The sequence below is a fragment of the Hordeum vulgare genome, chromosome 2H, assembly GCF_904849725.1.
Source record: "Hordeum vulgare subsp. vulgare chromosome 2H, MorexV3_pseudomolecules_assembly, whole genome shotgun sequence".
Classification (NCBI taxonomy): Eukaryota; Viridiplantae; Streptophyta; class Magnoliopsida; order Poales; family Poaceae; genus Hordeum; species Hordeum vulgare.
Genome location: NC_058519.1, coordinates 383,650,079 through 383,722,167, shown reverse-complemented (window position 1 = coordinate 383,722,167; position 72,089 = coordinate 383,650,079). Strand labels below are relative to the sequence as shown.

At 44.5% G+C, this 72,089-nt stretch overlaps 1 protein-coding gene across 1 annotated transcript in view; it reads left to right on the top strand.

Annotated features, from left to right (window-relative positions):
• LOC123426370 overlaps positions 1-223 on the top strand; it is a 4,817-nt gene extending 4,594 nt beyond the window's left edge. The window contains exon 5 of the mRNA XM_045110181.1: positions 1-223. This exon is cut by the window's left edge and continues 615 nt beyond it. The gene's annotated coding sequence lies outside the window, so the exon portion shown is untranslated.
• Positions 224-72,089: the final 71,866 nt, after the last annotated feature.

Genomic DNA, 72,089 nt, shown 5'->3' with positions numbered 1-72,089 from the left:
TCCTGTTAAGTTTGTAAAATAATTAAGCTCAAACAGTATGGTGAAGAGCACGCTTCTTATACTGCTAAAGAAACAATATGTTCTTTTTTTTTGGTCTAGTATACTGCATGGCAGTGTTTTTGAATAAAAAAACACAGGAATGTTGTAAGCTACATTTTTGTAGCATAAAACACAAATACCTCTGTGAATTGAATTGGTACCGTCAGTCGGATGTTTTTGTCTAGCATGTTTTGGGTTGGCAATTGGTACCGTCAGTCGGATGTTTTTGTCTAGCATGTTTTGGGTTGGCTGTTACTGCAAGCTGAAACCTGAAAGTAGTTTTAAGTTCCCTTTTCCTACCCAGAATCAGGTTGGGAAATCATTGGCAAAATACTTCAGATCCAACTATTTATTTTTCGCTTTGGGTTGACTGCCTCCTCTGCCTGCCGCATGTCCCTGTGGGGCCACCCACATTGCTTCCATCTCCTTCCAAACCTTATCCTATTGTTCTCGTCTCCTCTCTAAAGGAAATACATTTTGGTTCCTAGTTATATATGCATTATATATGAAAGTTTTTTTAATAATTAATTTAAAAGTCAAAATAGTTTTAAAGTATTTTTAGATTAAACTTGACTTTGTTTTGCATTAGTATATAAATTTTCAAGAAAAAAGTCAACATTGTTTTCTAGGCAAAAAAGATAAAATTTATTTGCTACTATAGATCACTATTCACACCATTTTGATTGAAAATTTGTCTTTTTGAAAAGAAGTCAAGGTGTAATTTTCTTTTTGTGAAATTGTTTTTACAAGTATAATGAAGCGCCAAGTTTATTTCAAAAATATTTTTAGATTTTTTTAACTTTTTATTGAATTGCTATTGTTATTTTACATATAGGATGTATGTACACCCAGGTTTCAAAAGTTCCCCTCCCTCCTCCAAGCCTTATTTTGTTCATGTTTTTCAGCGGATGAACTATTCTCTGGTGTGGAGAAGGATTTCACATCAGATGAGTTAAGGCTCGTTTTGATATTAGGGATCTTAAGGCTATGGAGCCTGTGCTGGGTGACGAATTTTATTTAACCAAGAACCATAGAATAATTGTGTTCTGCGCAATTATGTACTACTGTATATATATTAAAAGTGCCAAGAGTTTATGAAATAAAATTTTCCTCCGCTTTATATTATAAAATCTCGATCAAAGCATACATGACACCACCACAAGGTTCAACGTACACACGCACACACACGCCAGCTGGCACACGGCCATGGCCAAAGTACAAACGGAAATAGGAAGTCTTCTCGGGGGAGCAACACAATAATCCTCAAGAAAGAGACTAATGACAGCTAAGCTAATATGGCTATGGAGGCGGAGGAGGCAGCGGTGTTGGAGCAGATGACATGCGGGCGGCGATGACTCTCAATGTTGCGACAGCTGCGTCAATAGAGTCTCGGTCATTGCGCCGACTAAGCGGTCGCCATAGCTGGAGAAAGCCACACAATTTAAAAATTGCATCAGTCGCACGTAGAGGAATTACATGCTCAATCACAAGCTTATTACGAATATTCCATAGAGTCCACAGGAGGCACCGATGGTAACCCAGAGGGTCGGTCTCACAGCGGCGCTGTGTGAACCAAGCACCTCGGCAAACATCTCGGGAAAGTTGTCGTGGCACCAACTGCCCCAACCGCCTCTCGTAAAGAGCTCCACATGAACCTAGCGGTCGGGCAAGTTTACATCGTTACAAGGCTTAGAAGAGCCTCACACCACTCACGCTAGACAGCAATAAAAGCAACTACTCACCACTAGCCCACCTATATAATCCACTAAAAAGGAACTCTAGGTCATTCTTGAGCAGTCCCTCCGACTTCCACGCGCGACCTTCTCGATCAATGTTGCGCAGTGCTGTTTGAAGTGATGATGTTTTGCCGTAAAAAACAATTGCATTGTGATGCTTCCACAGTTTCCATAAACATAAAGTGATGATCGCCTTGAGGTCTTTCGGTGTGCAATGGGTTCCCACCCGCGTGGAGCACCACTCCACCAAGTCGTCTTCCGTCGCTGGCCCCTGTCCGGGAGCCCCCATGGCAGTACAAACCGAGAGGCATAGTGTACGTGCAAAAATGCACGTTAGCAGTATGTGGTTTATGGTCTCCGCGTGCTGGTTGTAGATGGGGCATGCGGCCTGGTGAGGTAGTCCTCGACGTGCCAAGCGGTCCGAGGTCCAGCAGCGGTTTCACATTGCTAACCACGTGAAGAAGCGGCATTGTAGGGGTGCCTTTTGTTTCCATATAAAATATGCATATGTTGCCACTTCTCGCCCCATGAACTATGCCACGTACTCCGATCGGATCGAGTAGTTACCATTTGCCTCCTAGGCCCAACGGATGACGTCTTCTCTCTCTTCATGCAACTCCACCTCAGCCACTCTGTCCCATAGCATCAGGTATTCTTCAATATTTTGTAGCTTGAGGTTAGGTCCAACATCCCTCGCCTAATTGTTGTCCCGAAGGGCTTGTCGCACTGTTTGTGAGGCCCTCTTTCTTGGGGCAATCACCTTATATATGTTGGGTGCCACGTCTTGAACCCGGTTTCCATGAATCCATTTATCCTCCTAGAATAGTATTGTGTCAGCCTTTCCGATAGTTGTCGTTGTTGCCGCCTGAAAAATTGCTCGTGCTTCACTCGTGAACTTTATGTCAAACTCTGCCCATGGCCTGTTGTCGGGACCCCGATCCTAAGCCATAGGAATCCAGCGTGTAACACATCGCATCCCTTTGCGGTCTCACGCACGGTTAACCCCACGGCTGCCACCTTACCTTAGCCGGGACCGTTTGCGCCTTTTGACTCATGTATGCAATTGTGTCGTTAGCATTCCAATGTCAAAGAACCCGGGTCGACATGACTAGTCATAAACTTAAGTGGCTCAACTGTACAGAGGCAGGCATACATAACCCAACAAAGCATGTGTCGGTCATCAACGAGTGTAGACGAGTCGTAGCAAGCTACAAGGACTCCATTACACCGTGTGACATTTCCCCGTAGGGACAGACACAACAACTAAGAAGGATACATGTCGGTCAACCAATGTGTCCGGAGCAGTAGCGAACTACCAAGGTCGGTGGAAGCACAAAGGGGCATTTCTCTATATAGAGAGCTACTAAGGGCATACGACTAGGTGTCGAACCCCATACATATCACAACACATCACACGTACACATGACATACTCGATATGCATAGATACAACAATGGCATCACAACATAACCATACAACATCACAACATTTATTTAGAGACTCAGAAGAGCCTTGCATAACAAGTTCATACAGGTAGGGGTCACATGGCCCGACACTCAAGCCAAATAAACAAAGTCATACAAGCCATGCAGAAGCATTAAAGCTGTCTGAGTAGAGATAGATGAAAGGAAAAGGCATAACGCCTGACTATCTACAGACCCCTTCTGAAAGGGGCAGGTCGTAGCTGGGACATCATCTACTCGTCATCATCGACGTCTAGGTAGAACCCACTTGATGGCTCGTGGGTGTCTTCTGCAACATTTATTAAGAAAACATGAGTACAAAATACTCAGCAAGACTTTTAGATCAGATCTATCTACTCATGCACATGTATCAATAAAGGGGGTTGTGGGGTTTCATGCAGCAAGCCAACTTGGACTCTTGGCTAGCCTATACTACAACTTTAAATAGTTTAAAACAACTTTGATAAGTCGTACACGAGTCCACTACCACCACAACAGTACACTATCATGGATTCCTTCCCGTTTCCCTACGGGAATGCCATACATGATACTCACACTTATCTTGATACTTTTATGAGTAGCCATTAAAGTTATCTATGAACAACATATGTCTCCAAGTAGTCCATATCCGTGGACGCGGCTATTCGAATAGATCATAACCCTGCAGGGGTGTACTTCTTCACACACGCTCTCTCCACTTATCGCCATGTGCACTTTACGCACCTCGGCAACCTTCAAGCGGAAGCCCGACGAGGGAGTCGGCCACAGCCGTTAACCATGCTACTACCTAGTCCAGGTTTATCACCTATTTGAGAGTGAACCCACACGGAAGTCTGGCCGAAGTTTCCGCTACGGCCCCAAACGATGTGCGCAGGGTCCCAAGCCCACCATCCGGGTGCCACTTGGTACACCGTGCCACTGCCTACCGCATCATAGCCCACCTCTAAGGTCAGCACTATGCACGGCCTCCAGCATGACTACAAACACCAGAAACTACTTGCAACTCCTGGACCGAGTACTAGGCGATTAATAAGTCGAGAGGGTCCATTGGTTTCGGGCCCAATGTATGGTAGTAGCTAGTCTTGGATTACATACACGGAACTTAGTTCCTAAGGATGGTTCCAATGAAACAACCCGCCATGTACTCGTACATAGCCTTTCATCGGTACCTTTACCAAATCAGGTTCTACACTTATTCTTTTGTCACTAGAACACATTCGTCCATTCCTGTTCATCACCTAGATGAAACAGACCTGACACAACTCGAAGCATAGCAAGCATAGCAGGATAAGACACATCATGGCTCAAGCAACTACCAGGTATGCTAGGTTGCAAGGTTTAGCTATTTACTGTGACAATGGCAGGTCATGCAAAGGAATGGGTTCAACTACCAAAGTAAAAACATTTGAAGCATTTTGTCCTAATGCAATAAGTGAGAGCAGGAGCGGGAACATGGGATTTTATCGGGATGATTAAAAATGGTGCTTGCCTTGAAGATCAGTGAAAGGATACGCTCCTTCAGACGGATGCTCCTGGGTATCCTGTGGAGCGGAGCCTACCGTAACAAACAGTAAAAATCAATACACAGCAAGTGCGGCAATATGATGCATGATCATGGCATGAAAAGAGTAAGATGGATGAGCTAATGCATCTGCAAATGATTTAGTTTGAAGCTGGTTTGAAACATGGTTCCAAATGTCACTTCAAATAATCATTTCCATAAACTTCTTTTAATTGATTTGACCTGATGCTTAGTATAACTTGTTCTATCATGCATGAGAACAACACCATTGGATTCTTTGTATTTTTCCGATCATTTTTCATATATAAATTGTTTTAATCTGAGTTACAGATTATTTGCTATGATTTTTCGAAGTTTTGAACTTATTCTGGAATTTTTTTAAATCAAAATTAGAATTACTGCATCAGCATGACATCAGCAGGTCAATCTGGCCGTTGAAAGTCAAACCTTACCAGTGGGACCCACTAGTGAGTGACTCTGGTTAGAGTTTAGTTAAGTTTTAAGTTAACTAGCTAATTACAAGTGGATGGCCACATGTCAGTGTGTGATTAACAATTATTAAATTAATTATTTCTGTTTAGGTTAATCTTAATTAACCAGTGGCTGGCCCCACCTGTCATAGGCTCAGGGGGGTTGAACCCACCGGCGGTGGGGTCGAACTCACCGGCGGCGAGCCTCCGGTGACACTAGAAACGGCGGAGGGCATCGGAAATGCACCTCCAGCGACTAATCGACCGGCGGAGGGCACTTGGAGAACGACCACTCAATGGGGCGCACGATGGAGCAAGCCCGAGGGGCTGGGGTGGCCGGAATCGACTCCGGCGACGAGCTTGGCGGCGGCCGAAGCTCGGGCCTCGTCGAGGTCATTGCTACGGGGCTCAAGACGCGCGGGGTTTGGCTCCTATGGCACCTACTCGACGAGCTCGAGCCGATGGTGGCCTCGAAAGGACCAACCGTTCACAGGAGCGTCATCGGCGACGAGCTCCCACGGCGGGTCTCGTCGGGCTCCGGTGGAATCGAAGGCTAGGGCATGGGATCGAGGGGGGGATGAGGGGGAAGGATCCCTGAGCTCACAAGGGGTGCAGAGGCATCGAGAGTGGGCTCGGGGATGGCCTGGAGAAGGAGAACGACGACGGCAATCGTCGGCGGCCCCAGGAAGAAGACGACGATGATCTGGCGACTCAGGGGCTCTCGGCGTCGTGCGGCTTGCTGGGAAGCTTCAGTAGGTCACGACGGTTCTTCTGCGCGGCTCTGAGGAGAGAAAGGGTGGCTAGAGCGGCTTGTCGACGGCGAGCTTAAGCTCCGGCCATGGCGGGCAGAGAGGGAGAAGGGGAGAGAGACCGAATGAGGAGGAGGAGACGATGGGAGTGGATTGTGGGGGAGCATATCCAGCTCTCCAGCACATCGGGGTGGCCAGGCAAGCACCGAGGTGCGTGCCGTCGTTGGAGAGAGCGGCGGCTAGCTCCTGTTGCTCGCTGGCAAAGAGGAAGACGACAGGAGGGAGTTGGGCAGGGCCTGGGCGACACGTAAGCTCTATCTCCAATTTTATTTTTATTTCTTTTCTGTTTTACAATTCTGACATTTTATTTATTTATTTTTTGCTCCAAACTATTCCCAAAATTGCTGAATATATTTGTGGGGTGATATTTGGAATGATTCCAAGCTCCACAAAATATTTCAACATTTTATAACATCCTGAAATATTTATAACTAATTGTTTGGGTATTCTCCAATGGATTTTGGGGATTAATTAAAATGCCAAAGGTGTTTTAAAATAATATCCACCCCTGTAATATTGTTTCCAATATTTAACAGAAAAGATGAACATTTTTTAAGGCATTTTGGGTTCATTGAATTTTCACAATATTTGAATTGGGTTGAATAAGTGAGATGCTAGGGTTTCTTCAATCCCCATTTCAGTATTAATGCAAAGATAAAACATGAGGCACAATCTTGCTAAACAACAAAAAATTCTAGGGATGTGACACCTGTCTACATCCGTATGTCGCAGCCAAAGACAATGTGCGTGGAGCGCGGCGTTCAACCAATGCAGGTTTGGAATGCTAAGACCACCGGCCTAGAGTGGTGTTCAAACCTGCTCCCAAGCCACTGAGCATTTACCACCATGGGCCTCTCGCTTTGCGCTCCATAGGAAGCCACGACAAATTTTCTGCAAGGCCAATAATGTCTTCGGTGGTATCTCAAGGGCCATAAGAGCATGTATTGGGATGGCACAAAGAACCGATTGGACCAATGGTAGTCTGCCACTTTTTGGTAGTGAGGTCCCTCTCCATGTTGGTAACTTATTTGCTAGTTGATCCACAAGATATTGGAATTGAGCTGTGGTCAAGTTCTTGATGCTCAGTGGAAGCCCAAGATATTTGCATGAGAAGGAGCCGGTCCCGCAGCCAAGGACCGCCTTTTTCATTTCTCTCTGATGTGATGAACAATGTATTGGCATCGTCACACTCTTCCGAAAATTTACCCGCAATCCGGAGGCCATTCAGAAACTCTCCAGGATCTCGGCACAGTTGCGAAGTTCCACCTCTCTCGCTTCAAGAATATCATCACATCATCCACATATATCAAGAGTCGTTGGTGCAAACCTCTTGGTGCCAGGGTCCAAATCCTATTGTTGATGGCCAACGAAGCAAACAAATTGCATTTGGGAGGAGTCCAATTCTTCCACCCGAAAAGAGGCATATCCGAGTCGACAAGGCCAAGAAATTGTCCACTATACATCGTCGCCACTGAATATTGGCCATCACTGGTGAGCTTACAGGAAATTGAATCGACCACATCGGGGTTGAGTTGAACGTGTGATAGCTTAGTCCAAAGGTTGACGAACTCAGCTATGTGGTTTACATTGAGGTTCCCATCAATGTCCACTTTGGAATCCCATGAGTTAGTATGTAAGGCCTTCTGGACAGTGTAGTTTTTCCTTGTAGAGATCTAAAAAATATGTGGCGCGATGGCTTTGGGTCTCATACCATTCTGCTAAGAAGATTCCCAAAAGGAGGCCCTTATCCCATCTCCAATTAGAACCTTGGTGGCAACAACAAATATGTCTTTATCTTTGTCATCACAAGGGTTCCCCAACTTTACCCAAGGCTTGCTCGGATTCGTCGAAGCTCCCCACAACCACCGAATGCAAAGGGAAGCATCAATTTTTCCAAGTTGAGAATACCTAGGCCACTAGCACGTTAGATTTGCACACTTGCTCCTAGTTGAACTTGCATTTTCCACCACAAACCTTGTCACACCCAGCCCAGTGATATGCACGCTGCAGAGAATCGGTCTTTTTGAGGACCTCAACAGGGAGGTTTAGCAACATGAAGTAATATATAGCATTCGTCATTACAACCGACTAGACAAGCACAACCCTTCCATGCGATGCAATGTTGAGACGCGATCTTATCTTCGAGTGGTTGAAAGTGGGTTCTATTTAATCTCTTGATTGACAACGGCAGTCACAAATATTTTGTATGGAAATATGTGCGGTTGGCTGGGAAGGAGATGTTGGAAATATGCCCTAGAGGCAATGATAAAATAGTTATTATTATATTTCCTGTTTCAAGATAATCGTTTATTATCCATGCTATAATTATATTGAATGAAAGTATATATACATGTGTGGATATATAGACAAAACAATGTCCCTAGTAAGCCTCTAGTTGACTAGTCAGTTGATCAAGGATGGTTAAGGTTTTCTGACCATATGCAATTGTTGTCACTTAAATTATTGGATCACATCATTAGGAGAACGATGTGATGGACAAGACCCAAACTATGAACGTAGCATGTGATCATGTCATTTTGTTGCTATCGTTTTCTGCGTGTCAAGTATTCATTCCTATGACCATGAGATCATGTAACTCACTGACACTGGAGGAATACCTTGTGTGTATCAAACGTCACAACGTTACTGGGTGACTATAAAGGTGCTCTACAAGTATCTCCAGAGGTGTCCGTTGAGTTAGCATGGATCAAGACTGGGATTTGTCACTCCGTGTGACAAAGAGGTATGTCACGCCCAAGATGCGACCCTATCCTCAATTTGCATGAGGGCCTCGTCAGGGATAGAAGCGCATCTCGTCGTGTCGCAAGAATAGATATCGTTAGAAGTACATGTAATGAAAAGAATATATATATATATATATATACAGAATTGGCTTACACTCGCCACAAGCTACATCAGAGTCAGTGCAATACAATACATCAACATCATGAATAAGAGCAGGGTCCGACTACGGACGAAAAGAAACGAGAAAAGAAGAACGACGTCCATCCTTGCTATCCCAGGCTGCCGGCCTGGAACCCATCCTAGATCGATGATGAAGAAGAAGAAGAAGCAACTCCAAATGAACAACCAACGCGCTCGCGTCAAGTAACCTTTCACTGTACCTGCAACTGGTGTTGTAGTAATCTGTGAGCCACAGAGGACTCAACAATCTCATTTCCAAAGGTATCAAGACTATCAAAGCTTAATGGGTGAGGCATGGTTAAGTGGTGAGGTTGCAGCAGCGGCTAAGCATATATATATGGTGGCTAACTTACGAGTACAAGAAATAAGAGAGGGAGGATCTACGCGTAACGGACGTGAACTACTGATGATCAAATGAATGATCCTGAACACCTACCTACATTAGACATAACCCCACCGTGTCCTCGATCGGAGAAGGAACTCACGAAAGAGACAGTCACGGTTACACACACAGTTGGCAAGTTTTAATTAAGTTAACTTCAAGTTATCTAGAACCAGTGTTAAACAAAGTTTCCACGTTGCCACATAACCGAGGGCACGACTTTCTGAAAAGATTTAACCCTGCAGGGGTGCTCCAACTAGTCCATCAAAAATTACCACAAGCCGCATAGAAATCCTCGATCACGAAGCTCACGATCTCGTCGGAATCCTTAGTGGAAAACCTCAACTCTGAGATTACCCAAAGCATCACCGGAATCCGGATGCACAAGATATCTCGTCAAAGGTAAAACTAATCCAGCAAGGCCACCCGGTGTGTCGACGAACCCGAAAGGAGCCGCGTATCTCGTTCTCAGGACACACTGTCTATGCATAGTGGACAGTAACCAAACGCTCGAGTTTCCCCGAGGTGGCACCGCCGACTGCTAGGAGGGTGGACCAACACTCATGAGGAGCACTAGCCCGGGGGTTGATTAAATTTCCTCGGGTTAATTACTCCCTATGCAGTTCATTAGTTATTAGGAAAATGTAGTACCAAAGTTGGGCCTTGCCAGACCAGCTTTAATCTAAAACGAATTATCAAGGGGGTCCCCATAACAACCCCAATCGTGTTAGGAGCGCTCATTTATGGAACATAACACCGGTAGCCGAAACTAAGGTGACAAAGGTGGAACCAAACACCAGGCTAGAAAGGCCGAGCCTTCCACCTTTTACCAAGTATATAGGTCCATTAAATTAAATAGCATTAATATGGTGATATAACAAGGAACCCATGTTTTCACATGGAAGCAACTACACCTGCAACTAGCAACGCTAACAACACAGTTAAGCAAGCAGTAACATAGCCAATCAGTGGTTTGCTAGGTCGAACAGGTTGAAGGTTATCATGGCATTGTAGAGAGGCTGATATTTAACATGCGGTAGGCAACGAGACATAAACGATAGAAGCGGTAAAACTAGCACGACAATGATAGTAATGGTATCTGGGGAAATGGTCATCTTGCCTGAGATTCCGCTTGGAAGAAGAACAACTCCGTGAAGTCGGCGAACCAACGTAGTCGAACGGGTCCTCACATTCCGACACGCTTGCGGAACTCTATCGAGACGGAGCAAACCGGAACAAGCATCAACATAGGTAATCACCACGGCAAATGCACGACATGAAGCACAACCTAATATGATGCATGATCAGTTCAATAATGCAAGGGATGCCATGGCAATTCACCTCATGCAAACACTACACATTAAGTGAAGCTCGATATGCAACGAGTTGCATATCGAAGAAACTCCACGTTTAATTATTTAGTTCACTCCCGTTTATTTACACGCAATATTAAATGTTGTTAACATGACAAGGGGTGAAGCGGTGAAGGAGAACAAAGATCGTCGTGGTCGTCGTGGAAGTAGTTGTACACGGTCTCGTCGACGGTAGTCGTACTCTTGGTGTCGGTAGACGAACATGGGTCTTCAGCGACGGTACACGAACACGGGTCCGTAGATGTTCGGGGTCGTCGAGGATGTCGTGGTACCCGACAATCTTGTCGGATCCACGTTGACGGGGATGGTGCACGCGGTCTTTGGCGACGTTCCAACAGCAACATCGGCGGCAGCAAGCTAGCAGGCCGCTAGCAACAGGCACAACAACGGGTATGGCTAGCAACAACAGCGGCTACAGGCAGACAAGCAACATCAACAACTAGCATCAACGGCGGAATAGCAACAGCAGCAAGCTACGACAGTGGCACCAACTAGCAGACCACAACGACGACGGCATCAAGCATCAGCACGCAGCAGCTAAGCAGGCAAGCAACATGGACTAAAGTAGCAGGTAAGCAGGCAGCAACAGCAGCATCATCAGCACGCAGCAGCTAAGCAGCAACTAGCAATAGCAACAAGCTACCTAGCAGCAACTAGTAGGACAACGACATGGCAACTAGCGGCAGCAGAAAGGCAACACAAGTAACAACATCCAGCATCGGCTAGTAGCAACAGCTAGCAGCAGCATCACAGGCAGGCAAGCACAGCAAGCAGCAACAGGCAGAAGCAGCATGCGACAACAACAGCTAGCAGCTTCGCGGCAGGCAAGCACAACAAGCATCCGGCAGCGGGCAACAACAACAGCAAGCGGCTTCAGGCAAGCGGCAGCATCCAACACATCGGCGGCAGGGCGGGGCGGGAACTGGTCCCAGGGGCGGCGCCGACGTGCTCGGCAAGCGAGCGACGGCGAGGAGACGAGCTCCGGCTGCCGGCGAGGGGAGGCCACAGCGCGGCGGCTGCTTGCAGCAGCAACAACAACAGGCGGTGGGTGAGCCGCAAGGAAGGAGGAGGCCATGGCTGCCGGCGGCAAGCACGGGACGAGGGCGGCGGGTCCTTGCGGCAAGGCGACGGGGCGAGCACCGGCGGGGTTGGCGTTGCAGGCGGGGAAGAGGGAGGCCGCGACACGGGCTGTGGCGGTGCTGAGGATCTCCGGCGGCAGGGAAGTGGGGCTAGGGGAGCGCTGGGAGGCCGAGGAAGGAGAGGATCAAGACTAGGGGGAGGAGAGGGATCGGGAGGAGGCTGGGGAGGACGACGGTGCACGGGCTCGAGGAGGGAGATGGGAGGAGGCTGCGACACAGGGGAGGACGAGACGGATCGAGGAGGGGCCTCCCCTGTCGCTAGGGTTGGAGGCCGGTTGGCCTTGGGCCGGCTGGGCCTTGGGCAAGCTCCTCCTCTCTCCCTTCTTTTGCTTTTTTTAACACAAAAAACTCACACAAAGATAAGAATAAAAAAAAATACTTTTGGGCTCCTAAAACATGCTCCAATAAATAAAATAGTTTGGGACTTTTTTTGAAGAATAAAATAAAACCCCTTTTGTAAATAAAATGAGACTCTATTTTTGCAAATAAACAAAGGAAGATAAAGGAAAACCCAAGGGGTTGCCCCCACATTTAATAAAAGTATTTTTAAAAGAAGACGAACTTTTTAATAGGGGTTAAAACTGAAACTTTAACGCAGCCACAAAATAGAATAAAAGAGGAGAGAAGGGTTTTATGTCCACGGTGCAACAGGGTTTTGAAGTGGCTCTGATGCACCCACTCTTACCACACCAACAAAACAACGCCACACTCACAAAGCACTAACACTCCAACAACAAGGAGCAACAAGCAACACAGACAAAGAACACAGTTGACATGATGCCATGATGCAAACTAAATGAAGATGAAACAAACAAAAATAATCACACGACGGAAACGGAAATAAAGGGGAATCTTCTGGGGCGTCGGCATCGGGCTGTCACAACTCTCCTACACTACAAGAGGATCTCGCCCCGAGATCCAAGAATGAAAGGGGGAGAGGACGAGAAAGCAAGAGGTAAAACTTAGTCGCTTCTTTGACAAACGAGTGAAAACAACGATCCTTGAAGGTTGCAAAGCGATGAGGACTGATATGAGAAACAAGCAAGAATTCACGGAAAATTTCGGCAGCACTTCGGTAGGAAAATGGGACAAAAAATTTGATAAGAAGGAAGAATTAGACAATATTCATAACAAACAACTAAATAGAACAAGGGAACACCACAATCCTGATAGAACAAGATGATAGACCCAAAAGAGCAACATCGAAATGCCTCCGTAACAAGGGAATAGGAACTAGCTCATCGGAAGAAGAGAATGAACTAGTTCATACGGAAGAAGAGAATGAACACTCCAACAACAAGGAGCAACAAGCAACACACACAAAGAACACAGTTGACATGATGCCATGATGCAAACTAAATGATGATGCAACAAACAAAAATAATCACACGACGGAAACGGAAATAAAGGGGAATCTTCTGGGGCGTCGGCATCGGGCTGTCACAAGGTATCTCGGGGCCCACTCGGTAATACAATATCACATATACGCCTTGCGAGCAATGTGACTCAAGTGTTAGTCACGTGATCTTGTATTATGGAACGAATAAAGAGACTTGCCCATAATGAGATTGAAATAGGTATAGGGATACCGGCTATCAAATCTCGGGCAAGTAACGTACGAAGGACAAAGGGAATGGTATACGGGATTATATGAATCCTTGGCACAGAGGTTCAACCGATAAGATCTTCGTAGAATATGTAGGATCCAATATGGACATCCAGGTCCCGCTGTTGGATATTGACCGGGGAGTGTCTCAGGTCATGTCTGCATAGTTCTCAAACCCACATGGTCTGCACACTTAAGGTTCAGTGATGTTTCAGTATAGTTGAGTTATAGGTGTTGGTGACCGAAGATTGTTCGGAGTCCCGTATGAGATCGCGGACGTCACGAGGGTTTCCGGAATGGTCCGGAAACGAAGAATGATATTAGGATTGTTTCATTTGGTCTCCGGAAAGATATCGGGCATTACCGGCAGTGTACTAGGAGTGATGAATGGGTTCCGGGTTTTCACCGGGTGGGGCCCACCCACCCGGGAGTGAGCCTAAGAGCCCAAGGGTGGCGCACCAACCCTTAGTGGGCTGGTGAGGACAGCCCAAGTGGGCTATTGTGACGCCCTCGATTTAACCGTACGCTAATCATACACGCAAATGCGTACGATGAAATTCAAGGACTCACGGGAAGATATCACAACACAACTCTAGACACAAATAAAACATACAAGCTTCATATTAGAAGCCAGGGGCCTCGAGGGCTAGAATAAAAGACCTCGATAAACACACGAGTCAGCGGAAGGAACAATATCTGAGTACGGACATTAAACATGGGGTGATTTGGATAAGGCTAGCACAAAAGATACAACGATCGAATGAGGCGAGGCCTCCTGTCTGGGAACCTCCTAACTACTCCTCGTCTTCAGCGGCCTCCACGTAGAAGTCACCAACGGGGTGGCAGGCGTTGGCAGGAAACTCCATCTCCTGGGCTCCAACATCTGGTCGCAACAACGGATCAAGGGGGATAAGGGGGAGCCAAGCAACAGTGAGTACTCATCCAAAGTACTCGCAAGACTTACATCAAAAGTATGCTAAGTATGCATCAGTATCAAAGAAGGGGTTTATATGTGGACTAACTGCAACAATGCAAGAATAGAGAGAGAAGGCCTAGTCCTATCAAAGACTAGCATCTTCAGGGGTCTTGCAGCAATAGACGAGAGTAGAGCAAGGTAACACAATTAATAGTCATATTGTTGCAGCAATATTAATGTGAGGTCACGCCCAGAGATCCTCCCTCGACTCCCTGTGAGGAAGCAATCCCAGGGCAACAACTAATAGTCATATTGTTGTATAAGATCAGGGCACAACTCCAAGTCGTCCTGTAACCGTGGACACGGCTATCCAAATAGTTAATTTTCATCCCTGCAGGGGTGCACCAAGTTTCCCGTCACGCTCGATAACACTCTGGTCGGACACACTTTTCTGGGTCATGCCCGGCCTCGGAATATCGACACGTCGCAGCCCCACCTAAGCTCAACAGAGAACCCAGCCCGCCGGTCTAAATCCTAAGCACAAAGGGATCGTGGGCCCACTTGCCCTCTGCGCTCATGCACGATGCAAGGGCGGCCGATGTCAGTCCTAGCACCCCTTAATCACAAGCGCGATGCATCTCGGGACCACTCGGGCGCGCGATGCTCCATTGCTGACGTCTGAAGAGCTTCGGCTGATACCGCGACGTCGAGTACCCATAATTCTTCCCGCGTAGTCGGTTAGTGCGAAAAGGTCTCCGACCAACCCATATCAAATACCCAAATCCATTATCATTTTAATTATGTCATCGACACAAACAGGCGGGAATCCACCCGCCTAACATCTATTCATCAAAGATCCCAGTAACATGGTCAAGTAACTGTGTGGTAGAAACATCACGGGGAATCCGAGGTATCACCCTTGTTGGATTCCGAACGATGTATCCATCAAGGTGGACCTAGAGGAAATTACCCTCGAGGGTCCCACACTTGAGGGGTTGCACGACAGAGGCATCGTCGGGAATGGTGAAAGAGGAATCACCCTCGATAACCACGACCGACTAATTACACTACAGAGGTATCATCATGAGTACTTCGCGAGGTGTCACCCTCGGTACCGGATAGTAGCTCAGTAGCGTCATACAACTAAGGGGGTGTAAGTGCTGTGTCAGAACTTGGCTAGTCGATCAGAGATCGAGACTTGACGACAAAGCGGGGCAACTGGACTAAGTGGTCAGAGGGGATGACTGCTCCACCTATACTAAACAGTTTAAAAGATACACTACTAAAAGTACAAGTTCATCAAAAATTAGCTATGCATCAGATATAGGAGCTAACTACAACAGTAGCAAAATTCTAATGCAAGCAGGAGGAAGAAAGACATATGTGATATAGGGATGATCAAGGGGGTTTGCTTGCCTTGTTGCTCTGCGGCAAAGGGCTGGTCGTCAGGGACGTAGATGTACCCGACAACAGCGTCAGTCTCGGGGTCTACCGATAAGAAGAGGGGGGGGGGAGAAACAATAAATAAGAACAACAGGTGCAACACTAAGCATGACATGACAATATGGAGGCTAGGCATGAGCTAACGCAGCCACACATGTCGTAGGTGGGTCGGAAGAATATCTCACGATATTTTCTGGGTCTCTGGTTACTACCGGTGAGACTGAAAACGATGAAAAAGTTTCATGTTTTCTATGCTAACGTGTGAGAGACGAACGGATGGCGTATCCCGGTTCGTCTCGTTCTGCTGATCAACTTTCATGTTGAAAATATTTTGATCTCACTTACGGTTTATTTAATATTAATTTTTAAAGTTTTATTCAATAATTAGGAATTAAAAACATATTTAATTAATTATTAAATACTATTATGATATCAGCATGATGTCATGCTAACATCAACAGTTGACTGGTTAATATGACTAGTGGGTCCCATGTGTCATAGACACAATTTTTAATTAGGGTTAATTATTAATTAATTAGATTAATTTAGTGAGGGACCCACTTGTCATACTCTAATATGATAACTATTTATCTACATTAACATATTACTAATTTATCTATTTAATTAATTAAATAATATATCTCATTATTTATTTACTCGTAATCATTATCACTAATACTTATTTACCTAATTAATTAATTTACAATAATTAATTAATTAACTTAACTATTTATTTATTTATTTTATAATTTATTATTAAAACATATATATATATATATAATTATTATTTATTTATACTCATTTTTTTATAGGGGGTCGTGGGCCCCCTTGTTAGTGGGAGTGGGGGGGTTGGCCCCACATGGAAGCGACCCAACGGCCTAACGCACACACATACACATTCATACATATACCTTATGTATATTTTTCTGTATACATGCATACATCATACGTACATAATACATACATAATAGATACATACACACATGCATCATCTTATCTTATTTTCTTTTCTTCTTTTCCATACATATATTTGCATATACATAGGGGCTAATCCCCCGTGTCAACAGGGAGGAACCAAGGTGCACAACCGGCGGCTCGCCGGAGTAGGGAGAGGAAGGAGAATGTGGGAGGAGCCCGAATGGGCTCACCGCGCGTTGTCGGGAAGAGGGGTGGCGAGGCTCGATGGAGCCGATGTGGATGATGACGAGGAGGCCGGTGCAGTCCGGTGAGGACGAGCTCCCGGTGATGCCGATGGGGAGATGCCCCGGGGCGAGGCACCGCGGCGCCGCCGACGCGACCCCTGTGCGGATCCGGCGCTGTCGGCGCGGGCCGGCGCGGTTCCGGTGCTGGGCAACGTCGAGGTGGAGCACGAGGGAGAGCAGGGAATGGAGTGGGGAGGGCCGGCCGAGGAGGGCTCGGCGGTGGGGCGCAGCGCCGGGGTGCGGTGGCGCCGGGGTGGCACGGGGCGGCGATAGGGAGAAGGCAGGGCGGCTGGGAGCGGGAGCGCCGTGAGATGGGGAAGCACTCGAGGGGAGGGAGCGGGGCGACGGGAGGGTGGCGCAGGGGGGCTCTGGCGCGGTGGTTGTGCGCTGGGAGAGGGAGGGCCGGCTCGAGGGGACGATTGGATCTGGGGAACGGGCCAGGGAGGGAGCGACGGGAGAAGAGGCGATCGCTGGGGTTACGGGGTATACGAGGGAGGAGGGGTGTCGCGCGAGGGAGAGGTGGGGCTCCTGGCGGCGGGGTAGGAAAGAGGAGTGATGGGGTGCTAGGGTTTTCCTCGCGATGGGTGGGGCTGTTGGGTGGCCGGCTGGGCCATTTGGCCCAGTTGGGCTCGGGGCTTTTGTTTTTTTTTCCTTTTTTTGTTGTTATTATTTTTTTATAGTTTCTGCTTTAAATATATATGGGTTTTAAAAAAATCAAAAATGTCTGTTTCAACTTTATAAATTATTAGGGAACTTCTGTAACTCATCCAACATTTTTATTTTAACATTCGAAAACTTTTCTCATCTGACTTTTTTTTAAATTTTGAATTTGACTCGGTTTCGACTAACACGAGATCAACGATAGAAATCACGGTGACGTGCCATCATTAGCGTGGGATCAGTGTAGCTTAATTACATATACTACTATAGCGAAAACTGAGGATGTCACAACTCTCCCCTACTAATAAGAATTCTCGTCCCGAGAATTAAGAGGTAGAAGGAAAGAGCTCGGGTATTCATCACAAAGATGATCCTCGCGTTCCCAAGTGGCTTAATCTTCAGAATGATTTGACCACTGCACTTTAAGGAACTTGGTGACTTTGCAACGAGTCTGACGTTCAGCCTGGTCGAGAATGTGAACCGGATGCTCTTTATAAGAAAGGTCTTGTTGCATCTCAAGCATATCATGATCCGCTGCTCGAATATAATCCTTGAAGCAGCGACGAAGCTTAGACACATGGAAGACATCGTGAACCTGAGAAAGGTTCGCCGGAAGTTCCAATTAATAAGCTACTTTTCCACGCCTTTCGAGAACAGTGGAAGGACCAGTATAGAAAGGAGCTAACTTGCCCTTGGTCCCAAAAAGGTGTTCACCTCTCATTGGTGTGACACAAAGATAAACCTTCTCGCCAGGTTGATAGACCATATCTTGAGGATGACGGTCATACTGACTCTTTCTGACGAGACTGAGGAGCCTTCAGATTGTCATGGATAATGCGGACTTGATCTTCAGCATGTCGGATATATCCGGACCAAAGAGTCATCGGTCCATTTAACGGTGGCTCGGGAATTTCATACGAAGCCAAGTGCAAAGGATACTTTGGAGTCAAAGGATGGACATGAGAGTCAGGTTTCAATCCTGTGGAACTTTGGGTTATGGGTCCACCATGTGGGCCGAGAGTAGGCAGAGGGGTGACATCTTGTATGGTATTGGTAGCAAGACATGTCAGAGGATAACCTGTCAGTTATGTTGGCAACAACATCGGTACCAAGGGCGGGGGACGAATAGAACCATTTTCCCGCTCGTTCAAACGAGGTGGACCAATAGGCAAGGCTCTCGTCCACCAGCAGCTACCGGAATGTTATCCACAATAGTAACAAGATTTTACTGACAGAGTTGTATACTGTGAATTTTACCTAAGCAGGGAATTAACACTGCTTAGATAAGTTATGCCACAAGAAAAGTCAAACAGACCAATGGGAAGGAAAATGTGTTCACGCACACAAGTTTTAGAGTATACCATTCCTGAGGAAAATATAGAGTATGGTATACATGATAGGTCATCAAGTACATAACCGTTTTGATAAAGAGGCAAGAAGAATAACGATGTTTACCCATACCATATGACTTGGATAATTGATCAGGAACAATTTAGCATTGCGATTCCAATGTTCCTGTTGATATAGAAGTACCACATCCGTGCTTCGGGATAGCATCAATATGGTCACCCGATAAAGGTCGGACCAATGGGTACACAAAGAGGATCCATGAGGAACAACTTATGAAACAAGTCATATAGTTTTCCGCATGGTAGAATGGCCAACCTTACATATGGAAGCATTTATAACAATAGGTCCTTCGGCCCGGTGTGTTGGAAAGACAGCACCGTACCGGTTTACCTAAAGACCAAAGTTATAATTATTGGGAAATGTTCCAACCATCACATATGTCTGAGATTTAGATCTGATTGGTGTCGGGACACCTCAGACTCAAGATGCCTGAGAAGAAAAATGAAGATGCAAGATCCTCATGATATGAGCTACACAAGCAATTCTTGAATCATGCGTTCGATTGTAAGACATATGAACACAATGTCAAGACATTCGTGCCCACATATAATTCTTACGTCAAAATGCAACTGAGTTCTGATTTGAGAACCATCATCGAGGATATCAAGGCCCTTGCATAAGCCTCGATTAGTTCTTATGAAGGAACTTCTTTTCCTTGATCAAATCAGTCAGTGGCTAGGGGTGTTAGGAGAAGTTATATTAAGTGAAGATAGCAATCTTCAAAACATATATCACTTTGCACATGCATGAATGAATCGGGATGATCCTAGAGGAAGCAAAACTAAACTTTCACATATTCACGGCGGCAAGACAGGCACAAAGATAGTGCTTTCAAAAGCTTCATCGTGAACATGAAGAAGTTGGGGGTTGATACGTCTCCGTCATATATACTTTTCCGAACTCTTTTGCCCTTGTTTTGGACTCTAATTTGCATGATTTGAATGGAACTAACCCGGACTAACGCTGTTTTTAGCAGAATTGCCATGGTGTTGTTTTTGTGCAGAAATAAAAGTTCTCGGAATGACCTGAAAATTTACGGAGAATAATTCGGAATTAATGAAAAATACCTGCGCAAAGATCCACCGGAGGAGGTGAGCCAGTGGGCCACAAGCCCAGGTGGCGCGGCCACCCCCTAGCCATGCCTGGCAGGCTTGTGGGTCCGACGAGGCTCCACCGCCTCCAATCTGAGCTCTATATATTCCGTTTCGCCTGGAAAAAAATCAGGGAGAAGGATTCATCGCGTTTTACGATACGGAGGCGCCGCCACCTCCTGTTCTTCATCTGGAGGGCAGATCTGGAGTCCGTTCTGGGCTCCGGAGAGGGGAAATCGTTGCCATCGTCATCATCAACCTTCCTCCATCGCCAATTCCATGATGCTCTTCACCGTTCGTGAGTAATCTCATCGTAGGCTTGCTGGACGGTGATGAGTTGGATGAGATCTATCATGTAATCGAGTTAGTTTTGACGGGGATTGATCCCTAGTATCCACTATGTTCTGAGAATGATTTTTCTACTACTTTGCCATGCTTAATGCTTATCACTAGGGCCCGAGTGCCATGATTTCAGGTCTGGACCTATTATGTTGTCGCCAATATATGTGTGTTTTAGATCCTATCTTGCAAGTTGTAGTCACCTACTATATGTTATGACCCGGCAACCCCGGTGTGACAATAGCCGAAACCACTCCCGGAGATGACCATGGTATGAGGAGTTCATGTATTCACCAAGTGTTAATGCGTTGGTCCGGTTCTTTATTAAAAGGAGAACCTTAATATCCCGTAGTTTCCATTAGGACCCCGCTGCCACAGGAGGGATGGACAATAGATGTCATGCAAGTTCTTTTCCATAAGCACGTATGACTACATACATAATACATGCCTACATTAGATTGACGAACGGGAGCTAGTTACTTATCTCTCCGTGTTATAGTTGTTACATGATGAATCACATCCGGCATAATCATCCATCACCGATCCAATGCCTATGAGTCTTTTACTACTGGTCCTTGCTACGTTACTTTGCCGCTACTGCTGTCACTACTGCTGTTACTTGCTACTGCTGTCACTACTACTGTTACTTGCTACTGCTGTCACTACTACTGTTACTTGTTACTTTGCTGTTACCTGCTGCAAGACCTTTTTCTGGCGCCATTGATACAACAAGTCAGGAATAGTCTGCCGTCAACAAACCTTTTTCTGGCACCGTTGCTATCATACCACTTTGCTACTGATACTTTGCTTGCAGATACTAATCTTTTAGGTGTGGTTGAATTGACAACTCAGCTGCTAATACTTGAGAATATTCTTTCGCTTCCCCTTGAGTCGAATCAATAAATTTGGGTTGAATACTCTATCCTCGAAAACTATTGCGATCCCCTATACTTGTGGGTTATCAAGACTATTTTCTGGCGCCGTTGCCGGGGAGGCACAACTATATTCTCTGAGTCACTTGGAATTTACGTCTGCTGGTCACTATGAGGAATCTGATAGATCCAAGAACTAAAGTCTTGCCTTCCACTACGAGGACAGGTAAGGAACTGCCATCTAGCTCTTCACTTGATTCACCTTCAGTTATGAGTAAGTTTGCGACATCACCTCATGCTAGAAATCTTGATATGTCGCATGTGCTTGATGATGCTACTTCTGCTGCCCATGATGCTTATGATGATGCCATGCTTGATACTGCTTTGCTTGATGATTCTATGCTTGATACTATGCCTGATGATACTATGCTAGATACTATGCCTGATGATGCTATGCTTGATACTATGCCTGATGATGCTATGCTTGATACTATTCCTGATGATGCTATGCTTGATACTGCTTTGCCACTAGGTGCATTCCTTGATGCACAAATTGCTAGAGTTGCTGCTAGATGTGATGATACTTCTGAAACTGCTGATACTATTGAAGTAGAACATGTTATTTTGCCTGCTAGAACTAGCTCTTATGATATGCCTGAATTGCCTGTTATGCCTGAGCGTTATATTATGGAGGGAGAGATAGATGAGGATTTTCTTGCATGTAAGGATAGCTATGATGTTGAGAAATTACTGCGCAAGTGGAAAGAAAAATCTCTGAACGCTAGGATGAAATACGACCCGAAGTTTGCTACTTCGCCTATCTTTGTGACCGATAAGGATTATGAATTCTCTGTCGACCCTGAGTTAATCACTCTGGTCGAATCTGATCCTTTTCATGGTTATGAGTCTGAAACGGTTGTAGCCCATCTTACCAAACTGCACGATATAGCCACCCTATTCACTAGTGAGGAAAAGATCCGCCACTACTATATCCTCAAGCTGTTTCCTTTCTCGCTAAAGGATGATGCTAAGACTTGGTTCACTTCTCTTGCTCATGGTTATGTGCGTAGCCCCCAGGATATGGTCTACTACTTCTCTGAAAAATATTTCCCTGCCCATAAGAAGCAAGCTGCCTTGCCGGAAATATACAACTTTGCTCAAGCTGAAGAAGAGAGTCTCCCACAAGCTTGGGGGAGGCTCATCCAGCTACTGGATGCTTTGCCTGATCACCCTCTTGAGAAGAATGAAATACTTGATATCTTCTATAATGGACTTACTAATGCTTCCAAAGACCACCTAGATAGTTGTGTCGGTTGTGTTTTTAGGGAACAAACTGTAGAACAAGCTGAGATTCTACTGAATAATATCTTGTGCAATGAGAATGCTTGGACTATTCCCGAACCACCTCCTAAGCCAACTCCTAAGAAAAGAGGTATTCTATTCCTCAGTCCTGAAGATATGCAAGAAGCCGAAAAATCTATGCGAGAGAAAGGCATTAAATATGAAGATGTCAAAAATCTACCACCTATCGAAGAGATCCATGGTCTTGATAACCCGATACAGGTAGTAGAAGTAAATTATCTGCGTAGGTTTGATGAGAGTGATATTCCTTTTGATAAACCCGCCAGCTTATGCGTGGATGAATTTGATAACTTTGTTGCCAAACAACAGAGTTTCAATGATTATGTTAGCAGACAATTGGAACAGAATGCTCGTATGCTTAGTCATTTAAGTGCTTGTGTGGACAGAAACGTCAACGATCTTAAGCTTCTGGGTAAACATGCCTCTACGGTTACTACTCAGGTAGAACAAGTACTTAAAGCTCAAAATGACTTGCTGAATGAGTTGAATGAGAATTCTGTCAGAGTAGTCACTAGAGGCGGTAGAATGACCCAGGAACCTTTGTATCCTGAGGGTCATCCGAAGAGAACTGAACAAGATTCTCAAGGAGTTAGCACTGATGCACCTAGCCATCCTAGAAAGAAGAAGAAAGATGATAGGAACCTGCACACTAGCAACCCTGTTGCTGCTACACCTGAGATCCCAAACGATGTCTCTGTCTCTGATGCTGAAACACAATCTGGTGATGAACATGAGCCTAATGATAATATCAATAGTGATGTTCATGAAGATGCTCAACCTAGCAATGAAAAGGATGTGGAGATTGAACCTGATCTTGATAACCCACAACCTAAGAATAGAAGATACGATAAGAATGACTTTGCTGCTAGGAAGCATGGTAAAGAAAGGGAACCATGGGTTCAGAAACCCATGCCATTTCCTCCCAAACCATCCAAGAAAAAGGATGATGAGGATTTGGAGCGATTCGTTGAAATGATCAGACCTGCCTTTCTGCAAATGCGTTTGACAGATATGGTCAAAATGTATCTGTATGCTAAGTACATGAAAGATATTGTGACTAATAAGAGGAGGATACCTGAGGTTGAGATTTCCACCATGCTCGCTAATTATACCTTCAAGGGTGGAACTCCTAAGAAACTAGGTGATCCCGGTGTGCTCAATATACCTTGCTCCATTAAAGGCAACTAAGTTAGAACTGCTTTATGCGATCTTGGAGCCGGTGTTAGTGTTATGCCTCTCTCTCTTTATCATAGACTTGAACTGGATAAGTTGATACCCACTGAAATCTCTCTGCAAATGGCCGACAAATCAACTACTTTCCCTATTGGAATTTGCGAGGATGTGCTTGTTGTGGTTGCCAACGTCACTATCTTAACAGACTTTGTCATTCTGGATATATCCGAGGACGATGCCATGGCGGTCATCCTTGAAAGACCCTTTTTAAACACTACAGGGGCTGTTATAGATTAGGCAATGTCACTTTCCATGTCAACGGTAATGAGCATACGGTGCACTTTCCAAAGAAACAATATCGAGTACATTGCATCAATGCTATCGAAAAAACTTCATCTATTCTTATTGGGAGCTTCGAATGCCCTATTCCTCCTGTTAAGATGAAGTATTATTTGCTTGTTGGGAGATACACATCTCCATTGAGGTGACCTAGTGACTATTCGAAAATTCTCCGTTCTCTTTTGCGATTCAAGAAAGTTTGTCAAGGAGACTTGATCAACCTCATTGACGGATTTCTTTCGATGACCATGAAATGGATGAATCGAGGAGTCACAAACCTTTGTTCCAAGCTTTCACCTTCGGTTGCTTAGAAGAAAAATTATAGATTTAGTTTAGTTTTCCCTGTTTTCTGTTTTAGCGTCCCATGGAAAAGTACCCTGAAAATAAAAGTTCTCCCAACGTCCTCAAAATCAAGTATGATTTTTTCTAGATTTTTTGAAAAATACTGGGACGAAGAGCTAGTCTGGGGGCTGCACTAGTGGGCCACAAGCCCTGGAGGCGCGGGCACCCCCTAGTCGCGCCACCCAGGCTTGTGGGGCCCACAGGTACCCCCTCCACTCATTCTTGCTCTCATCTGGTTCTCCTACCTCCAGAAAAAATCGTTTCGCAACTCAAAGCCGTGTTCTTGCTCCTCTTGTTGGGATTTTCGATCTCTTTGCTCAAAGCACCATTCTCCGAACTGTTTTTGGGAAATTACTCCGTGGTAAGTGACTCCTCCATTGGTCCAATTAGTTTTTGCTCTAGTGCCTTATACTTCGCGTATTTTTGTTGCCTTGGTGACCATGTTCTTGAGCTTTGCATGCTATTTTTAGCTGGTCCCAAGTAGTTTTGATGCGTAATATGGCCTCTAGGCACTTGTTGGAGTAGTTGCTATAAGTTTTGTTGAGCCTTGTTCACTTTTCCTTAGAGTCACTAAAAATTTCAGAAATTTTCAGAGATAGAAAAGGGAAAAGACGAGGAGGTTCTTAAGCGGCTCTTCAAGCCGTGACCCCAAGGATGATGGAAGTGAGAAGAAGCCCAAGTATCTGGTCCCTCGAGTCGCAGAAGTTCGAGCGTGCGAGTGGCCAAGCGACGTGTTCTTACGCGCCGCTGGAATTTATGAGGAATTTTATCACTTGGTGGAGAACGCAGGCCTTAATGCCTTCGTTGAAGATAAGTGTCTGCAATACCTCCTCCTCACTAATATCTTCGTACAAAGCTTTAACTTCTATCCGAGGAAGAATCCTCCTATGGTTGAGTTTAAAATTTATGATATCCCCCAGCGCATGCCACTCCAGGATTTTTGCAATGTCTGCAAATTGCCTTTTGTTGGGGATATTCATGAACCTCGTCCACGGGACTTGGAAGCTTTCATCGATACAATTGATGTAGGAGAGGAGGGAGGAGTGTCTTGCGCTAGAGCTGCTAGCATACATTTTCCCGTACTTCGGTACTTCTCATTATTTGTGGGGAAATGTTTGATTGGCCGTGGGAAAGCTGGGTCACTTAGTTCCCCAGATCTTGCGGTCTTGCGCGAAGACCTTTATAATGATAAAACTTATAGCTTGGGCGCTATAGTAGCTCAACGGTTGAACACGAACCGTTCTAAGGGCATTGTCTATGGAGGTATCTATGCTACTCGTCTTGCCAGACACTTTGAGATACCTATTAGACTGGACGAGGAAGAAGAGATTCTTCTTCTCGAGAGATATCTAGATTACGATAGCATGGTTCGCCATGACTTTCTTGATAGAGATATAAATAGAAGGATGATTTATAACCTGGTATTTAGTCAGGGTACTCGTGAGACTATTACTTTGCCTGCTCCTTCTTTGTTCAATCTTCATGCAGGCAGGTACATTATTATGCCCTCGGACATCTACGCATATTGGGGCTTGGCCCAACCACAGGTGCCCGTGCCCGAGCCACCAGTCGAGTACTAGACGCCAGTTTATCAGTGGGAGCCAGAGGATCTCACACAACAGTTGCATCCTCAGTCCACTCCAGAGTACCCTGGAGCTGGTTATTTCCCTCCTTGGGAGCAGACCAACTTAGGCCAAAAGCCTAAGCTTGAGGGAGTACGTGTTTCTCACCGACTTTACATTCTTGCTTACGCTTTCACTTTGTTCGTCGGTGTTCACACTTTGCCACTGTATCATCCATGCTAGTTTAGTTTCTTTTTCTCGTTTTCTTTTCGTGTGTCTGTCTAGTTTGAGAAAAACCAAAAAGATTTTATTTTCTTATTTTTCTTGTTGGAAGCTTTCCCGTGTAAATAGTTTTCTTTTTCTTTGGGTCAAGGTAGAAGACCATGGTTACAATGTTTAGTGGCTCTTGCATGCATACCTGTTTAGCTGTCATAGAGCCATATTACTTTGTCTTCTCCTTTGTGTTTGCCTGCAGATTCCAGCGTAGTCCAATGCACGAGCACTCTTATTATTGTTCACATCATTCGGCCGTGCAAGTGAAAGGCAATAATGACGATATATGATGAAGTGACTGAGCCTGGAAAAGCTGGTATGAACTCGATCTATTTTGTTTTTGTAAATACGACTAGCTCATCATGCCTGATTCAGCTTTGTTGTGAGAGAAACATGTTTGCAATGACAACTTAGAGATCATAGTTGCTTATGCCATGCTTACTTAGCTAGGAGCTTACAATGGTTTGTCTTGGTTGCCAACATGAATTTTGAGATGACTATGATGTAGTATGATAGGATGGTATCCTCCTTTGAATGTTTCTAGTGGCTTGACTTGGCGCTTGTTCACGCATGTAGTTGAAACAAAATCAACATAGCCTCTATGATATTCATGTTCATGGTGATTTATGTCCTACTCATGCTTGCACTCAATGCTATTTAATCTCAATGCATTTTGATGACCGTTGTCGCTCTCTAGTTGGTCGCTTCCCAGTCTTTTGCTAGCCTTCACTTGTACTAAGCGGGAATACTGCTTGTGCATCCACTTCCATAAACCCAAAGTTGTTCCATATGAGTCCACCATACCTACCTATGTGCGGTATCTACCTGCCGTTCCAAGTAAATTTGCATGTGCCACTCTCTAAATCTTCAAGAAATAATTTGTTTTGCATGCCCGAACCGCTCATGTGGTGACATGGGGCTATTAGTATCTTCCATGCTAGGCGTGTTATCTCGGATATGTGTTTATTCACTATCATTCACGAGAAAGGGGCCGGTAATTGGAATTCCCAGTTCCATGCTCAAATCGAAAAGATAATTGCAAACAAAACTCCCCCAGGATTGATGTTGGTATGGACGGTACCCGAGGATTTGGCTAGCCGTGGAGTGTGATTGATTGATGGTGGGGGAGTCAAAACTTTACTTTTATTTTTGGGAACCGCCTATAGCATGTGTAGCGTGGAAGATGTTGAGAACTCTTAGTCATTGCGTTGACAATGAAAGCATGCCACCCAAAATTATTATCTCTGTTTTCAAAGCTTGAGCTTTGGCAACTTTGCAAATCAATGCTTCCCTCTGCGAAGGGCCTGTCTATTTATGTTCCTGTTGAGTCATCCTCCTCTTATAAAAGCACCAATTAGAGAACACCTCTGTCATTTTTGTGCTTTGCTTTTAACTGTGTTGAGTATGACTGTGACTGGATCTTCTTTGCCATGAATTACAATGTTTAGTCAGCCCTTGGTCTTTGAAGGTGCTCTGCATTTATGTTTTGCGGTCTCAGAAAGAGCTAGCAAGATACCATCTGTTCGTACTGCTTCATGTTGTTTTGATTGAAGTGTTGACATTTGAGGCCTATTATTATTTGCTCGCTAGTTGATTATGCCATTGATATGAGTTTACCGTGAGACCTAGATGTCATTTGCTTATGCGGTTTGCTTGTGATCTTGCTGAAACTCTGGATATGAGTCGAACATAGTTGCAACAACAAGATCAAACAGAGTTCGTCGAAGTTTTTCTTTTGTCTCTTTCAGTTTGTCAACTGAATTGCTTGAGGACAAGCAAGGCTTTAAGCTTGGGGGAGTTGATACGTCTCTGTCGTATCTACTTTTCCGAACTCTTTTTCCCTTGCTTTGGACTCTAATTTGCATAATTTGAATGGAACTAACCCGGACTAACGCTGTTTTCAGCAGAATTGCCATGGTGTTATTTTTGTGCAGAAATAAAAGTTCCCGTAATGACCTCAAAATTTATGGAGAATTTTTCTAGAATTAATGAAAAATACCTGCGCAAAGATCCACCGGAGGAGGTGAGCCAGTGGGCCACAAGCCCAGGTGGTGCGGCCACCTCCTTGGTCGCGCCTGCCAGGCTTGTGGGGTCCACAAGGCTCCACCTCCTCCAACCTCAGCTCTATATATTCCGTTTCGCCCGGAAAAAAAATCAGGGAGAAGGATTCATCGCGTTTTACGATACGGAGGCGCCGCCACCTCCTGTTCTTCATCTGGAAGGCACATCTGGAGTCCGTTCTAGGCTCCGGAGAGGGGAAATCGTCGTCATCGTCATCATCAACCTTCCTCCATCGCCAATTCCATGATGCTCTTCACCGTTCGTGAGTAATCTCATCGTAGGCTTGCTGGACGGTGATGAGTTGGATGAGATCTCTCATGTAATTGAGTTAGTTTTGACGGGGACTGATCCTAGTATCCACTATGTTCTGAGATTGATGTTGCTCCTACTTTCCCATGCTTAATGCTTGTCACTAGGGCCCGAGTGCCATGATTTCAGATCTGAACCTATTATGTTGTCGCCAATATATGTGTGTTGTAGATCCTATCTTGCAAGTTGTAGTCACCTACAATGTGTTATGACCCGGCAACCCCGGAGTGACAATAGCCGGAACCACTCCCGGAGATGACCATGGTATGAGGAGTTCATGTATTCACCAAGTGTTAATGCGCTGGTCCGGTTCTTTATTAAAAGGAGAACCTTAATATCCCGTAGTTTCCATTAGGACCCCGCTGCCACGGGAGGGATGGACAATAGATGTCATGCAAGTTCTTTTCCATAAGCACGTATGACTACATAAGGAATACATGCTTACATTAGATTGACGAACGGGAGCTAGTTACTTATCTCTCTGTGTTATAGCTATTACATGATGAATCACATCCGGCATAATAATCCATCACCGATCTAATGCCTACGAGTCTTTTACTACTGGTCCTTGCTATGTTACTTTGCCGCTATTGCTGTTACTTGCTACTGATGTCACTACTGCTGTTACTTGCTACTGTTGTCACTACTGCTATTACTTGCTACTGCTGTCACTATTGTTGTTACTTGTTACTTTGCTGTTACCTGCTGCAAGACCTTTTTCTAGCGCCATTGATACAACAAGTCAGGAATAGTCGGCCGTCAACAGACCTTTTTCTAGCACCATTGCTATCATACCACTTTGTTACTCATACTTTGCTTGCAGATACTAATCTTTCAGGTGTGGTTGAATTGACAACTCAGCTGCTAATACTTGAGAATATTCTTTCGCTTTCCCTTGAGTCGAATCAATAAATTTGGGTTGAATACTCTACCCTCGAAAACTGTTGCGATCCCCTATACTTGTGGGTTATCAGGGGTGCGGCCGATGGGCTCAGCAACAATCCCACAAGATTTTGATAGGGATGAATTTTTGAAATTACCAAAATAATAAGGACAAGGAGGTACCATTTGTCAACTCAAATCATATAATGTCGTATGCTCGAGGGAACAACACAATTAAACATTATTCAAAGGTGCACTCGGAAATACTGAATGAGTAGCACAAGCATTGCTAGAATGGTGAGGCGACATCCAACACACCAAGAATGAAACTATCAATCGTTAACCTCAAGGCAATAGGGTTGCCAGAAGTATTGGAGTCACACATCTGAGTTCACTTGTCGGTATACCGGTTAGAAACCACACGGGACCAAGAAATGAATGGTGATGGCGAGAAGTATTACTATATCAAGAATTCTTAAGATGTGTGCAATTCTCATGACATTATTGACATAAAAGATAGTAATACTCCAAGCTGGAAGATAACATAAGCTAAATATCAAGGAACTTAAGGTACAACACAAAACATGATCAAGTTTGTGTTGGAGGGAAGGCAAACAAGGATGCCGATGATAATACAAATCATCGAGGGGCAAGGATGGTATTTCTCATCATGCATTCGATTGATACCCTGAAGGAGCTCGGAATGCTGATGATGATCACGACACATTTGTCAAGAAGTTTCATGAAGATGTAGTCATTCAATGAAGACATCAAGCAAGGGAATGACGAAGCAAGAGGTTGTCGGAATCACATATAAGACTGGTAGTTTAGAATTGAGATTGCCTTTCAGGACAACCAACATGATGTGGAAAGCTCGATGCAAGCTTAACCACAATTGGAATTGTGTTCCAGGGATAAAGGGTATAGATAGCATGGTCGAGCTCCAACATGACGATGATGATGTAACTTAACAGCTTGGAATGACATGATCGAGTACAAACTCGTAAACAAGAAAGATTACTAAAAGTTGTTCAATCGCAATGCGTACTCGATTCAGTTATCGATGTACTCGCGTGTCCAACAACTCAAACACGAGGAAACTGGAATTAATGAAAATATCATAGTTGATGAGGAGCTCACAAGAAGTTATATAGCTCCACGATATCCTCGAGTTACAAGGATAATACTCGAAGGTAGATCAACATTAAGGCTAGGACCGATGTATTGATCTAGAGAAGACAAGTACTTTAACTCGTCTAAGAATGAATTGAAGGTAGGACAACATGGTCGGAGCCACCATTGCAAAGTACCCAATCACGGATACAAGATCAAATCATACAACAAATGGTTATTGATACGAGAAGCTTCTATGATAGGATCAACGTCGTCTCCATGGGCATGAACACAAAGTTCAAGGTCGACTCCCACTTCATCAATGCATCACCTGCCATTTACTCCTCCCCTTTGATCAGGTTGTAGCTTTGAAAGAATATCCGGCAGAACACCAGAAGAGTAAGACTCATGAAAAACTCTTCGGGTCATATTGATTTAGTAAGGCATAGGTTCAACCCATCGGGCATCTTAGGAACAAATACCACAACTTTAAGAGTAAATAACACATGCTTGAAGAGCATGGCTGACAAAGCCTAGGATACAATTCTATCAGAGGGAGATAAAATGCAAGGCATCAGATTATAGAACATTTGAAAAATATCGATACTTAATTACCAAAGGAATTAGGATTTCCATGTTGGTGTATCATAATCAGATGCTCCGACAATATACAAGTAACTTGAATGGACTTAGATGGACAACCAACCAAAGTTGATTTGTCGAGAACCAGCTCTGTCTGGAAGGACGTCTGAGCCGGAAGATAATTTATGAGTCACACCACACCAAGGTAGAATTAATAAGATCATAGGAAAATCACAAAGGATTTTAATGAATGCGGCTAGACATATGGATTTAACCATAATGCAAGCAGGTGAGAAGGTCAAGAGCAATAGGCTATCGAGGATTCTGGAAGATCGAATAGCGGTTCGAAGAACTTTTGAAACCCATGACAACTGATGATGGACGAATCCCCGATAAGATAATTCGTTGCATCAAATAAAACAAGAGCAATTGGAGAAGAAAGTATGAACGGCATTTGTATGTAGTCATCCATAGTGGTTGACGGAGGAAGGGAAATTGCAAGAGCGATGGGCACAAGTTCTCGAGAGAAACATCAGAGAGTATCATTGGAGTCTTCTAACGGATCAAGCCATGTCTGGAATACGGGGCTCTCCGGGAGGAAGTATTTACGAGAACCTACAGTTAGAGTTAGCAAAATCTTTAACCCGAAAGAGAAGAGAGAGTAGAATCCCACAGTACAGGAAAGAAGTAAAAGATACTAATACCACCCAATTGAAGTGTGGGCTCGTAAGCCACAACATAAGTGTTAGTAAAGTTTTTTAAACACTAGACTCAATTTCGGACAAAGAGTTGGAAAGGGGGCTACCTATAGGCAGTTGGCTCAGATACCAACTTGTGACGCCCTCGATTTAATCGTATGCTAATCATACACGCAAATGCGTACGATCAAACTCAAGGACTCGCGGGAAGATATCACAACACAATTCTAGACACAAATAAAACATACAAGCTTCATATTACAACCAGGGGCCTTGAGGGCTAGATAAAAGAAGCTCGATAAACACACGAGTCAGCGGAAGCAACAATATCTGAGTACAAACATTAAACATGGGGTGCCTTAGAGAAGGCTAGCACAAAAGATACAATGATCGAACGAGGCGAGGCCTCCTGTGTGGGAACTTCCTAACTACTCCTCGTCTTCAGCGGCCTCCACATAGAATTCACCAATGGGTTGGCAGGCGTCGGCGGGAAACTCCATCTCCTGGGCTCCAACATCTGGTCGCAGCAACAGATCAAGGGGGCAAAGGGGGAGCAAAGCAACGGTGAGTACTCATCCAAAGTACTCGCAAGACTTACATCAAAACTATGCTAAGTATGCATCAGTATCAAAGAAGGGGGTTTATATGTGGACTCACTGCAGCAATGCGAGAATAGAGAGAGAAGGCCTAGTACTATCGAAGACTAGCATCTTCAGGGGTCTTGCAACAATAGACGAGAGTAGATCAAGGTAACACAATTAAATGTTGCAGCAATATTAATGTGAGGTCACGCCCAGAATCCTCCCTCGACTCCGTGCGAGGAAGCAATCCCAGGGCAAAAATTCTAGTTAAGTAACGATTATAGTTGTATAAGATCAGGGCACAACTCCAAGTCGTCCTGTAACCGTGGACACGGCTATCCGAATAGGTAATTTTCATCCCTGCAGGGGTGCACCAAGTTTCCCGTCACACTCGATAACACTCTGGTCGGACACACTTTTCTAGGTCATGCCCGACCTAGGTATATAGACACGTCGCAGCCCCACCTAAGCTCACCAGAGAGGCCAGCCCGCCGATCTAAATCCTAAGCACAAAGGGATCATGGGCCCACTTGCCCTCTGCGCTCCTGCACGATGCAAGGGCGGCCGATGTGAGCACTAGCACCCCTTAATCACAAGTGCGATGCATCTCGGGACCACTCGGGTGCGCGCTGCTCCATTGCTGGCGTCTGAAGAGCTTCGGCTGATACCGCGACGTCGAGTACCCATAATTCTTCCCGCGTAGCCGGTTAGTGCGAAAAGGTCTCCGACCAACCCAGATCAAATTCCCAAATCCATTATCATTTTAATTATGTCATCGACACAAACACGCGGGAATCCACCCGCCTAACATCTATTCATCAAAGATCCTAGTAACATGGTCAAGTAACTGTGTGGTAGAAACATCAGGGGGAATTCGAGGTATCACCCTCGTTTGATTCCGAACGATGTATCCGTCAAGGTGGACCTAGAGGAAATCACCCTCGAGGGTCCAAAACTTGAGGGGTTGCACGACAAAGGCATCGTCGGGAATGGTGAAAGAGGAATCACCCTCGATAACCACGACCGACTAGCTACACTACAAAGGTATCATCATGAGTACTTCGCGAGGTGTCACCCTCGGTACCCGATAGTAGCTCTGTAGCGTCGTACAACTAAGGGGGGTATAAGTGTTGTGTGGAAACTTGGCTCGTCGATCAGGGATCGAGACTTGACGACAAAGCGGGCAACTCGACTAAGGGGTCAGAGGGGATGACTGCTCCACCTATACTAAACAGTTTAAAAGATACAGTACTGAAAGTAATAGTTCATCAAAAATTAGCTATGCATCAGATATAGGAGCTAACTACAACAGTAGCAAAATTCTAATGCAAGCAGGAGGAAGAAAGACATAGGCGATATAGGGATGATCAAGGGGGTTTGCTTGCCTTGTTGCTCTGCGGCAAAGGGCTGGTCCTCAGGGGCGTAGATGTACCCGGCAGTAGCGACAGTCTTGGGGTCTACTGATAAGAAGAGGGGGGAGAAACAATAAATAACAGCAACATGTGCAACAGTAAGCATGACATGGCAATATGCAGGCTAGGCATGAGCTAACGTAGCCACACATGTCGGAGACGGGTCGGAAGAATATCTCACGATATTTTCCGGGTTTCTGACTACTACCGGTCAGACTGAAAACGATGGAAAAGTTTCATGTTTGCTATGCTAGGGACGCATGACAGACGAACGGATGGAGTATCCGTGTTCGTCTCGTTGTGCTGATCAACTTTCATGTTGAAAATATTTTGATCTGACTTACGGTTTATTTAATATTAATTTTTAAAGTTTCATTCAATAATTAGGAATTAAAAACAGATTTAATTAATTATTAAATACTATTATGACATGAGCATGATGTCATGCTGACATCAATAGTTGACTGGTCAATCTGACCACTGGGTCCCATGTGTCATAGACATAATTTTTAATTAGGGTTAATTATTAATTAATCAGATTAATTTAATGGGGGACCCACGTGTCATACTCTAATATGATAATTATATATCTATATTAACAGGTTACTAATTTATCTATTTAATTAATTAACTAATTAATTAAATAATATATCTAATTATTTATTTACTCATCATCATTATCACTAATACTTATTTATCTAACTAATTAATTCACAAATTATTTAATTAATTATCTTAACTAATTAATTACTTATTTATTTATTTATTTATTGTATTGTTTATTATTAAAACATATATATATATATATGATTTTTTGTACTTATTATTATTATTTTCATTTTTAGAGGGGGTTCCTCGGCCCCCTTGTCAGTGGGAGTGGGGGGGGGGAGGTTGGCCCCACATGGAAGTGACCCAACGACCTAACGCACACACGTAGACATTCATACATATACCTTATGTATATTTTTCTACATACATGCATACATACATAATACATACGTACATAATACATACATAATACATACATACACACATGCGTCATCTCATCTTATTTTCTTTTCTTCTTTTCCATACATATATTTGCATACACATAGGGGCTAATACCCTTTGTCAACAGGGAGGAACCAAGGTGCACAACCGGCGGCTCGCCGGAGTAGGGAGAGGAAGGAGAAGGTGGGAGGAGCCCGATGGGATCACCACGCGTTGTCGGGAAGAGGGGCGGCGAGGCTCGATGGAGCCGATGTGGAGGATGACGAGGAGGCCGGTGCAGTCCGGCAAGGAGGAGCTCCCGGTGATGCCGATGTGGAGATGCCCCGGGGCAAGGCACCACGGCGTCGCCAGCGCGGCCCCGGTGCGGATCCGACGCTGTTAGCGGGGGCCCGGGTGGTTCCGATGTTGGGCGACGTCGAGCTGGAGCGCGAGGGAGAGCAGGGAACAAAGTGGGGAGGGCCGACCGAGGAGGGCCCGACGGCAGGGCGCAGCGACGGGCGCGGTGGCGACGGGGTGGCACGGGGCGGCGTCAAGGAGAAGGCAGGGCGGCTGGGAGCGGGAGCGCCGTGAGATGAGGAGGCGCTCGAGGGGAGAGAGCGGGGCGACAGGAGGGTGGCATAGGGGGCTCTGGCGCGGTGGCTGTGCGCTCGGAGAGGGAGGGCCGGCGCGAGGGGCCGATGGGATCTGGGGGAACGGGCGAGGGAGGGAGCGACGAGAGAAGAGACGAGCGCTGGGGTTACGGGGCTGACGAGGGAGGAGCGGTGTCGCGCGAGGGAGAGGTGGGGCTCCTGGGGGCGGGGTGGGAAAGAGGAGTCACGGGGTGCTATGGTTTTCCTCGCGGTGGATGGGGCTGTGGGGTGGTCGGCTGGGCCATTTGGCCTAGTTGGGCCGGGGGCTTTTGGTTTTTTTTCCTTTTTTGTTATTATTATTGTTTTATAGTTTCTGTTTTAAATATATAGGGGTTTTAAAAAAACTCAAAAATGTCTGTTTCAACTTTATAAATTATTAGGGAACTTTTGTAACTCATCCGACATTTTTATTTTAACATTCGAAAACTTTTCTCTCCGACTTATTTTTAAATTTTGAATTTGACTCGGTTTCGACTAACACGGGATCAACGATAGAAATCACGGTCACGTGCCATCATTAGCGTGGGATCACTGTAGCTCAATTACATATAGTACTGTAGAAAAAACTTAGGATGTCACACCTATGTTGGCTAGGAAAAGAAAACCAAAAAAAAAGAAAAAAAAGAGGGAGGTGGGAAGGAAGGAGGGGACTCCTCCTCCTCCAAACCGAATTGGAGTTGGAGTTCTCCTCCTCCTCTCTCGGCCGACGCCCTAGGTGCTCTCTTGAGCCCCAAGGCTAGCCCCTCCCCTCCTCCTATTTATACTAGAGGTTTTAGGGTTTTTGAGACAACTTTGCCACGTGCAACTCAAACCTCTACTCCGTAGTTCTTCCTCTAGATCGGTTTTCTACGGAGCTCGGGCGGAGCCTTGCAGGAATAGATCATCACCATCACCGGCGCGCCGTCACGCTGCCGAAGAACTCATCTACTTCCCCGTCTCTCTTTCTGGATCAAGAAGGCGGAGATCATCATCGAGATGTACGTGTGCTGAACGCGGAGGTGCCGTCCGTTCGGCGCTAGACCGGAACGGGTCGTGGGACGACGGTGATTTGAATCATGAAGCTGTTCCACTACATGAACCGGGTTTCTTAACGCTTCCCGCTTAGCGATCTACAAGGGTATGTAGATCCGATCTCCCTCTCGTAGATGAACATCACCATGATAGGTCTTCGTGTACGTAGGAATTTTTTTGTTTCGCATGCAACGTTCCCCAATAGTGGCATCATGAGCTAGGTTCATGCGTAGATATAATCTCGAGTAGAACACAAAAGTTTTTGTGGGCTTTGATGTTCGATTTGCTTGCCTCCTTAGTATTTTCTCGATTTTGTGGTATTATTGGATTGAAGCAGCCTGGACCAACATTACTCGTACGCTTACGAGAGACCGATTTCATCGACCAACATGCAACTCGTTGCATAAAGAAGACTGGCGGGTGTCAGTTTGTTCAACTTTAGTTGAATTGGATTTGACCGAGGCGGTCCTTGGAGAGAGGTTAAATAGCAATTTGCACATATCCGTTGTGGTTTTGTGTAAGTAAGATGCGATCATGCTAGATACTCGCAGCAGCCACGTAAAACATGCAACAACAAATTAGAGGGCGTCTAACTTGTTTTTGCAGGGTATGCTTGTGATGTGATATGGCCAAAGACAAGATGTGATATATTGGATGTATGAGATGATAATATTGTAATAGTTAATATCGACTTGCACGTCGATGCTACGGCAACCGACAGGAGCCATAGGGTTGTCTTTAAATGAACGTTTGTGTTTGCAGAAGCGTTTACTATATTGATAGGTTGTAGCTTTAGTGGTAATAACATAGATAGCACGACAACCTCGATGACGACACGATGATGGAGATCATGGTCTGGCGCCGGTGACGATGAAGATCATGCCGGTGCTTTGGTGATGGAGATCAAGAAGCACAAGATCATGGCCATATCATGTCACTTATGAATTGCATGTGATGTTAATCCTTTTATACACCTTATATTTCTTAGAACGATTGTAGCATTATAAGGTGATCCCTCACTAAAATTCAAGATAAAATTGTGTTCTCCCCGACTATGCACCATTGCGACAGTTCGTCGTTTCGAGACACCACGTGATGATCGGGTGTGATAGACTGAACGTTCACATACAATGGGTGCAAAACAGTTGCACACGCAGAACACTCGGGTTAAACTTGACGAGCCTAGCATGTGCAGACATGGCCTCGGAACACAAGAGACCGAAAGGTTGAGCATGAATCGTATGGTTGATATGATTAGCATAGAGATGTTTACCACTGAAACTATACTCAACTCACGTGATGATCGGACTTGAGTTAGTGAATTTGGATAATGCCACACTCAAGTAACGAGAGGGATGTCTATTTGAGTGGGAGTTTATTAGTAATTTGATTAGTTAAACTCTAATTGTCTTGAACATAGTCTAAGTCCACTTTGCAATATTTTATGTTTTAGATCAATGGCTCACGCAGTAGCAACCGTGAATTTCAACACGTTCCTAGAGAAAGCTAAGTTAAAAGATGATGGTAGCAACTTTGTAGACTCGGCTCGTAATCTTAGGCTCATCCTACAAGTTGGGAAAAAGAATTATGTCCTTGATGCTGCGCTAGGAGATGAACCACCCGCTATGTCTGATCAAGATGTTTTGAACGCTTGGCAAGCACGTAAGGAGGACTACTCAATAGTTCAATGTGCAGTCTTGTATGGCTTAGAACCGGGACTTCAACGATGCTTTGAACGTCATGGATCATATGAGATGTTCCAGGAGTTGAAGTTTATCTTTTGGAAGAACGCCCGGATCAAGAGGTATGAGACCTCCGATAAATTCTATGCTTGCAAAATGGAGGAGAATTCGTGTGTCAGTGAACATGTGCTCAAAATGTGTGGGTACTCAAACCGTCTAGCTGAGCTGGGGATTGAACTCCCGCAAGAGGCTATCACTTACGGAATTCTTCAATCACTCCCACCTAGCTACAAAACCTTTGTGTTGAACTATAACATGCAAGGGATGAACAAGTCACCCGGCGAGATATTCGTGATGCTGAAAGTCGCAGAGTAGAACTCCAGAAAGAATATCAAGTGTTGATGGTCAATAAGACCACTGGTTTCAAGAGTAACGACAAAGGCAAGAAGGGTAACTCCAAGAAGAGCGGAAAAACTGTTGCCAATCCAACGAAGAAACCCAAGGCTGGACCTAAGCCGAAAACAAAGTGCTATTATTGCAAGGGGATGGATCACTATAAGCGCAACAGCCCCAAGTATTTGGCTGATAAGAAGGCGACCAACGCCAAACCAGGTATATGTGATATACATGTTATTGATGCGTACCTAACCAACTCTCGTAGTAGTGCCTGGGTATTTGATACCCGTTTTGTTGCTCATATTGGCAACTCGAAGCAGGAACTGCGGAATAAACGAAGGTTGGCGAAGGATGAAGTGACGATGCGCGTGGGAAATGGTTCCAAGGTTGATGCAATCGCCGTCAGCACAGTCTCACTTCAGTTACCATCAGGATTAGTTATGAACTTAAATAATTGTTATTTAGTGCATGCGTTCAACATGAACATTATATCTGGATCTTGTTTATTGCGAGACGGTTACTCATTTAAGTCAGAGAATAATGGTTGTTCTATTTTTATGAGTAATATATTTTATGGTCATGCACCCAATGTGACGGGTTTGTTCATATTGAATCTTTATTGTGATGACACACATATACATAACATTGAGACAAAAAGATGTAGAGTTAACAATGATAGCGCCACCTTTTTGCGGCACTGCCGCTTAGGTCATATTGGTGTAAAGCGCATGAAGAAATTCCATGCTGATGGGATTTTGGAGTCACTTGATTTCGAATCACTTGGCATGTGCGAACCATGCCTCATGGGAAAGATGACTAAGACTCCGTTCTCCGGAACAATGGAGCGTGCAAGTGACTTTTTGGAAATCATACATACTGATGTGTGCGGTCCAATGAGTGTGGAGGCGCGCGGCGGATATTGTTATTTTCTCACCTTCACTGATGATTTGAGTAGGTATGGATATATCTACTTGATGAAGCACAAGTCTGAAATGTTTGAAAAGTTCAAGCAATTCCAGTGTGAAGTTGAAAATCATCATAACAAGAAGATCAAGTTCCTACGATTTGATCGAGGTGGTGAATATCTGAGTTTCGAGTTTGGTGCTCACTTAAGACAATGTGAAATTGTTTCACAGTTGACACCGCCTGGAACACCACAGCGTAATGGTGTGTCCGAACGTCGTAATCTTACTTTGTTAGATATGGTGCAAACTATGATGTGTCTTACCGATTTGCCGTTATCGTTTTGGGGTTATGCATTAGAGACAGTTGCATTCACTTTAAATAGGGCACCATCAAAATCCGTTGAGACGACACCATATGAGCTATGGCATGGCAAGACGCAAAAATTATCGTTTCTTAAAGTTTGGGGATGCGATGCTTATGTCAAAAAAGCTTCATCCTGAAAAGCCGGAACCCAAAGCGGAAAAGTGCGTCTTCATAGGTTACCCAAAAGAGACAGTTGGGTACACCTTCTACCTCAGATCCAAGGGCAAAGTGTTTGTTGCTAAGAACGGAGCTTTCCTTGAGAAGGAGTTTCTCTCGAAAGAATTGAGTGGGAGGAAGATAGAACTTGATGAGGTTGTGGAACCTCTGCTCCCTCTGGATGGTGGCACAGGGCAGAGAGAAATCTATGTCGAGGCAACACCGGTTGAGGAGGAAGCTAATGATGATGATCATGAAGCTTCGGATCAAGTTACTGTCGGACCTCGCAGGTCGATATGATCACGTACTCATTCTGAGTGGTACGGGAATCATGTCTTATCTATCATGTTGTTAGACAACAATGAACCTGTGGATTATGAAGAAGCAATGATGGGCCCGGATTCCAACAAAGGGTTAGAGGCCATGAAGTCCGTGATAGGATCTATGTATGAAAACAAAGTGGGGACTTTGGAATTATTACTTGAAGGTCGCAAGGCTATTCAGAACAAATGGATCTTTAAGAAGAAGACGGACGTGGATGATAATGTGACCGTTTATAAAGCTCGACTTGTGGCAAAGGGTTTTTCACAAGTTCAAGGAGTTGACTACGATGAGACGTTCTCACCCGTAGCGATGCTTAAGTCCGTCCGAATCATGTTAGCAATAGCTGCATTTTTCGATTATGAAATCTGGCAGATGGATGTCAAAACGGCGTTCCTTAATGGTTTTCTTAAGGAAGAGTTGTATATGATGCAACCGAAGGTTTTGTCGTTCCGAAGAATGCTAACAAAGTATGCAAGCTCCAACGATCCATTTATGGACTGGTGCAAGCATCTCAGAGTTGGAATAAGCGCTTTGATGAGGTGATCAAGGCATTTGGGTTTATACAAGTTGTTGGAGAATCTTGTATTTACAATAAAGTGAGTGGGAGCTCTGTAGCGTTTCTAATATTATATGTGGATGACATATTGCTGATTGAAAACAATGTGGAGTTTTTAGAGAGCGTAAAGGATTACTTGAACAAATGTTTTTCAATGAAATACCTAGGAGAAGCTGCTTACATATTAGGCATTAAGATCTATAGGGATAGATCGAGGCGACTAATAGGACTTTCACAAAGCCCATACCTTGATAAAGTTTTGAAGAAGTTCAGAATGGAGCAGTCCAAGAAGGTGTTCTTGCTAGTGTTACAAGGTATAAAGTTGAGTAAAACTGAGTGTCCAGTAACCGCGGAAGATAGAAAAAAGATGAGTACCGTCCCCTATGCTTCAGCCATAGGGTCTATCATGTATGCAATGTTGTGCACAAGACCAGACGTCATCCTGGCCATAAGTATGGCAGACAGGTTTCAAAGTAATCCAGGAGTGGATCACTGGACGGCGGTCAAGAATATTCTAAAGTACCTGAAAAGGACTAAAGAAATGTTTCTCGTTTATGGAGGTGATGAAGAGCTTGTCGTAAAGGGTTACGTTGATGCAAGCTTTGACACTGATCAGGATGACTCTAAGTCTCAAACCGGATATGTATTTATTCCTAATGGGGGTGCGGTAAGGTGGTGCAGTTCCAAGCAAAGCGTTGTAGCAGATTCTACATGTGAACCAGAGTACATGGCTTCCTCGGAGGCAGCTAAGGAGGGTGTATGGATGAAGCAGTTCATGACGGATCTTGGAGTTGTGCCAAGTGCACTAAATCCAATAACTCTGTTCTGTGACAACACTAGTGCCATTGCTCTAGCAAAGGAACCAAGGTTTCACAAGAAGACCAGACACATCAAACGACGCTTCAACCTCATCCGCGACTACGTCGAAGGAGAGGACATAAATATTTGCAAAGTGCACATGGATCTGAATGTTCAGATCCGCTGACTAAACCTCTTCCACGAGCGAAGCATGATCAACACCAGAACTGTATGGGTGTTAGATTCATTCCAATGTAAATCACATAGCGATGTGAGACTAGATTATTGACTCTAGTGCAAGTGGGAGACTGTTGGAAATATACCCTAGAGGCAATGAGAAAATAGTTATTCTTATATTTCCTGTTTCAAGATAATCGTTTATTATCCATGCTATAATTATACTGAATGAAAGCATAGATACATGTGTGGATATATAGACAAAACAATGTCCTTAGTAAGCCTCTAGTTGACTAGTCAGTTGATCAAGGATGGTTAAGGTTTTCTGACCATATGCAAGTGTTGTCACTTGATGACTGGATCACATCATTAGGAGAATAATGTGATGGACAAGACCCAAACTACGAATGTAGCATGTGATTGTGTCATTTTGCTGCTATTGTTTTCTGCGTGTCAAGTATTCATTCCAATGACCATGAGATCATGTAACTCACTGACACCGGAGGAATACCTTGTTTGTATCAAATGTCACAACATTACTGGGTGACCATAAAGGTGCTCTACAGGTATCTCTGAAGGTGTCCGTTGAGTTAGCATGGATCAATACTGGGATTTGTCACTCCGTGTGACAGAGAGGTATCTCGGGGCCACCTCGGTAATACAACATCACATATAAGCCTTGCAAGAAATGTGACTCAAGTGTTAGTCACGGGATCTTGTATTATGGAACGAGTAAAGAGACTTGCCGGTAACGAGATTGAAATAGGTATAGGGATACCGACGATCAAATCTCGGGCAAGTAACATACCGAAGGAAAAAAGGGAATGGTATATGGGATTATATGAATCCTTGGCACAGAGGTTCAACCGATAAGATCTTCGTAGAATATGTAGGATCCAATATGGACATCCAGGTCCCGCTGTTGGATATTGACCGCGGAGTGTCTCAGGTCATGTCTGCATAGTTCTCGAACCCGCAGGGTCTGCACACTTAAGGTTCGGTGACGTTTCGGTATAGTTGAGTTATAGGTGCTGGTGACGGAAGGTTGTTCGGAGTCCCGAATGAGACCACGGTCGTCATGAGGGTTTCCGGAATGGTCCGAAAACAAATATTGATATATAGGATTGTTTCATTTGGTCTTCGAAAAGATTTTGGGCATTATCGACAGTGTACGAGGAGTGACGAATGGGTTTCGGGTTTTCACCGGGAGGGGCCCACTGCTACGGCAACAAAAGTCCTTCCCCGGCAACGCCAGGAATTTTTCTTGCTACTTCTCTTGCTTGCGTCGGTTTTTCCCTTGAAGAGGAAAGGGTGATGCAGCACAGGAGCAGTAAGTATTTCCCTCAGCTTGAGAACCAAGGTATCAATCCAGTAGGAGAATCTCGTCAAGTCCAGAGTACGTGCACAAACACAAAGAATTTGCACCCACCGCTATAAAGGGGTTGTCAATCCCTTCAAGATTGATTGCAAAGTGAGATCTGAAGGCGGAAAGTGCAACGAAGGAAAAGTGTAAGGCTGAAAATATGGTGTGGAGTAGACCCGGGGGCCATAGTGTTCACTAGAGGCTTCTCTCAAAATAGCAAATATTACGGTGGGTGAACAAATTATTGTCGAGCAATTGATAGAACCGCGCAAAGTCATGACGATATCGACGGCAATGATCATACATATAGGCATCATGTCCGAGACAAGTAGACCGATACTTTCTGCATCTACTACTATTACTCCACACATCGACCGCTATCCAGCATGCATCTAGTGTATTGAGTTCATGACGAACAGAGTAACGCCTTAAGCAAGATGACATGATCTAGAGGGATAATCTCAAACCAATGATGAAAACCCCATCTTTTTACCCTTGATGGCAACAACACGATGCGTGCCTCGCTACCCCTTCTGTCACTGGGTGAGGTCACCGCACGGTATGAACCCAATACCAAGCACTTCTCCCATTGCAAGAATCATAGATCTGGTTGGCCAAACAAAACCCACAACTCGAAGAGAATTACAAGGATATGAAATCATGCATAAGAGAGATCAGAAGACACTCAAATAAGATTCATAGATAATCTGATCATAAATCCACAATTCATCGGATCTCGACAAACACACCGCAAAAGAAGATTACATCGGATAGATCTCCATGAAGATCATGGAGAACTTTGTATTGAAGATCCAAGAGAGAGAAGAATCCATCTAGCTACTAGCTATGGACCCGTAGGTCTATGGTGAACTACTCACGCATCATCGGAGAGGTCATGGTGTTGATGAAGAAGCCCTCCGTGTCTGAATCCCCCCTACGGCAGGGCACCAGAACGTGCCCCAAATGGGATCTTGCGGAGACAGAAGCTTGCGGCGGCGGAAAAGTACTTTCGATGATCTCCTGATTTTTCTGGGATTTTAGGGAATATATAGGCGCAAAACCTAGGGCAGAGGTGGCCCAGGGAGCCCACAAGCCAGGGAGACGCGGGCCTCCCTGGCCGCGCCATGAGGGCTTGTGGGATCCCTGCAGGCCCCCTGCCCTAATTCTCCGGCTTCCCGATCTTTTTGTGTTTCGGAAAAAATCTTTTTGGCAGTTTGGACTCGGTTCAAAATCCTCCTCTCAAAGGGGTAAAACATGGAAAAAACAGAAACCCGCATTTGGCACTGAGTTAATAAGTTAGTCCCAAAAAATATATAAAAGGCATACAAAACATCCAAAGTTTAACAAGATAATAGCATGAAACCATCAAAAAATATAGATACGTTGGGGACGTATCAAGCATCCCCAAGCTTAACTCCTGCTCGTCCTCGAGTAGGGAAGTGATAACGAATGAATTTTTGATGTGGAATGCTACCTATCATAGTTGTCCTTTGCAACTTCTTTCATGTGACATGAATGTTTAGATCCGTAAGATTCAAAACAATAGTTTGCTATTGACATGAAAACAATAATACTTCAAGCAAACTAGTAAGGTAATCATGAACTTTCAAAATAACAAGGCCACGGGAAGTTATCCCTACAAAATCATATAGTCTGCCTATGCTCCATCATCCTCACACAACTAATGTAAATCATGCACAACCCCGGTATTGGCCAAGTAAGTGTTTTCACACTCTTACTTTCTCAAACCTTTTATAACTATCACGCAATACATGAGCGTGAGCCATGGATATAGCACTAAAAGTGGAATAGAGTGTGGTGGTGGTTGTGAGACAAAAAAGGAGGAGATGGTCACATTGACTCGGCGTATCAAAGGGCTATGGAGATGCCCATTAATAGATATCAATGTGAATGAGTAGGGATTGCCATACAAAGGATGCACTAGAGCTATAAGTATGTGAAAGCTCAAAAGTAGAACTAGTGGGTGTGCATCCAACTTGCTTGCTCACGAAGACCTAGGGCAATTTTGAGGAAGCCCATCATTGGAATATCCAAGCCAAGTTATATAATAAAGATTCCCACTAGCATATGGTAGTGACAAATAAAGAAGCTCTCAATCATGAAGAACATGGTGCTATTATGAAGCACAAGTGTGGAAAAAGATAGTATCATTGTCCCTTCTCTCTTTTTCTCTCTTTTTTATTTGGTCTCTTGGGCCTCTTTTTTTCTCTTTTCTCCTTTTTTTATTGGGCACTTTGGCTTCTTTTTATTTATTCCTCACATGGGACAATGCTCTAATGATGATCATCACACTTTTATTTACTCACAGCTCAAAGCTTAGAACGATGATGACTCTATAGGAAATGCCTCCGGCTCTAGCTTAGCGTATGACGTTGAAACATCTCGCTAGCTATCTTACGATCATGCAAAGTCAATATGAGAGTGGCGGCACAAGTCATGAGACGGAACAGTGGGAGTTTCATGGCAATATATCTCGAAATGTCTATGAAAATGCCATAGTAGGTAGGTATGGTGGCTGTTTTGAGGAAGGCATATGGTGGGTTTGTGTACCGGCGAAAGTTGCGCGGCACTAGAGAGGCTAGCAGTGGTGGAAGGTGAAAGTGCATCTATACCATGGACTCACATTAGTCATGAAGAACTCACATACTTGTTGCGAAAGTTTTTATTAGTAATCGAAACAAAGTGCTAAACGCATACTCCTACGGGAAGGGTTGGTAGGTGGTAACCATCGCGCGATCCCGACCTCAACACAAAGGAAGACAATCAATAGATCAATTATGCTCCGACTTCCTAACATAGATATTCACCATACGTGCATGCTACGGGATCACTAACTTCAACACAAGTATTTCTAGATTCACTACACCCTACTAACATAACTCTTAATATTACCAATTCCACGTCTCAAAACTAATTGAGAGGAATCAAAACTTCTCTTTCTACTCAATGCACATGAAGATGGAGGTTTTTGTATCCTCTTGGGTACCTATCACCTTTGGGACTAATTTCATAGCATAAGCCAACTACCAAGTCACGCACCGCCGTGGTCTAAAAGATATAAGCGAAGCACATAGAGCAAAATTATCTAGCTCAAAAGATATAAGTGAAGCACTATGAGCATTCTAGCAAAATCACGATGAGTGCATGTCTCTCTCTCTCAAAAAGGTGTGCAGAAAGGATGATTGTGACACAACAAAAAGAAAAGACTCCTAAGATACAAGACGCTCCAAGCAAAACACATATCATGTGGTGAATAAAAATATAGCTCCAAGTAATGATACCGATGGATTGAAGACGAAAGAGGGGATGCATTCTCGGGGCATCCCCAAGCTTAGGCTTTTTGGTGTCCTTGAATTTGGCTTGGGATGCCTTGGGCATCCCCAAGCTTGAGCTCTTTCCACTCCTTATCTCTTTGTCCATGAGAACATCACCCAAAACTTGAAAACTTCACAACACAAAACTTAAACAGAAACTCGTGATAACATTAGCACAAGAAAACAAACTACCACCTCTTTTGTTACTGTAGCAAACTTGAATTCTATATATATTGGTGTTGGGCTACTATATTCTCACTTCTACATGGCTAGTACCCCCCGATACTAACCACAGTTTCATCAAATCAAGCAACCAACTCAACAAAAACAGAATATGTCAAAAACAGACAAGTTTGTAGCAATCTGTATACTTCGTATACTTCTGGTACCTCAAAAATTCTAAAAAATTACGACTGCCTGGGAAAAAGTCATATAAACCAGAAGAAAAAAGAATCAACTCAAAAGCTCTTTCTAAATAAAAATGTAAAATCATCTCGTGAGCGAAAAGTTTCCGTCTTTTTCCAGCAGGATCAAACAACCATTACCAAGACTAGTCATAAAGGTTTTGCTTGGCTCAAACACAAAAATAAACACAAAAAACACAATCAGAACAGAATTATGATGGTGTGGACGCAAAAAAAACAGAAAGAAAAAAGGTAAATTCATTGGGTTGCCTCCCAACAAGCGCTATTGTTTAACGCCCTTAGCTAGGCATAAAAGCGATAGAATCATGTATTGTCGTCTTTGGTGCTCAAACCATAAGTGGCCCTCATCATGGATTCATAAGGCAATCTTATTTTATTTCTAGGAAAGTGTTCCATGCCCTTCTTTAAAGGAAATTGAAATCTAATATTCCCTTCCTTCATATCGATGATAGCACCGATAGTCCTTAGGAAAGGTCTACCAAGAATAATAGGGCATGTAGGATTGCAATCAATGTCAAGCACAATGAAATCCACGGGTACATAGTTCCTATTTGCAATAATAAGAACATAATTGATCCTTCTCATGGGTTTCTTACCAGTAGAATCCGCAAGATGCAAATTAAGAGAACACTTTTCAATCTCATTAAAACCCAGAACATCACATAAAGACTTTGGAATCGCGGAAACACTAGCACCCAAATCACACAAAGCATTACATTCATAGTTTCTGATTTTGATTTTGATAGTGGGTTCCCACTCATCATGAAGATTTCTAGGGATAGAGACTTCCAATTCAAGTTTCTCTTCAAGAGATTTTATCATAGCTTCGACGATATGATCGGTAAAGGCCTTGTTTTGGCTATAAGCGTGTGGAGAGTTTAACATGGATTGCATCAAGGAAATGCATTCAATCAAGGAGCAACTATAATAATTGAATTCCTTGAAATCCAAGGTAGTAATTTCATTACTACTCAAAATTTTAATATCTTCTACTCCACTCTCAATGCTTTTAGCATCAAGATAGATGGACTCCGAATCATTGGGGCACTTTTCAACCAAAGTGGATTCATATCCAGCCCCATAATCATTAGGTTTGTCACAAGAAAACAAAGATTCAATGGAAGTCACACCAAGCACTTTAAGATCTACGTGATTCTTATCACGAGAACACGCCTTTTTAAGCCATTCATGTCTAGCACGAATTTGGGCGGTTCTTTCTTTGCTCTCAATCATGGAAACACGCATAGCTTTCAAAGTTTCATCCATATTGATCTTGGCAGGAGCACATCTAACTTTCAAAGCATCAGTATCACTAGACATTCTATCAATGCTCTTAGCCAAGTCATCGACTTTGAGTAGTTTTTCCTCTATGGACGCATTAAAAAAATTGCGAGTTGATAAACTCTTTGATATTACTCTCTAGATCAGAGGGTAATATATTGTAATTTCCATGAGTATTGTTGTAGGAGTTGCCAAATTTATTAGAGGAGTTACTAGGAAAAGGCCTAGGAACATAGTTTCCTCTAAAAGCATTGTTGTTGCCAAAATTATTCCTACCAACAAAATTAACGTCCAAGCTAGCGTTGCTACTCTCAATCAAGGAAGAAAAGGGCATATCATTAGGATCTAAAGGAGCACTTCTACTAGCAACCAAATTCATTAACTCATCCATCTTAGCACTCAATGAGTTAATTTCTTCTATAGCATGTACCTTCTTACTAGTAGGTGACCTTTCAGTGTGCCACTAAGAGTAGTTCGTCATGATATTGGCTAGGAGCTTTGTGGCCTCCCCTAACATGATTTCCATGAACGTTCCACATGAGGCGGAGTCCAAGATATTTCTAGAAGCGAAATTCAAGCCAGCGTAAAAGATTTGAATAATCGTCCAAAGACTCAAGCCATGAGCGGGACAATTTCTAATCATCAATTTCATTCTCTCCCAAGATTGTGCAACATGTTCATGATCAAGTTGCTTGAAATTCATGATATCATTACGGAGAGAGATGATCTTAGCCGGCAGAAAATACTTGGAAATATAAGCATCTTTGCACTTATCCCAAGAATCGATACTATTTTTGGGCAAAGACGAAAACCAAGTTTTTGCACAATCTCGCAACGAGAAAGGAAAAAGCTTCAATTTAATCACATCATTATCCACATCTTTCTTATTTTGCATATTGCAAATCTCAATGAAGGTATTGAGATTGGATGCGGCATCTTCACTAGGAAGGCCAGAGAACTCCTCTTTCATAACAAGATTCAACAAAGCGGCATTGATTTCGTATGACTCCGCACTAGTGGCGGTTGCAATCGGAGTACTAATAAAATCATTATTATTAGTATTCGAGAAGTCACAAAGTTTGGCGTTTTCATTCATGGTGACTTCAGCAAGCAAGCAAGCACACAAGCGAACAAAGAGCAAGCGAGGAAAAAGGGCGAACGAAAAGGCGAACGAAAAAGGCAAATTGGTGAAGTGGGGGAGAGGAAAACGAGAGGCAAGTGGCAAACAAAGTAAATGCAAGAGATGAGTTTGCGACACTTACTTGGATGAGTTATTGACTTGATCTCCCCGGCAACGGCACCAGAAATTCTTCTGCTACGGTAACAAAAGTCCTTCCCCGGCAACGCCAGGAATTCTTCTTGCTACTTCTCTTGCTTGCGTCGGTTTTTCCCTTGAAGAGGAAAGGGTGATGCAGCACAGGAGCAGTAAATATTTCCATCAGTTTGAGAACCAAGGTATCAATCCAGTAGGAGAATCTCGTCAAGTCCAGAGTACCTTCACAAACACAAAGAGCTTGCACCCAACACTATAAAGGGGTTGCCAATCCCTTCAAGATTGATTGCAAAGTGAGATCTGAAGGCGGAAAGTGCAACGAAGGAAAAGTGTAAGGCTGAAAATATGGTGTGGAGTAGACCTGGGGGCCTTCTATCAAAATAGCAAATATTATGGTGGGTGAACAAATTACTGTCGAGCAATTGATAGAACCGCGCAAAGTCATGACGATATCTAAGGCTATGATCATACATATAGGCATCACGTCCGAGACAAGTAGACCGATACTTTCTGCATCTACTACTATTACTCCACACATCGACCGCTATCCAGCATGCATCTAGTGTATTGAGTTCATGACGAACAGAGTAACGCCTTAAGCAAGATGACATGATGTAGATGGATAATCTCAAACCAATGATGAAAACCCCATCTTTTTACCCTTGATGGCAACAACACGATGCGTGCCTCGCTACCCCTTTTGTCACTGGGTGAGGTCACCGCACGGTATGAACCCAAAACCAAGCACTTCTCCCATTGCAAGAATCATAGACCTGGTTGGCCAAACAAAACCCACAACTCGAAGAGAATTACAAGGATATGAAATCATGCATAAGAGAGATCAGAAGAAACTCAAATAAGATTCATAGATAATCTGATCATAAATCCACAATTCATCAGATCTCGACAAACACACCGCAAAAGAAGATTACATCGGATAGATATCCATGAAGATCATGGAGAACTTTGTATTGAAGATCCACGAGAGAGAAGAAGCCATCTAGCTACTAGCTATGGACCCTCAGGTCTATGGTGAACTACTCACGCATCATCGAAGAGGTCATGGTGTTGATGAAGAAGCCCTCCGTGTCTGAATCCCCCCTCCGGCAGGGCACCAGAACGTGCCCCAGATGGGATCTTGCGGAGACAAAAGCTTGCGGCGGCGGAAAAGTACTTTCAATAATCTCCTGATTTTTCTGGGATTTTAGGGAATATATAGTCACAAAACCTAGGGCAGAGGTGGCCCAGGGAGCCCGCAAGCCAGGGTGGCGCGGCCCCCCTGGCCGCGCCATGAGGGCTTGTGGGGTCCCTGCAGGCCCCGTGTCCTGATATTCTGGCTTCTCGATCTTTTACTGTTTTGGAAAAAATCTTTTTGGCAGTTTCATTCCGTTTGGACTTCGTTCAAAATCCTCCTCTGAAAGGGGTCAAAAACATGGAAAAAACAGGAACTGACACTTGACACTGAGTTAATAAGTTAGTCCCAAAAAATATATAAAAGGCATACAAAACATCCAAAGTTTGACAAGATAATAGCATGAAACCATCAAAAATTATAGATACGTTGGAGATGTATCCCCCACCCACCCAGGAGTGAGCCTAAGAGCCCAAGGGTGGCGCACCAGCCCTTAGTGGGCTGGTGAGGCCAGACCAAGTGGGCTATGTCGGCTAGGAAAAGAAAACCGAAGAAAAAAAAGAGGGAGGTGGGAAGGAAGGAGGGGACTCCTCCTCCTCCAAACCGAATTGGGGTGGGAGTCCTCCTCCTCCTCTCTCGTACGGCACCCTAGGGGATCCCTTGAGCCCCAAGGCTAGCCCCTCCCCTCCTCCTATATATACTAGAGGTTTTAGGGTTTTTGAGACACAACTTTGCCACGTGCAACTCAGACCTCTATTTTGTAGTTCTTCCTCTAGATCGGTTTTCTGCGGAGCTCGGGCGGAGCCCTGCAGGAATAGATCATCACCATCACCGGAGCACCGTCACTTTGCTGGAGAACTCATCTAATTCCCCATCTCTCTTGCTGGATCAAGAAGGCGGAGATCGTCATCGAGCTGTACATGTGCTGAACGCGGAGGTGTCGTCCGTTCGGTGCTAAATCGGAACGGATCGTGGGACGACAGTGATTTGAATCAAGTTGTTCCACCACATCAACCGCGTTTCTTAACGCTTCCCACTTAGCGATCTACAAGGGTATGTAGATCCTATCTCCCTCTCATAGATGAACATCACCATGATAGGTCTTCGTGTGCGTAGGAAATTTTTTGTTTCCCATGCAACGTTCCCCAATAGGAGAGGAGGATATCATTCACATCCAAGTTGTCACATCGGATTGGGGCAACTAGGCTTTTTGAGTAGTTGGTATTCAGGCCTGTAACCTCTCCAATGTGAGCAAGCGTGCCCACAAAGAACTTGACATCGGTTTTGATCGGAGCAAGGAAAACAACTACATCATCCGCATAGAGGGAATCCTTGATCATCATAGTGTTACCGCCAAGAGAGTGCATCTTTCCTTGGGCAGTAGCCTTCTTGAGAATATGGTGTAGGGGATTGACGACCATAATGAAAAGGTGGTGGGATAGAGGATATCCTTGCCTCAAGACCTTCCCAAGCCTGATAGGGTTTCCCGGAATACCATTGAGCAAGACTCGTGACGATGTCAAAGACAAGATGGTCGAAACCAAACCTCGAAAGCACGGAGGAACTCCAAGCGGTGTTTGAGAAGGTCGAGGAGATAGTCCGAGCAAACCGAGTCAAAGGCTTTCTTGATGTCAAGCTTGAAGAGTAATGTCGATGTTTTATTGTGGTGAAAATGCCTAGCAAGATTCTACACATACATGAAGTTATCAGGTATACATCATCCTTTGATGAATGCACTTTGAGCATAAGAAAAAAGGTTGTTCATGTGCGGGGCAAGTCGGTTGGACATCACTTTGGCAATAATTTTCGCGATGGCATGGATAAGAATGATGGGACAAAAATTATTCTTATGCATGCTAGGGTGGCATGGATAAGAATGATGGCATGGATAAGAATAATTTTTGCGAGGACAACCTATCTTCAACACCATCTTTTATAGGAATGAGGATGATATTCGCAGAATTGAGCCAATGGAAATGGGAGGCATGCAAGCCAAATAAGCGATAAATTGCCGACATGGGATCTTCCTTGATAATGTTCCAGCATGCTTCAAAGAAAGCACCGGTGAAGCCATTCGGGCGCTGGGCTTTTTCATTAGGTAAGGCAAAAACCACAGCCTTGACATCATCCTCGGCGATGGCTGCGTCCAACTGTTGAAGGTCGCAACTTGGAGTTGTAATGATCCCCCAATTGATGTCAATGTTACGTGTGGGACCGTTTTTAGCGATGATCTTGAAGTGGCTATGAATCACTTGCTCCTTATGATTGTGTTCCGTGATCTGATATGCTTGTGTGGTTAGAGGAGTATGGAATGAGTCCAGGGTGCATGTTGTTTGAAAGAAATCTTGCATTGTCATTTTCTCGTGTAGTGTGAAGGAATATAGTTAAAGAAATTTGTCTTTGATTCTTTAGTGTCCCCAATCGTCTGGCCACATCAGAATTGTTCTGCCTGATCCTATGACACATCGTGCCATTTTCTTGAAAGATGGAATAAGTTTAGCAATGCTTTTCCACCAAAAAGATCCCACAAGTCTACTCTGAAATGATACTATCTAGACAATAAGAATCCCAAATTAGTTTGACCTAAGGCAGGGTGTCACGTTGGAAAATTTATGTTGGGTGATGATTTGGTTAGGATAGTTCTTCAAGCGACGAATACTTGTATTATTCCTTCAGGGTGGAATGAGACCGCGATTGTGATGATTCCTAAAGTAAGTTATTCGAAGAAGGTTACTCAGTTCAAGCCAATTAGTTTGTGCAATGTGGTGTACAAGGTTATTTCAAAAACAGCGGCTACACGATTGAAATTAATCTTACATGAGATATTACCTCTACTTGAAGTTCTTTTCTCTCTCTGAGAATGATTAAGACTAATGGCCTATGAGTGCTATCACATAGTTAAAAACAAGAGGGGAGGCAAGGAGGGCTTGTGTTCTACTAAGGTGGACTTGTATAAAGCCTATGATCATGTTGAGTGGAATTTTTCGATGGAAATTACGTTGAAGCTCAGTTTTTTTTATCAAAATTGGGTTGAAGATTGATTAAATTGGCTTTTTCCCCCGACCCTTCCGCGACGCTCCCACGAGCGATGTGGAGGGAACCCTAGCGTCCGGTACCTCGTCCCCCCACCTCCCTCCCTCCCCCGCTACCGCCGGTAGGCGCAGACGGGCAAAGCCCGGTCGGCACGATGGTGGCGGGGCATCTCCTTCTCCCCAGTCCATCGGGGACGATGCTGGATGATGCCTTGGGGAGGCGGCGCTGGGCTGCCGCGAGGCTGAGCGATGTGATGGTGGGCCTACGGGGTGGTGGTGCGGCCAGCTGGTAGCGGCGCAACGACGACCTGGGGCCTGGGTGTGGTGCGGCGGTTGAAGTGGTTCGCCATGGTGGCGGCGTGCGGGCTGGCGCCAGACAGATCCGGCCAGATCTGGCGCATGGAGGTTGGACGGTGGTGCTGGGTGCTGCTGGGGGCTCGGGTGTGCTCCCAATGGGGTCAGACGTAGGTGCCGCATGCGGTGGCCGGCGGAGCTTCCTGCGGGTGTGTGGAGGCGGGATGGTGGATGCAGGGGTGATTTTGTTTGTTCACAGGAGGCGGGACATGTTGTGAGGAGGCGATGGGGGTGAGGGGCTCGCTCAGGTGCGGCCGCTCGGAGGCCGGAGTTGTCGGCTGCCCTGAGCGCCCCCCATATCGATCTATGTTGCCCAGATCTGATGGGGCGGTACCCGTCATCCTTGGGTGCGATGGCCGGTAGTGGGCTGGTGTCGTGGACTGGCCGCCGGTGCGGAGATTGACATGGTCCTCCGGCTCGGGGTTAGTTTCCTCTCGCATGAGTCACGATGCTCGGTCGCCCTAGAGCTCCTATGCAGCTCTGGGCCAACTCTGGTCAGGGCAATGCGGTATCTTGCGAGTCATTTGGTGGGTCTCTACACGTTATGGCGACGGTGACGATCTGTGGTTGTGGTGGTCGGGGCATCGCGAACCGGCTATCGGGTTAGTGCTAACGGTCGCGGATTTGGCGTCATGTGAGCGGTGGCTCGATGATGGCCGTCGGCAGCCTCTGGGTCGTACTCTCCTCGGTCCACCGAGATTGGAGGAGCGTGTAGGTGTCGGCACCCCTATGACGGTGGTGCTGACCCGGGCCCAGGGGCTAATGCCGGGATTTTCGTACCATGGTCTGTGCACTAAGATGTGGACGGTTGGTGAGGTCTCGCGGCTTGGATGCCGGGGCGGCGGCCCTGGAAGGTGGTCCACATGGTTGGCTCTCCGGCGAGCACCATGGTGGAGGTTGTGTCTGCTTCCCTTGGTCATCTTGGCGATAGGGGTCCTAGAAGCGGGTGACTCGGGTGTGCTCTTTGTCCTTGGCCATGGCAGCGCCCTGATCTAGATCTGGGGTTCATGACTCCTCGGGCTATTCCTTAAGGCCTCGTTGACTCATGGGAGCTACTAGGCAAAAGCCCTGCGCTTTGCACTACAGGAATCAGCTTCTTTGCCGTCTATCATAGCAGACGACAAAGGACCATTCCACGAACGGCAAAATTTTCTCCATAGCTAGGTTCGTTAAAGACCTTCTTTGCTGTCTGTCTGCTTGCAGCAGACGTTAAAGATCTTTGCCATCAGTCTTCCATGACCAGCGCATAGCAAAGGTGTTGGGGAACGTCGCATGGGAAACAAAAAATATCCTAGACTCACCGAGATCAATCTATGAAGACCAACATCTACGAGAGGGGGAGTGAATCTACATACCCTTGTAGATCGCTAAGCGGAAGCGTATATAATGTGGTTGATGTAGTCGAACTTCTTCGCAATCCAATCACGATCCGTCCCGCGATCTAGTGTCGAACGCACGACACCTCCATGTTCAGAACACGTACAGCTCGATGACGATCTCCACCTCCTTGATCCACCAAGCGAGGGTGGATAGGTAGATGAGTTCTCCGTCAGCACGACGGCATGGCGGTGGTGGTGGTGGAGCTGTTTGGGAAGGGTTTCGCCAAGAAATACCGAAAGAGATCTAGAAGAAGACGATCTAGGGAGGAGAGGGCAACCCGTGGCTTTTGAGGGGGTGGCTGCCCTCAAAACCTCCACAATATATAGGAGGAATAGGTAGGTTGGCTGCCTGTGCCCCTCCTCCAAGGACGCAAGGTTCGACCGAACCAAACTAGGGAGAGTCCTCCTCCCACAAGGGAGGTGGACTCCCTTGGAAGGACTCCTCCTCCACCTCCTCTCTTGGTCTTGGCGCATGGGTCTCTTGAGGCTGGCTGCCCAAGCCCACGAGGGGCTGGTGTGCCACCTCCTAGGCCCATGTGCCCCCCGGGTGGGTGGCCCCCTCCCGATCGACCCCCGGAACCCTTTTGGCACTCCTGGTATAATACCGGAAATCCCCAAAACCTTTCCGGAACCCGAATACCATTTTCCTATATATAAATCTTTACCTCCGAACCATTCTGAAGCTCCTCGTGATGTACGAGATCTCATCCAGGACTCTGAACAACCTTCGATCACAAACACACATAACTCAATAATACCGAAACGCCACCGAACCTTAACTGTGCAGACCCTGCGGGTTCGAGAACTATGTAGACATGACTAAGACACTCTCCGGCCAATAACCAATAGCAGGACATGGATGCCCATATTGGCTCCTACATATTCTACGAAGATCTTTATCAGTCGAACCACGATGTCAAGGATTCAATCAATCCCGTATGTTGTTCCCTTTGTCCATCGGTATGTTACTTGCATGAGATTTGATCGTCGGTATCTCTATACCTAGTTCAATCTCGTTACCCGCAAGTCTCCAACGTAAAATTTAGGCAGCACCTTGATATGTCTCGAACGTATCTATAGTTTTTGATGGTTTCATGCTATTATCTTGTCAAACTTTGGATGCTTTGTATGCCTTTTATATATTTTTTGGGACTAACTTATTAACTTAGTGACAAGTGCCAGTTCCTGTTTTTCCATGTTTTTGACCCCTTTCAGAGGAGATTTTGAAACGGAGTCCAAACGGAAGAAAATCCCCGAAAAGATTTTTTTTTGGAACGGAAGAAGATCGGGAGCTTGGGAGCCAAGGCACGGGAGCCTGAGGGGCCCCACAAGTCCCCACCCGGGGCCAGGGGGAGGCCGCGCCATCCAGGCTTGTGGGCCCCTTGGACGCCCTTTGCCCTAGGTCTTTCGCATATATATTCCCATAAATTCCAGAAAAAACGAGGAGATCATCGAAAGTACTTTTCCGCCGCCTCAAGCTTCTGTCTCCGCAAGATCCCATCTGGGGCACGTTCTGGTGCCCTGCCGGAGGGGAGATTCGGACACGGAGGGCTTCTTAATCAACACCATGACCTCTCTGATGATGCGTGAGTAGTTCACCATAGACCTACGGGTCCATAGTTAGTAACTAGATGGCTTCTTCTCTCTCTTGGATCTTCAATACAAAGTTCTCCATGATCTTCATGGAGATCTATTCGATGTAATCTTCTTTTGTGGTGTGTTTGTCGAGATCCGATGAATTGTGGATTTATGATCAGATTATCTATGAATCTTATTTGAGTTTCTTCTGATCTCTCTTGTGCATGATTTCATATCCTTGTAATTATCTTCGAGTTGTGGGTTTTGTTTGGCCAACTAGATCTATGATTCTTGCAATGGGAGAAGTGCTTGGTTTTTGGTTCATACCGTGTGGTGACCTCACCCAGTGACAGAAGGGGTAGCGAGGCACGCATCATGTTGTTGCCATCAAGGGTAAAAAGATGGGGTTTTATCATTGGTCTGAGATTATCCCTCTACATCATGCCATCTTGCTTAAAGCGTTACTCTATTCGTCATGAACTCAATACACTAGATGCATGCTGGATGGCGGTCGATGTGTGGAGTAATAGTAGTAGATGCAGAAAGTATCGGTCTACTTGTCTCGGACGTGATGCCTATATGCATGATCATTGCCTTAGATATCATCATGACTTTGCACGGTTCTATCAATTGCTCGACAGTAATTTGTTCACCCACTGTGATACTTGCTATTTTGAGAGAAGCCACTAGTGAACACTATGGCCCCCAGGGTCTACTCAACACCATATTTTCAGCCTTACACTTTTTACTTCGTTGCACTTTCCACCTTCCGATTTCACTTTGCAAACAATCTTGAAGGGATTGACAACCCCTTTGAAGCATTGGTGCAAGCTTGTTTGTGTTTGTGCACGTACTCTGGACTTGACGAGACCCTCCTTCTGGATCGATACCTTGGTTCTCAAACTGAGGAAAATACTTACTACTCCTGTGCTGCATCACCCTTTCCTCTTCAAGGGAAAAAGCAACGCAAGCCCAGCCTTTGTCAATGTGTCAATTTCTGGCGCTGTTGTCTATGGGATAGCAGAAGAATTTCTGGCGCCGTTGCAGGGGAGGATCAAGTCAAGAACTCATCCAAGTGAGTGTCGCAAACTCATCTCTTGCATTTACTTTGTTTGTCAGTTGCCTCTCGTTTTCCTCTCCCCCACTTCACCAATTTGCCTTTTTCGTTTGCCCCTTTCTTTCGTTTGCCTTTCCTTTGCTTGTGGGCTATGTGCCTTCAATATGCTTGCATCTTCGCTTGGTGAAAATCTATTCATATGGATCCTCATCCACTTGCTAATCTCTTTAAGACATCCAATTATGTTGAACCAATTGCTAGTGAGTTTAGTGCACTTGACTTTCTCTATGGAGTTTTTCTTGAGATGCGTGAATCTGAAAATCGTGATGAAGAAATTCATGAAGTGATTCACGAGGGCTCCTTGAATGAAAAGCATGATTGCAATGGTTTCACTATGAATTCTATTATTGACAATCATGCTAAAAATATGGAAAATCCTAAGCTTGGGGATGCTAGTTTTGCTATGTCCAATACTTGTTGCAATGATCATGATTGGGGTAATGATTTTTCTTATGGTCTTGAACATTTGTTTAACCCTCATGATGATTATGATATTTGCAATAATATTGAAAGTGGGTTTGAAGAAGTCATGACTTTAGTTGATGATAATCCCACTATTTTTGAAGAGCGTCAACTTTGCATGCATGTGGATCATGAAAAGAATATCCTATGTGATAGTCATATAGTTGAATTCGAATATGATCCCACATATAATTGCTATGAGAGAGGAAAATACTGTGGTAGAAACTTTCATGTTACCAAATTACCTCTTGTTATGTTGAGATTGCTATTGTCTCTTTCTTCTTCCTTGCATTTGGTAACTATTGGTTGTCTTGCCAATTTGTTTTCCTATAAAATGCCTATGCATAGGAAGTATGTTAGACTTAGATGTGATTTTCACATGCTTTATGATGCTCTCGTTGTGCTTCAATTCTTGTCTTTTGTGTGAGCATCATTGATTTATCAATGCCTAGCTAAGGGCGTTAAACAATAGCGCTTGTTGGGAGGCAACCCAATGAATTTATCCTTTTCTTTCTATTTTGTTGTGTCCACACCATCATAATTCTTTTATGATTGTGTTTTTTGTGTTCTTTTTGTGTTTGATCCAAGCAAAACCTTTATGACTAATCTTGGTAATGGTTGTGTGATCTTGCTGGAAAAAGATAGAAACTTTTCGCTCACGAGATGATTTTTCATTTTTATTCTGAAAGAGCTTTTGAGTTGATTTTTTGCTGCTGATTGCTATGCTTTTTTCCCAGGCCTTCGTAATTTTTCAGATTTTTTGAGGTACCAGAAGTATACGAAGTATACAGATTGCTACAGACTGGTCTGTTTTTGACATATTTTGTTTTTGTTGAGTTGGTTGCTTGTTTTGATGAAACTATGGTTAGTATCGGGGGGGGGGGGTACAAGCCATGGAAAAGTGAGAATATAGTAGCCCATCATCAATAAAGATAGAATTCAAGTTTTCTACAGTACCAAAAGAAGTGGTAGTTTGTTTTCTTGTACTAATGTTATCACAAGTTTCTGTTTAAGTTTTGTGTTGTGAAATTTTCAAGTTTTGGGTGATGTTCTCATGGACAAAGAGGTAAGGAGTGGAAAGAGCTCAAGATTGGGGATGCCCAAGGCATCCCAAGTCAAATTCAAGGACACCAAAAAGCCTAAGCTTGGGGATGCCCCAGGAAAGCATCCCCTCTTTCGTCTTCAATCCATCGGTAACATTACTTGGAGCTATATTTTTATTCATCACATGATATGTGTTTTGCTTGGAGCGTCTTGTATCATAGGAGTCTGTTCTTTTTGTTGTGTCACAATCATCCTTGCTGCACACCTTTTTGAGAGAGAGAGAGACATGCACTCATCGTGATTTTGCTAGAATGCTCATAGTGCTTCACTTATATCTTTTGAGCTAGATACTTTTGCTCATAGTGCTTCACTTATATCTTTTGAGGTAGATACTTTTGCTCTTGTGCTTCACTTATATCTTTAGAGCACGGCGGCGCGTGATTTGGTAGTTGGCTTATGCTATGAAAGTAGTCCCAAATGTGATAGGTACCCAAAGAGGATAAAAAAACTCCATCTTCATGTACATTGAATAGAAAGAGAAGTTTTGATTCCTCTCAAATACTTTTGAGACATGGATTTGGCAATATTAAGAGTTATGTTCGTAGGGTGTCGTGAATCTAGAAATACTTGTGTTGAAGTTAGTGATTCCCATAGCATGCACGTATGGTGAACCGCTATGTTAGAAAGTCGGAGCATAATTGATCTATTGATTGTCATCCTTTGTGTTGAGGTCGGGATCGCGCGATGGTTAACACCTACCAACCCTTCCCCTCGGAGTATGCGTTTAGCACTTTGTTTCGATTACTAATAAAAACTTTCGCAACAAGTATGTGAGTTCTTCATGACTAATGTGAGTCCATGGTATAAATGCACTTTCACCTTCCACCATTGCTAGCCTCTCTAGTGCCACGCAATTCTCGTCGATGCACAAACCCACCAAATTCCTTCCTCAAAACAGCCACCATATCTACCTACTATGGCATTTTCATAGCCATTCCGAGATATATTGCCATGCAACTCCCACCGTTCCTTCTCATGACTTGTGACGTCACTCTCATGTTGCCATTGCATGATCGTAAGATAGCTAGCGAGATGTTTCAACGTCATACTCCATGCTAGATCGTTGCACATCCTGGTACACTGCCGGAGGCATTTACTATGGAGTCATCATCATTGTGATCTTTGAGCTGTGAGTAAATAAAAGTGTGATGATCATCATTATTAGAGCATTGTCCCATGTGAGGAAATAAAAAAAGAGGCCAAAGACCCACAAAAAGAGAAAATAAAAGAGGCCTAAGAGACCAAATAAAAAAAAGAAGAGAGAAAAAGAGAGAAGGGACAATGCTACTATCTTTTTCCACACTTGTGCTTCATAATAGCACCATGTTCTTCATGATTGAGAGGTTCTTGCTTTGTCACTACCATATGCTAGTGGGAATCTTCATTATATAACTTGGCTTGTATATTACAATGATGGGCTTCCTCAAAATTGCCCTAGGTCTTCGTGAGCAAGCAAGTTGGATGCACACCCACTAGTTTTCCTTTTGAGCTTTCACATAGTTATAGCTCTAGTGCAACTCTTGTATGGCAATCCCTACTCATTCACATTGATATCTATTAATGGGCATCTCCATAGTCTATTGATACGTCGAGTCAATGTGACCATCTCCTCCTTTTTGTCTCACAACCACCACCACACTCTATTCCACCTATAGTGCTATATCCATGGCTCGCGCTCATGTATTGCGTGATAGTTATAAAAAGTTTGAGAAAGTAAGAGTGCGAAAACAATTACTTGGCCAATACCGGGGTTGTGCATGATTTACATTAGTTGTGTGAGGATGATGGAGCATAGGCAGACTATATGATTTTGTAGGGATAACTTTCATTGGCCTTGTTATTTTGAAAGTTCATGATTACTTTGCTAGTTTGCTTGAACTATTACTGTTTTCATGTAAATAGCAAACTATTGTTTCGAATCTTACGGATCTGAACATTCATGCCACGTGAAAGAAGTTGCAAAGGACAACTATGCTAGGTAGCATTCCACATCAAAAATTCATTCTTTATCACTTCCCTACTCGAGGACGAGCAGGAGTTAAGCTTGGGGATGCTTGATACGTCTCCAACGTATCTATAATTTTTTATGGTTTCATGTTATTATCGTGTCAAACTTTTGATGTTTTGTATGCCTTTTATATATTTTTTGGGAGTAACTTATTAACTCAGTGCCAAGTGCCAGTTCCTGTTTTTTTCCATGTTTTGACCCCTTTTAGAGGAGATTTTGAAACGGAGTCCAAACGTAAGAAAATCCCTGAAAAGATTTTTTTGGAACGGAAGAAGATCGGGAGCTTGGGAGCCAAGGTAGGGGAGCCTCAGGGGCCCCACAAGCCCCCACCCCGCTTCCAGGGGGGAGGTCGCACCATCGAGGCTTGTGGGCCCCCTGGGCGCCCTTTGCCCTAGGTCTTTCGCCTATATATTCCCATAAATTCCAGAACAAATCAGGAGATCATCGAAAGTACTTTTCCGCCGCCGCAAGCTTCTATCTCTGCAAGATCCCATCTGGGGCACATTCTGGTGCCCTGCCGAAGGGGAGATTCGGACATGGAGGTCTTCTTCATCAACACCATGACCTCTCCGATGATGCGTCAGTAGTTCACCATAGACCTACGGGTCCATAGTTAGTAACTAGATGGCTTCTTCTCTCTCTTGGATCTTCAATACAAAGTTCTCCATAATCTTCATGGAGATCTATCCGATGTAATCTTCTTTTGGGTGTGTTTGTCGAGATCCGATGAATTGTGGATTTATGATCAGATTATCTACGAATCTTATTTTACTTTCATCTGATCTCTCTTATGCATGATTTCATATCCTTGTAATTCTCTTCGAGTTGTGGGTTTTGTCTGTCCAACTAGATCTATGATTCTTACAATGGGAGAAGTGCTTGGTTTTGGGTTCATACCGTGTGGTGACCTCACCCAGTGACAGAAGGGGTAGCGAGGCACGCATCGTGTTGTTGCCATCAAGGGTAAAAAGATGGGGTTTTCATCATTGGTTTGAGATTATCCCTCTACATCATGTCATCTTGCTTAAAGCGTTACTCTGTTCGTCATGAACTCAATACACTAGATGCATGCTCGATAGCGGTCGTTGTGTGGACTAATAGTAGTAGATGCAGAAAGTATCGGTCTACTTGTCTCGGACGTGATGCCTATATGCATGATCATTGCCTTAGATATCATCATGACTTTGCCCGGTACTATCAATTGCTCGACCGTAATTTGTTCACCCACCGTGATACTATCATCAATTACTATCATCATGACGCACGCCCAGCCTCTGTCAACGTGTCAATTTCTGGCGCTGTTATCTGTGGGATAACACACCTCCCCGATGTTCGCCTGATACACATCTCGACAACAAATAGAGAGGATGTGTACCCGGAAAACAATAGGGAGGCACTGACGAAATTATCCATCGGATCCGGAGCTGAGCATATGGGAAAACGAACCCAATCTACACATACTCGGGTTGTCCATGGATAACGTTGGACAATTTGTAAGGATCACAGTAATAAATATATGCAAATGCATGCATATTTATAATTGTAACCCTTTTGAACGGGAGAAACATACTGATCACGCGTACTGATGATTTAATGTACCTATATCTTGCAGTTTTCATCGGCACGAAGACCGGCCCAAAGAAAATGAAGGGGGAGGAGGATATGTCATTTGTGCTGACCAAGAAACGCAGGGGAGGATCTCGTCGAATGCACGGGGAGGTCGTCAAACACCAGACCCTCGCAGCAACGAAACAACTGCACATGTAAATCCACCCGAACAAGACAAATATTTTGTTTTTTTATAACGAAATCAGAAATATATGACCTAACTCATAATTTACAAAACTATGACCAGTTGGCCTCTAGAAGGCCGAAGAGGACCTTTTCGATCAATTGGAGGCCGAAGCGGCGTCGGGGGTCGGGGGTGAGTGGCGTGAGGGGTGATGTATTAATAGCTGCACGGGGGATTGTAATGGAGATCTATGAATGACATCTTCCCATCACCACACATAGGTGTAGGTGCCTGGTGTCGTGTTGGGGTGTCGTGTAAGGGTGTCGGCGTGTCGTGTCAAGGTGTCGGGGTGTCGGGGCATCATGCTCGGGAATTGTGTCAGAGTGTAGGGGTGTCGTGTAAGGGTGTCGGAGTGTCGTGTAAGGGTGTCGTGGGGTCATTTTCTTCTTCTTCCTATTCTTCTTTCTTCCCTCTTCTTCCTTTTCTTCTTCCTCGTCTTCTTCCTCTTCTTCCTTTTCTTCTTCTTCTTCTTCATCTTCTTTCATTTCTTCATCTTCTTTTGTTTCTTCCTTTTCTTCTTCTTCTTCTTCTTCTTCTTCTTCTTCTTTTTCTTCCTCTTCCTCTTCTTCTTCTTCTTCTTCATAATCATCATCATCATCATCATCATCTTCTTCTTCTTCTTCTTCTTCTTCTTGTTCTTCTTATTCTTATTCTTATTCTTATTATTATTCTTTCTCCTCTTCCTCCTCTTCTACTCCTTCTTCTTTTCCTTTTTCCTCTTCTTCTCCTCCTCCTCTCCTCTTTTTGTTCTTATCCTTTTTTTCGTGCCCTCCTCCTCCTCTTCTTCTTCTCTTCTCTTCTTTTTCTTCTTCTTCTTATTCTTCTTCTTCTTCTTCTTTTCTTCTTCTCCTCCTCTTCTTCTTCTTCTTCTTCTTCTTCTTCTTCCTCTTCTTCCTTTTTTTCCTTTATCCTCTTCTTCTTTTCTTCTTATTTTTTTCATCTTTCTTCTTCTTCTAATTATCTCAATCTAAACCTAAACCTAAACCTAGCACTAACCTAAACCAAACACTAATTACCCTAAACCTAAAGAGTAAAAAATAGAAAAACAGAAGAAAAAAAGCTCCCCTTGAGGGCCGGTGGAGGGGGCGGCGCGATGGTGAAAAGACCTCGATGACGCCTAGAGGGGGGTGAATAGGCTATTTAAAAACTTCTTTGGATTAGGCATGAAACTAATGCGGAAATAAACCAAGAGGGTACTTGTCAAGCACAAATCCTAAATGCACTAGGTACTGCAACGTGTATCAACAACACGATCTACCAAGATGGGCACAATATAGTTACTAACACGTACAAGTAAGTTACACAAACTTACTTGAGCTATATCACACGACAAGTAGGTGAACAACACAAGATACTAGATCACACTACATCACACAATATATCAAAGGCTGCAAGTATGAACGTGTGGATATAGAAGGTATGCTTGGATGATTAATCTTGTACAAGAAATAGCCAACACAATATAATGAGCACAAACAATATGCAATGTATGTATGCTCAAGTAACACAAGTAAACCACAAGTAAGGAGTTAGGCTTAAGGATAACCAAGGTCACTGAGACGAAGATGTATCCCGATGTTCACTTCCTTGGAGGGAAGCTAGTCACCGTTAGAGAGGTGGATGTTACCACGAAAGCACACCAACGCCACGAAGGCTCACCCTATTCTCCCTTTGAGACAATACCACGAAGGCGTTTCTCAACCACTAGTGGTAAGCCTTTGAGGTGGCTTCCAAACCCTCACAAACTTTTCCGGGGGGTAATCAAACGGATTGATTCCTCTCCGAAGAACTCCTACCGCCTAGGATTCTCCAACCTCCAAGAGTAACAAGATCACGGGGATTGCTCAAAACTTTCTCAAATCACAAATCACTTTGGTGGGAAGAAGGAGAGGGAGACGATCTATCTTTTGATTGGAACAACTCTCAAAGGGGTTCACAAATTCTCTTGGGATCTAAGATTAGGTGTGAGCAAATGTGTGTGAGGTGGAAATGTCTTCTTATGAGGATATGGCTGTGTTGGACACCCTCTCACGAAGTGGGTGAGGGTTATATATAGTGGGGAGTGTAAAACAGCCGTTGGGGACACTTTAAGTCACACAGGGTCCGGACGTCCGACAGTTTCCGGAAGTTCGTGCGTCCGCAAGGGTTCGGACGTCCGACAGGGGTTGGTCGTCCGAGGCCTGTAGATATGACTGAAAACACTGTGAATTGAACAGCGACCGGACGTCCGGAGAAGACCGGAAATCCGAGTTATTCGACTCAACTTCTTCTGGTGGGAGGTTCCTGATTTCCAAAAGAGGACGGACGTACGGCCCTCGGACGTCCGGAGGGAGCCGGAAATCTGAGTTATAGAGCTCATGTTCTTCTGGTGCAGGGCTCCGGATTTCCGACGCTGGTCGACGTCCGGCCCTCGGATGTCCGGAGGGAGCCGGAAATCCGAGTTATATGACTCAAATACTTCTGGTGGAGGGCTCCGGATTTCCGAAGCCTGCCGGTCGTCCGGCCCTCGGATGTCCGGGGGGAGCCGGAAGTCCGAGGCAATAGACCTATTTTGAGATAGGAGCAGAGTAGAGAATATGTGGTATTGAGTAGGATAGTGAATATCTAGTTTGAGCAAGTTCATCACAAAAATCTGTGATCCCCTCTTAATAGTGCGGGATCCCTAAAGACTCAAGAATTGTAAAAGGGATACCGATGATCCATACTTGAGTGTGTACTTTTATTCGTTGATCATCACTCCGCACCGCTAACATCAAAGTAACTGATACCTTGAGTTAGCCCTTTCACTTGAGCTTGATGTTGTTGTTTCTTCTTGGCTCAATGTTGAAAGCAAGACATGATGAAGTCCTCAAGTAGCTCTCCCATACACAATCTAGAAAGCCTAGCTTATATGTTTATCTTCATTTGTCCACCATGTGAACATCCACAAGGATCAATCATGTAGTGCTCAAGAATGCTTACCTTGATCTTGTCCTTGTTAGCACATGAGCTTGTCCTCATCAACACATGATCATTCGCAATAGCTTAAGAAGGGTTAGTGATTAATTATCTATATGTGTGTTGTCAGCAACACCAAAACATGATTAAGGGCATGACTGCACTTTCAATCTCCCCCTTTTTGGTAGTTGATGACAACATACATATAGCTCTCAACAATAGTAATAGACATGTGTGGCTTAGGAGAGTTCTGTTACGATGCTTATGAGGCTCCCCCTTATTATATGCATAGTAAAATAGGTAAGTGCGGGAGCTCCCCCTTAATGTGTGCATTGAAGATAATAGCATGATATAACACCATAATAGTTCAACAATACATAGCATAACATATGAATCAATAGGATAGCATAAAACATTCGACAATACATCATCCATGGGTGATGGCATAGCACACCATCCATAAGTATCGTTACATGATGATACATCATTAAGTTCGACATAATACATCAAATCATACATTGTGAGAGGAACTAAAATCGAAAACTAAGATAAGATAATGTTCTCCCCCTTTGGCATCAAGAACCAAAAAGGAGGAAAAACCGACAATGCTATCACATACTCAAGGATCACCCTCATCAATATCATCATCCATCAGGCATCATCCTCAACACCATCATCCTCATCATCAGGAAAACCACTGCCACCAGCCTCGTCAAGGAAATCCGCCCACTCAGGACCAGATGGGAAGCCAAAGTCAGACGGAGGAGCAGCAGGAGGGGCCTCATCATCACTCACATCAAGAGCGCCCGAGACTCTCAGACGAGCCTTGAGGGCATTCTTGGAGGAGACTAAGCGAGAAACCACATCATGGGTTTGACCACACTGGAAAGAGACGGCCTTCATCATAGCAGAATGTGCCTTGCCAAGGAATTTGGCAATGCGACCGAGAGTAGCGGAGCTAGATGAGGGGGTGACTGACCGGGCAGCAGTGCGGCGAGTGGATGTGGAGGATGGGGCTTTCTTGGGAGCATAGTTATCCGCCATGTGAGCGGGAATGACCCACTTGCGATGTGTGTGAGTGACAGCAACAGAGAAATCAGCAACATGATTAATACGAGACTCGATGAAGGGGGCATGAGGAAAGGCTTGCTTGTATTGAAAGCTAGCAAGCCGAATCTCATGCCATAGAAAGTGAGGCACATTAATTGTGCTCTTGGGGTGCTCATGCAAGTGAGACATGATGTCAGTACAATAGCCACTGCAAGAGCCCTTATCACCCATCTTGGGATAGATGGTGCGGATGAGACACTGAAAAATGATGAAGTAAGGTGAGCGCTAGATGGATACCTGGTTAAGGTCCTTCATGCGTTCATCCGCATCAAGCTCACTTAGTGGTTTGAGAAGATACCCACAGGCCTCAATGGACTTAGGCGCATGGTTAGGATCATCCCTATGTATTTTGAAGCCGGAGTTGGGGAAACCAAGTGCGGCAACAAATGTATCATAAGTAGCTGTGAAGCGAACGACATAGGTGATCCAGCTGACAGTGTGGTTTGGAGCAAAGTAGCATGTGGCATAGAAGTGGTGAATGGCAGCAGCATTAAAATCGCGATGAAAAGCAAATGGGGCGGCAAGCCCTGATGCCTCAATAAGCTCAATGGCACCCGGGTATTTCGCCGGGTGCATGCGAATATGCTCAAGATCTATGTAGAGATGAACAGACAGACCCTTAGGAACTATGACTGTAGTAAAAATGTCCGCCTGGACGTGTGTGCAGAAACGTGAGTCCGTAGAGTCATGTAGGACAGCGTATTGATCAATGTCGTGGCGGAATATGAGGTATGATGACTTGGCAAGTGTGGTGAAGTTCGTGATTGCACGACCTAAGGTAGCAGGGGGTTCTAGTGAGATGCGACGAGCTTCACCTGCGGGCTGAGCAGGAGGAGGTGGTGGCATGTAGGACGCCCTGCGAGTCCCGGGCTTTGGCTTGGACCTCCAATCGACGGGCTAGTCAGGAAGGTCCTCGGCGGCAAGCTCATCCTCGAAGTCGGGGTCATCACCATCAGACGACAAGGGGAGCTGTGGAGACGGAGAATGTCGGGCCGGAGAACGCCGAGCAGTCCGTTTGAATGGATGACGTGGCCCATCCGAGCCCGACCCCGTGCTAGTAGGGGCGCGAGAGGATGAGCCAGCAACGTTCCTCCGTGCGGCGTGTTTGGTCTTGGGCATGGTGCACAATATCCTACACGGATGGAAATCCCAATTAAGGAACGAACATGGTCAAACCATAGGAACGAACATGTAGGCTTGGGAGCGAAGGGAACCAAACGCGAGGGGAACAGAGGAGTACCTGTAGACGGACCCCCTGGACGAAGAAGAGGAAGGAAAGAAGGATCCGCAGAGGAGATCGGGCAGATCTCGGGAGAAGCGGCGCTGGCGAGAGCTCCTGGAGCTGGCGGCGGCGGCAGGGGAAAAAGGGGCGCGTGAGGGCTAGGGCAAAGCCCAGCCCCGCGCCCAGCTATTTATAGGCCCCGAAGCGTCGAACGTCTGACAGTCGTTGGACGACCGGAGAGAATTGTGTCATCGGACGAATGAAATGAGATTTGCCGCCGGACTTCCGAGACACGTCGGACGACCGAGAGAGAGGAGGAGGCAGAAGCTGATTCTGGAATTTTTTATATGATGAGGTGATACTAAGTATTCTCGCATGTGTAGCAGCCAAAGGAACCTCTCAACTAACATATTTTGGACATGGTCTGATGTAAGTTTTTTTTAATACGATTACTACGATAAATGTGGGTCCAAAATACGTCAAACGCATGAGTGCATAGAATCATGCACAAGTTATCCTCTTATAAGAGCAAGGCACATGACACAAGGGTCATGGCACAAATTTGTCTCATTCATATGACCATGAAGAGCTAAGAGAACACCAACACTAAGCATTTTATCAATGTGATTGACAAGGACATGCAGGAAATTACAAAGTGGAAAAAGTATTATGTTCATGCCATGATGCAACCTACACGGTGTTGACTCTAATATTGTACATGCATGAAGTAAATACTTGTTACCGGAAAAGCATTGGTATGACGTAGAGGTAGCCGAGTCCTGTCTTGACTCTAATTTCTTCATGACTAGCACCATCCTTTTTCGAGAATAAGTCAAGATAGCAATGCTTCTCCAAAGTACCTAAACCACCAATTAAGCACAATATGGTCCCCAAACTTATTGGGTCCGAAGTAGTTAGTCCAACTACAATATATATATATAGGGTAAGATCACTCAATTATGTGCATATAGATATAAGTTTTACTTACAAGCACACCCTAAGCTTTTTAATGAATACGTCTAATTTACCATATACATATATTGGATCAAAGATACGATAGACACGGCATGTGCATCTACACATAGTAGATATGCCTACACAATCCTATCAAAATCCAAGGATATACAATTTGGACGAATGAACACATAATTTTCTATTACATAACATTCATGTCATCCAAAATGGACCAGGGTGACAAATCAACACATGGTAGCACCCCAAGTTCAACACATGAACTGGTCAAGGCATCAAGCCATGTAAGGCATGCATTTTGCACAACCTTACATGTATGTCTCACCCCAGTAGATTTATAAGTGTAGGTAATATGATTATAACTCCCACAACATTATGAAATAAATAGTGCGAGCTCTACCGGGAGACACATGAATTGCTCGGCAGGTTGTGTAGGTCAACTGAAGATAGAGCCAAAATAAAATGACCATGAAAAACACTACCAAGTCAGAGATATCATGTGTGAGAGAACATAGTGACATTTAGAGTCATCAGTGGTGGTAGGTGCCAAACGAGCACAAGAATCGTTTTATACTTACACAAGTGTGATATGGGAGTTCAACCATAAGCATAATGTTTAGATGACATACATTAACATCCCAATTAGTTAGATCATAGTGTGGAGGATTAATTCGAAAGGCATGTATCAACAATGCCCTTCTTTTAGATACGATCTAGCGGCCAAGCCATCAGCATTGGTGTAGTAGGACATTATACTCACGCACATTTAAGGAATTTAGATACCAATAGGGCTTATTATGCGAATTAAGATATGTGTAGCATGACACACCACACAGTTATAGGATAACCACAGGTGGTGGATTCTGAGTGGCATGCATCGGATGTTTTGTCTTACCAGGGGATGTGACATGCACAAAGCATATCATCCTCACATAATGTGATAATCCATGTATTTATCATACAAGGCAATCAATCGACCAACTAAAGTGATAAGTGGATGCCAATTTAAACTTTGGATGGCTTTGACATCAAACTGATTGATTGGATAATCTTGCACCGAATACTACATGGAGTCCAATACATATGTACACATCTTGGGTTAGTGATGAGCGTAGAGCAGAACACTCCCCCTTAATGTGATGAGCTATTAACGTCTCAAAAGACCCACACAACGGTGCAACTAGGATGCAAGTAATGATCGGGACTACACACAACTATATGACATACATAGCGACCTACACATAATAGATAACATATAACAATCATACTAGTAGGCGCAACATGTCAAAGTACATGCTAGGTACCAAACCTAAACATGAGAAGGAGTGGGGCAGGCAACTTTCAATGTAAACAATTTAAGTACAAGTCACCGCAAAGAGGCACATTGGATATGGGATATGGGCTCGATAATCCAAGTGACTTGGCTTGAGATGATACGAATGATGAAGAGTCCTCAAATCTTCATTGTGTATCCAAGTCTCCAATGTCCTCCAAAGTCACCTATTGATCAAGTTTGAGTTTGTTGGTCCCCAACTACGTTGGGTCCTAAGAAGTTAGTCACAATAGGCTTGGCAACCCAAATGGTTCTTTTCTTGACACCATTTTGAGTTCCAACAAACTTGGCAAACACATTGCCAACCTTATCCCTCCCAAGGGAATAGCTATCATCAATAGTGATTGGGTTGGATAAATTACCTCTCGTGCAAGACGAAGCGACGTGACCCTTCTCACGACATAAGTAGCAACATCTACCCTTTGTTTTCTTCCCAGTTGATATCTCACCTCGGGGAGTGTTGGCTTGGGTCTTATTGGGAAGAGGCCTTCCTTCAACTTGTAGCTGAGTGTGTGATTGAGTTTGTGGCTGCTTCCCTTGTTGCTTGTGACTTTGTGACTTCGTCTTCAGAGGGCAAGATCTAACATGGTGCCCTTTAACTTTGCACTTGAAGCAAATGATTTTGGCCGAATTCTTAACTCGTTCTAGGCCACTCTTGTTCTTGTTTGAGTTTACTCCAACATCATTTTTGTCATTCGGAGATGTTTGCTGACACAGGACGTTGTTGAGTGTGGACATCCCTTCATGACTCTGTTCCAAGTCTTTCTTAAGAGAAGTGACTTGGGCCTTGAGCTCTCTGATTTCCTC